The sequence below is a fragment of the Mustelus asterias genome, chromosome 12 (genome assembly GCF_964213995.1).
Source record: "Mustelus asterias chromosome 12, sMusAst1.hap1.1, whole genome shotgun sequence".
Classification (NCBI taxonomy): domain Eukaryota; kingdom Metazoa; phylum Chordata; class Chondrichthyes; order Carcharhiniformes; family Triakidae; genus Mustelus; species Mustelus asterias.
This window is the reverse complement of record NC_135812.1, coordinates 36,218,368-36,290,456: the sequence shown is the minus strand read 5'-3', so window position 1 is coordinate 36,290,456 and position 72,089 is coordinate 36,218,368. Positions and strand designations below refer to the sequence as shown.

At 44.6% G+C, this 72,089-nt stretch overlaps 1 protein-coding gene across 8 annotated transcripts; it reads left to right on the top strand.

The window, feature by feature from the left end:
- The first annotated feature begins 14,554 nt into the window (after positions 1-14,554).
- Positions 14,555-45,287, top strand: mettl27 (methyltransferase like 27). 8 transcript variants are annotated; one of them, XM_078225040.1, is made up of 8 exons: positions 14,573-14,637; positions 22,144-22,352; positions 25,534-25,606; positions 29,620-29,740; positions 31,224-31,352; positions 34,163-34,298; positions 41,406-41,498; positions 42,883-45,287. In XM_078225040.1, the coding sequence occupies exons 4-8, from the start codon at positions 29,621-29,623 to the stop codon at positions 43,095-43,097; spliced, it is 693 nt and encodes a 230-aa protein (XP_078081166.1). In that variant the 5' UTR covers positions 14,573-14,637; positions 22,144-22,352; positions 25,534-25,606; position 29,620; the 3' UTR covers positions 43,098-45,287. The 8 variants fall into 8 exon arrangements, with proteins under 8 accessions (XP_078081165.1, XP_078081166.1, XP_078081164.1 ...); XM_078225041.1 differs by lacking the exons at positions 14,573-14,637; positions 22,144-22,352 and adding an exon at positions 14,850-14,864; XM_078225044.1 differs by lacking the exons at positions 14,573-14,637; positions 22,144-22,352; positions 25,534-25,606 and adding exons at positions 15,016-15,339; positions 17,071-17,399.
- Positions 45,288-72,089: the final 26,802 nt, after the last annotated feature.

Below are 72,089 nucleotides of genomic sequence, written 5' to 3'. Positions count from 1 at the left end.
CAACAGCAAAAAAGTGACGCCCCTTCCCTATGTCACTCCCAACCTTCCCCCTCCCCCCATTGCTCCAATAGCTGTTGACCTTCGGGCAGCTTTGTGGTTTTCTGGTGGGCTTTTCAAAAACAAAAATCAGAATCATGAAACTGCCCAAAGGTCAGAAGCAGTAGTGCAGCAACTAATGAAACTGACCTAACATACTGGTTTAATAAAAAAGTGGAACTCTCAGCCTGAAGGTTCCAATTTTTAAAAAAGTAATTCTTCCAAGTCTGCAGCCCTGCCTCAGGCTGCTCAGGTTAGGGAAAACAAGAAACAAGCTCAGGCCCAGTGTTTGGCACAGTCTGCACCTGCCACTCCCGGAACCTGGTTCAGGCCAGTTACAATGCAACCTCCAGATTGTGCGGCTTAATGCTACATCAGAATAGGAGGTCTCTACTGTAAGACTGAGGGGAGGAGAACTTTTTCACTCAGAGGGTCGTTAGTGTGTGGAATTCTCTTTCCCAGAGCAACAGAGTCTGGGTCATTGAATTTATCCAAGGCTGATTAGACCACTGTTTGTTAGACAAGGCAGAATATGGCAATCAGGGACAGACAGGAATGTGGAGTTTGACCACAACCATAAGACATGGGAGCAGAAGTGGCCCATTTGACTCATTAAGTCTGCTCCACCTCTCGATTATATCATGACTGATCTGATACGATAATCCTCAACTCCACTTTCCTGCCTTATCCCCATAATCCTTGATTCCCTTGCTAATTAAAAATCCGTCTATCTCAGCGTTTAACATAATTAACGACCCAACCTCTACAGTCCTCTGCAGAAAGAATTCTACAAATTCACGACCTTCTGAGAAGATATAGCTCCTCATCTCTGTCTTAAATGAGCAACCCATTACTCTGAGGTTATGATGATTTTATTGTTATGATCTTATTGAATGATGGAGTAGGCTTAAAGGGACGAATGGCTTACTCCTGCCATTAAGTCACATGTTCCCATGGGCGTAATTTTCTGCACACCCCATGGTGTGATTTGCGGTGGCAGAGGCAACCCACCATTGACCAACAGAATCTTCTAGTCCCACCATTATCAATGGAGATTCCCATTCTATGCACCCACCGCCCTCCTCCCCGCCCCCCCCCCCCCCAGCGCCACCAGGAAACCTGCAGCACGTCATCTGTAGGACCATAAAATTCCACTGGAAAGAAAAGCCGTACAATTCCTGCCTATGTTCCAGACAGAGCATACACCACTGGGTAATTCATTTTAAAATATTTTTTAAGAGGATGTGGCATAAGTGGCTAGGCCACCATTTATTGTCCATCTCTAATTGCTCTTGAGACGGTCTTGATGAGCTGCCTTCTAGAACCGCTGCATTCCATGTAATGTAGGTACCCCCCTGTTAGGAAGGCAGTTCCAGGATATTGATCCAATGATAGTAAAGAAATGACGTTATAGTTCCAAGTCATGATGGTGTGTGACTTGAAGGCGAAATTGCAGGTGGTGCTACTACGCATGTCCTCCTAGGTGATAAAGGTCACCGGCTTGGAAGGTGCTGTTGAAGGAGCCTTGATGGAGTGCTGCAGTGCATCTTGCAGATGGTACACATAGCTTTCACTGTGCTTCGGTGGTGGAGGGATTGAATGTTGAAAGTGATGGATGGGGTACCAATCAAATGGGCTGCTTTACCCTGGATGATATCAAGCTTTTTATCAATGATATCAAGCTGTAACTCAGAGGGCTAAGGAAAAGAGGAGGAAGGCAGTGTTAATCAGGGACTCGACAGTAAGGGGGTTGGACAGGCGTTTTTGCGGATGCAGGCGGGAGTCTCGGATGGTGGTCTGCCTCCCTGGGGCCAGGATCCAGGATGTCGCTGGTCGACTCCCAGAAATCCTGAGGGGGGAGGGAGAGGAGCCAGAGGTAGCGGTACATATTGGTACCGCTGATATGGGAAGGAAGGGGGAAGGGGTCATGAAAAGAGAGTATAAGGAATTAGGGAGACAGCTGAGACGGAGGAAAGCAAAGGTAGTAATCTCAGGATTGCTGCCTGTGCCACGGGAGGGTGAGGGCAGGAATGGAGTGAGGTGGAGGATGAATGTGTGGCTGAGGGACTGGTGCAGGGGGCAGGGATTCAGGTTCCTGGACCATTGGGACCTCTTTAGGGGCAGGTGTGACCTGTAACAAAAAACAGGGTGGCACTTGAATTCCAGGGGGAACCAATATCCTGGTGGGAAAGTTGGCTAAGGCTACTGGGGAGAGTTTAAACTAGATAGGTTGGGGGGAGGGGATCGAGACGAGGTGACTAGGAGCGAGGAAGTTAGCTTGCAAACCGAGAAGGGTTATAGACAGTGCAAGAGGGAGGATGGACGGGGGATAGAGAAGGGGAGAGCTCAGACCGAAGGATTGAGATGTGTTTACTTTAATGCCAGGAGTATAGTGAATAAAGGGGATGAGCTCCGAGCGTGGATCGATGCCTGGAAGTGTGATGTGGTGGCCATTACGGAGTCTTGGATGTCTCAGGGACAGGACTGGATACTCCAGGTGCCAGGATTCAGATGTTTCAGGAAGGACAGGGAGGGAGGCAAGAGAGGGGGTGGAGTGGCACTGCTGATCAGGGATAGTGTCACAGCTGTAGAGAAGGTGTATGCTGTGGAGGGATTGTCTACAGAGTCTCTGTGGGTGGAAGTTCGGAGTGGGAAGGGGTCGATCACTTTGCTGGGAGTTTTCAATAGGCCGCCCAATAGTAACAGGGAGGTGGAGGAGCAGATAGGGAAACAGATCCTGGAGAGTTCCAATAATAGCAGAGTTGTTGTGATGGGAGACTTTAATTTCCCAAACATAGATTGGAATATCCCTAGGGTACGGGGATTGGATGGGGAGGAGTTCGTTAGGTATGTTCAGGAGGGTTTCCTGACACAGCATGTGGACAAGCCTACAAGAGGAGAGCCTGTACTTGATCTGATACTGACCAATGAACCTGGACAGGTGTCAGATCTCTCGGTGGGAGAGCATCTTGGGGATAGCGATCATAACTCTATCTCCTTTATGCTTGCATTGGAAAAAGGGGATCAGGCAAGCTAGGAAAGCGTTTATATGGAGTAAGGGGAAATATGAAGACATAAGGCAGCAAATTAGAGGAGTAAATTGGAAGGAGGTATTCTCGGGCAAATGTACTGAAGAGAGGTGGTAGTTTTTCAAGGAATGTCTGTCTAGAGTTCTACAGGACAATGTTCCGAGCAGTCAGGGAGGAGTTGGTAGGTTAAAGGAACCGTGGTGCACGAAAGCTGTGCGGGACCTAGTCGAGAAGAAAAGGAAAGCGTACAAAAGGTTCAGAGAGCTTGGCGAAGATAGGGATCTAGATGAGTATACGGCTTGTAGGAAGGGACTAAAGAAGGAAATTAGGAGAGCCAGAAGGGGTCACGAGAAGGCCTTGGCAAGTAGAATTAAGGAAAACCCTAAGGTGTTCTTTAAATATGTGAAGAGTAAAAGGATGAGACGTGAAGGAATAGGGCCTATAAAAGGTGAAGGCGGGAACATCTGTACAGAACCAGTAGAAATGGCAGAGGTGCTTAATGAGTATTTTGCCTCGGTTTTCACAGAGGAGAAGGACCTGGGTGGATGTACTGCGGGCTTGCGGTGGACTGAAAAGATTGAGTATGTGGACTTTAACAAAGAGGTTGTGCTAGAATCTTTGAATGACATCAAGATAGATAAGTTGCCGGGTCCGGATGGGATGTACCCCAGGTTACTGTGGGAGGCGAGGGAAGAGATTGCAGAGCCTCTGGCGATGATCTTTGCGTCATCGATGGAGACGGGAGAGGTGCCGGAGGATTGGAGGATTGCGGATGTGGTTCCTATTTTCAAGAAGGGGAATAGGGATAGCCCAGGAAATTACCGACCGGTGAGTCTAACCTCAGTGGTTGGTAAGCTGATGGAGAAGATCCTGAGGGACAAGATTTATGAGCATTTAGAGAGGTTTAGTATGCTCAAGAATACTCAGATCGTGCCTTACCAGCCTGGTGGAGTTCTTCGAAAATGTGACTAAACACATTGACGAAGGGAAAGTGGTAGATGTGGTTTATATGGATTTTAGCAAGGCGTTCAATAAGGTCCCCCATGCAAGGCTTCTAGAAAAAGTGAGAGGGCATGGGATCCAAGGTGCTGCTGCCCTGTGGATCCAGAACTGGCTTGCCCAAAGGAGGCAGAGAGTGTGTATAGATGGGTCTTTTTCTAAATGGAGGTCGGTCACCAGTGGCGTACCCCAGGGATCTGTTCTGGGACCCTTGCTGTTTGTCATTTTCATAAATGACCTGGATGAGGAAGTGGAGGGATGGGTTGGTAAGTTTGCCGACGACACGAAGGTTGGTGGGGTTGTGGATAGTCTGGAGGGATGTCAGAAGTTACAGAGGGACATAGATAGGAGAAGTGGCAGATGGACTTCAACCCAGATAAATGCGTAGTGGTCCATTTTGGCAGGTCAAATGGGATGATGGAGTACAATATAACGGGAAAGACTCTTAGTACTGTGGAGGATCAGAAGGACCTTGGGGTCCAGGTCCATAGGACTCTAAAATCGGCCCCGCAGGTGGAGGAGGTGGTTAAGAAGGCGTATGGTGTGCTGGCCTTTATCAATCGAGGGATTGAGTTTAGGAGTTCGGGGATAATGATGCAGCTATATAAGACCCTCGTCAGACCCCACTTGGAGTACTGTGCTCAGTTCTGGTCGCCTCATTACAGGAAGGATGTGGAAAAGATTGAAAGGGTGCAGAGGCGATTTACAAGGATGTTGCCTGGATTGAGTCATGAATGGTGCTGAACATTACGCAATCATCACTTCTGACCTTATGATGGAGGGAAGATAATTGATGAAACAGTAGAAGATGATTGGGCAAAGGGCACTATCTTGTGGATCTCCTCAGTGATGTCCTGGGACTGAGATAATTGACATCCAACGACCACAACCATCTTGGTGCTAGGTGTGCGTCCAGCAATGGAGAGCTTTCCTCCGATTCCCATCACCTCCCATTTTACTGGAGCTCCATGATGCCATACTCGGTCAAATGTTGCCTTCGTGCCAAGGATAATCACTCTCACCCTCACCTCTTGAGTTCAGCTCTTTTGTCCATGTTTGGATCAAGATTGTAATCAGATCTGCAGCTGAGTGGCCCTGGCCACTCTAAATTCGAATAGTTAGTACTTTAATAGATTCTAGTAATAGTAATAGATTCTAAATACTAATAGCTACAGCAGAACTTTGGGGAAATTTTATTCCCTTTTCGATACTTAAATTTATTACATTGAATATGGAAAGGTGAATACTATAAACAGAGATAAAGAGACATTGCATCAGTGTATCTTCTTTTCAGCAAAGCTTGGGAGAAAGGGGTGCACACAGTGCAAAAACCAGGGTCTAGGGCCCCAGGTTAAACTCACAGCTTTTGCATTACCAGCAGCATAGCCCCTCTCCACATGCAGCAGACAGTCATATCCACAGGCTGTAATGAACGCATGTCCCAGACTGTGAAACTGAGCCACTGTTCCTAATTCAACAGCATTCCTGCATAGCTTCCTAATCAGCCGCCTCCAGGGAGAGCTACTCGATAGGCAGAGCAGTGCCAGTGCACTCCCCCCCACCACGCCCCCTCCCCCCCCCCCCCCCCAACCACCACACAGCCCCCTCCTAGGCCTTGTCCAGCCTCCCTGCTGTGTGCAGAGCCCACAAACAACTCAGCTGAAGAGAATGCAACACTGCAACTGCCTTGGCCCAGTGAAACAATGAAGTGAGCAAATGATAATTGTGTGGCCGGCACCTCAATCTGCATAAGTGCAGGTAGGTCTCAAATAGCAACCCTCCCCCCCCCATCCCTTACCCAAGGAAACCAAAAAAAAATTAGCCCCATTTGTTGGAGGAACAAAATTGAAAATAATTGATCAGTTTGAAACTGCTGAAAGAAACAAATAAGCTTGAAATTCCATCAGATGTCTATAACAGATCAATTTAAAATCTTTCAACATTGCTGGGCGAAGACAGATGGGTTCCATGTAGATTAGAGATAGAATACAAAGCACCACTGTGTAAAATATGTTCCAATAGAAACAGGAAGTGTTGGAAATGCTTAGTATGTTTGATGGCAGCAAAGAGATCAGTGACCCTTCTTCAGAATTAGTGCAGATTGTGGAGTTTCTCTCCTCCATGCTGCCTGACCTGCTGAGTATTTTCAGCATTTTCTATTTATGTTTCCAATTTCCAGCATCTGCTGTACTTTGCTGTCTTATTATATGCTCCATTGTTTTTATTCATTCGTAGGACATGGGCATCACTGACTGGCCAGCATTTATTGCCCATCCCTAGTTGCCCTTGAGAAGATGGTAGTGAGCTGCCTTCTTGAATCACTGCAGTCCACGTGCTGTTAGGGAGGGATCCACAATGCTGTTAGGGAGAGAATTCCAGGATTTTGACCCAGCAATTGCGAAGGAACAGCAATATATTTCCAAGATAGGATGGTGAGTGGCTTGGAGGGGCACATGCAGGTGGTGGTGTTCCCATGTATCTGCTGCCCTTTCCTTCGAGATGGAAATGGTCATGGGTTTGGAAGGTGCTGTCTAAGGATCTTTGGTGAATTGCTGCAGTGCATCTTGTAGATAGTACACACTGCTGCTACTGAGAGTTGGTGGTGGAGGGAATGGATATTTGTGGATATGGTGCCAATCAAGTGGGCTGCTTTGTCCAAGGTTCTTGAGTGTTGTTGGAGCTGTACCCATTCAGGCAAGTTCACAAGATATAGGAGCAGTATTAGGCCATTCGGCCCATCACGTCCACTCTGCCATTTGATCATGGCTGATATGCTCCTCATCCCCATTTTCCTGCCGTCGCCCCATAACCTTTCAACCAATTACCATTAAAAATCTGTCTAACTCCTCCTTAAATTTACTCACTGTCCCAGCATCCACCGCACTTTGGGGTGGCGAATTCCACAGATTCACAACCCTTTGGGAGAAGTAGTTTCTCCTCAACTCTGTTTTAAATTTGCTATCCAATATTCTAAGACTATGACCTCTCGTCCCAGAATGCCCCACCAGCGGAAGCATCCGCTTCACGTCTACTTTATCCATATCCTTTATCACCTTGAATACCTTAATTTGATCTCCGCTCATTCTTCTAAATTCCAGAGAGTATAGGCCTAAACTGTTCAATCTCTCTTCATACGAGAAACCCCTCAACTCTGGAATCAATCTAGTGAACCTCCTCGGAATTGCCCCCAATGCCACTACATCTTTCCACAAATACGGGGACCAAAACTTGGTTGCAATATGGGCGGCACAGTAGCACAGTGGTTAGCACTGCTGCTTCACAGCTCCAGGGACCTGGTTCAATTCCCGGCTTGGGTCACTATCTGTGTGGAGTTTGCACATTCTCCTCGTGTCTGCGTGGATTTCCTCTGGGTGCTCCGGTTTCCTTCCAAAGATGTGCAGGTTAGGTTGATTGTCCATGCCAAATTGCCCCTTAATGTCCTGAGATGCATAGATTAGAGGGATTAGCAGGTAAAATATGTAGGGATATGGGGATAGGGTCTGGGTGGGATTGTGGTTGGTGCAGACTCGATGGGCCAAATGGCTTCTTTCTGCACTGTAGGGTTTCTATGATTCTATGAACTGTGCATAATACTCCAGGTGTAGCCTCACCAATGCCTTGTATAGTTGCAACAATACTTCCTTACCTTTATATTCTATTCCTTTAACTATAAATGCCAACATTCCATTTGCTTTATTATCTGTACCTGCATGCTAGTTTTCTGTGACTCATGAACGAGGACACCCAGATCCCTCTGCATCGGAGCACCCCGAAGTCTCTCCCCATTTAGATAATAAGTCACCTTCCCAGTTTTGCGAGTAAAATGCATAGCTTACACCTCTCCACGTTAAACTCCATCTACCACATTTTGGCCCACTCGCCTAACCTATCTATATCTATTTGTAAGGTTTTATTTCCTCATTGTAGCTTACTGTCCTGCCTATTTTTGTGTCATCTGCAAATTTGGCTATAGAGCCTTCTATCCCTGTATCCAAGTCATTAATATAGATTGTACATAGTTGGGGCCCAAGGACCGAACCCTGTGGTACCCCACTAGTTATTTCTTGCCATTCAGAAAAAAAAACATTTATCCTGACTCTCTGTCTTCTGTCCATCAGCCAGTCATCTATCCAAGCTAATAAATTACCCTTAATCCCATGTGATCTAACTTTGTGAATTAACCTTTTGTGTGGCACCTTATCAAATGCCTTCCAAAAATCCAGATATACTACATCTACAGGATCCCCATTATCCACTTTGCTTGTTACATCCTCAAAGAACTCTAGAAAATTAGTCAAACATGATTTGCCTTTCATAAAACCATGCTGACTGTGGTGGATAGTGTTTTGACTTTCCAAATGTCCTGATATTTCTTCCTTGATAACTGACTTTCCCGACAACAGATGTTAAACTAACTGGTCTGTAATTTCCCACATTTTGCCTCCCTCCCTTTTTGAATAAGGGCATTACATTAGCATTTTTCCAATCCATTGGAACCTTTTCTGTGTCCAGGAAATTTTGGAATATTATAACCAATGGATCCACTATCTCCGCCACCAGTTCTTTTAATACCCTAGGATGTAGGTCATTAAGTCCGGGAGACTTATCTGCCCTCAATCCCAATACTTTGCTGAGTATCTTTTCCCTATCGATGTTGATTGTTCTAAGTTCTACCCTTTTTGTTACCTCTGACTTGCCCGTTCCATTAGGAATGGTACTAGTGTCCTCCACCGTGAAAACTGAGGCAAAGTATTGATTTAGCATCTCTGCCATTTTAGTTTCTCCCACTATTAACTCTCCGGTTTCATCTTCCAAGGAACCAACATTCACCTCTTCCTTTTTATATACCTATTGTAGCTTTTGCTATCCTTCTTGATGTTTTGCGCTAGTTTTCTTTCCTAATTTACTTTAGCTCTTTTATTACTTTTTTAGTATCCCTTTATGTTTGAAAGTTTCCAATCTTCCAGCCTGTCACTGGCCTTTGCAATATGGTATACCTTAGTTTTTGTCTTTATATTGTCCTTTACCTCCTTGTTTAACCATGGTTTTTTAACCCCTTACCATCTTTCTTCCTCACTGGGATATATTTTAGTTGTGAGGACTTGACTATTTCCTTAAACAACTGCCAGTGCTCATCCGCTACCCTACATTTTAGCCTTCCTGCCCACTCTACTCGGGCCAAATCTGTCCTCATGCTTATGTAATTTCCTTTGTTTAATTCCAGAATGCTAGTGTGGGATTCCACTTTCTCACCCCCAAACTAAATTTTGAATTCTATCATACTATGGTCACTACTCCCTAGAGGATCCTTAGCTATGAGGTCATCAATTAATCCCTCCTCATTACACAATACCAAATCCAGAGTAGCCTGCTCCCTGGTTGGTTCCACGACATACTATTCCAAGAAACAGTCTCTAATACATTCAATGAACTCTGCATCCAGGCTACCCTTGCCAATTTGATTCTTCCAATCTATGTGCACATTAAAATCACCCATGATTATTGCCGTGCCTTTCTTGCAAGACCCCAGTATTTCCTGGTTTATACTGTGCCCCACTGTGGAATTACTGTTTGGGGATCTATAGACTACACCTACTTCTTTCCTTTGCTATTTCTTATTTCTACCCAGACTGATTCCACATCTTGATCTCCTGTGGTTATGTCATTTCTCATTACAGCACTCATCCCTTCCTTCATTAGCAAAGCTACACCACCTCCTTTTCCTTTCAGTCTATTTTTCCCAAATGCTGAGTTCGCTTGGATATTCAATTCCCAGACCTGGTCTCCTTGTAACCATGTCTCAGTAATTGCCACCAAATCATACCCTCTGTTTCTATTTGCACATTAACTCACTAATTTTGTTCCTAATGCTTCGTGCATTTAGATACAAAGCTTTTAAATTTGTCCTACGGGTAAGTTTCTCTACTCTTTTATAATTCCTTGGTGCATAAAGACATTCACCCGTTCTGTCCTCTCTTTTGGTGTCTGGTAACCCTCCGCCACTTCGCTAACCTGCACTTTTATCTCCTCCTTCAATTTGGGTTTTCTGATTTCTCCTACAACTGAACCCTCCCCTATTCAGTTTAAAGCCCTATCTACAGCCCTAATTATGTGATTCGCTAGGACTCTGGTCCCAGCATGATTCAGATGAAGACCGTCCCTTCTTCTCCAGTACTGGTGCCAATGTCCCATGAATTCAAGCCCATTTCTCCCACACCAATCTTTAAGCCACGCATTTACCTGCTTAATCTTATTGACCTTGTGCCAATTAGCTTGTGGCTCAGGTAGTGATTCAGAGATTATTACCTTTTTGGTTCTGCTTTTTAATTTAGCTCCTAGCTGTTCATACTCCCTTAGCAAAACCTCTGTCCTTGTTTTATCTATGTCGTTGGTACCTACGTGGACCATGACAACTGGATCTTTACCCTCCCATTCTAAGTTCCTCTGCAGCCCAGATGAGATATCCCGAACCCGAGCGCCAGGCAGACAACACAACCTTCAGGAATCTTGATCCTGGTCACAGAGAATAGTGTCTATGCTCTTAACTATACCAACCCCAATTAGAACTACATTTCTTTTCACTCCCCCCAGTTGAATGGCTCCCTGCACCACGGTGCTGTGGTCTGTTGGCTCATTCTCCCTGCAGTGGGGAGTATTCCATCACTTTCCTGACTTGTGCCTTGTAGATGGTGGACAGGCTTTGGGGATTTGTCCTCCTTTTTGTGTATAGGGACATACCTGAGCAATTTTCCACATTGTCGGGTAGATGCCAGTGTTGTGACTGTACTGGAAGAGTTTGGCTAGAAGAGCGGCAAGTTCTGGAGCACAAATCTTCAGAACAATTGCCAGAATGTTATCAGGGCCCATTGCTTTTTCAGTATCCAGTGTCTCCAACCGTTTCTTGATATCATGTGGAGTCAATAGAATTGGCTGATAACTGGCATCTGAGCTCTGGGGACCACTGGAGGCCGAGATGGATCATCTACTCAGCACTTCTGGCTGAAGATTGCTGCGAATGCTTCAGATTTATCTTTTGCACTGATGTGCTGGGCTGCTCCATCGTGGAGGATGGGCATGTTTGTGGAGCCTCCACCTCCAGTGAGTTGTTTAATTGTCCACCACCATTCACAACTGGATGTGGCAAGACTGCAGAGCTTAGATCTGATCCGTTGGTTGTGGGATCGCATATCTCTGTCTATCACTTGCTGTTTATGCTGTTTGGCATGCAAGTAGTCCTGTTTGGTAGCTTCACCATGTTGACACCTCATTTTTAGGTATACCTGGTGCTGCTCCTCCTGCACTCTCCATTAAACCAGTGTTGATCCCCTGGCTTTATGGTAATGGTTGAGTGGGGGATATACTGGGCCATGAGATCGCAGATTGTGCTGGAGTACATTCCACTGCTGTTGATGGCCCATAATGCCTCATGGATGCCCAGACTTGAGTTGCTAGATCTGTTCGAAGTATGTCCCATTTAGCACGGTGATAGTGCCACGCAACACAATGGAGGTTAGTCTCAATGTGAAGGCGGGACTTGGTCTCCACATGGACTGGGCGGTGGTCACACATACTGATATTGTCATGAACAGATGCATCCGCAGCCGTCAGATTGGTAAGAATTGGTCCATTATATTTTTGCCTCCTATTGGTTCTTTCACCGCCTTCTGCAGACCCAGTCTAACAGTTATATCCTTTAGGACCTGACCAGCTCGATTGGTAATGCTACTGTCAAGCCACTCTTGGTGGTGGACATTGAAATCACCACCCAGAGTATGTTTTGCGCCCTTTCCACTCTCAGTGCTTCCTCCAAGTGTTGTTCAACATGGAGGTGTACTGATTCATCAGTCGAAGGAGGATGCTACGTGGTAAGGTTTCTTTGCCCATGTTTAACCTGAAGCCATGAGACTTCATGCTGTCCAGAGTCGATGTTGAGGACTCCCAGGGCAACTCCCTCCCGCCCCCATCTCTACTAGGTCTGTTCTGCCGATGAGACAGGGATGGTAATAATGGTAACCAGGGTGTTATCTGCAAGGTATGATTCTGTGAGAATGACTATGCCATGGCTTGACTAATCTGTGAGACAGCTCTCCCAATTTTGGCACTAGCCCCCAGATGTTAGTAAGGCGAACTTTGCAGGGTCGACAGAGCTGTTTGTTTTGCCGTTGTCTTTTCCAGTGCCTAGGGTGATACCAGGTGATCCGTCCAGTTTCATTTATTTGTTGAGACTTTGTAGCAATTGATACAACTGAGTGGCTTGCTAGGCCATTTCAAAGGGAAGTTGAGAGGCAACCACATTGCTGTGGGTCTGGAGTCACATGTAGGCCAGACCAGGTAAGGACGGCAGATTTCCTCTCCTAAAGGACATTAGTGAACTAGTTGGGTTTTCCAATAATCAACAATGGTTTCATGGTCATTAGTAGATTTAGAATTAATTCAGATTTTTTTATTGAATTCAAATTCCACAGCTACCATGGCAGGATTCGAACCCGGGTCCCCAGAACATTAGCTGAGTTTCTGGATTAATAATCTAGCGATAATATCACTAGGCCATCGTCTCCCCATGCTGGGCATTTGTAAGTACGGTTAGTTTCAGTTTAAAGTGAAAAAATATTTATTACTCAATACAAAGTGTAATTTTGAATGTTAACAAAGTGTGATAGAAATAGCAGGTGAATTGGTTGGTGCTAACTTCCTGGAAAGTTTTGGCATTTTTAAAATTGGAAGTAAAGCCAGTAGTCATGTGTGAATGTAATATGCCACTACTAAGTTAAAGTTTATTTATTAGTCACAAGTAAGGCTTACATTAACACTGCAATGAAGTTGCTGTGAAATTCCCCTAGTCACCACAGTCCGGCGCCTGTTCGGGTCAATGCACCTGACCAGCACATCTTTCAGAATGTGGGAGAAAACCGGAACACCCAGAGGAAGCCCACACAGACACAGGGAGAACATGCAAACTCCACACAGACAGTGACCCAAACTGGGAATCAAACCCAGGTCCCTGGCGCTGTGAAGCAGCAGTGCTAACCACTTTGCTACTGTGCTGTCCTAGTTCAGCTAGTTCAAGATATTCTCATTTGTACATGGGATTGATGTTTGCAATGCTTGCGAGGATCAAGTCTTTTGAATGTTGCTATCTGGATATTGCATAGGGCCAGATTCAAAGAAGCAGAGCTGGTTGCATAATATGAATGACCAGTTGTGTATAATTGTCTAACAAAGTTGTGGCTGTAAAGTGAAACCTGCTGAATCCTGCGCTTTCAATGGACTTTATAAATGGAGGCATAGAGTACAAAATCTAAGATGTTTTGCTGAATCTATATAAGACAGTTTGACCCCAGTGTGACTGATTCCCAATTATGGGCACCCAAAAGATGTAAGGGCTTTGTAGAGGGTTTAGAAGAAATTTATTTAAATGGCTCCAAGAATGAGGATTATAGAGAAGCTGGAGTTGGTCTCCACACTGCCAAGAAGCCTGAGGGAATTTGATGGAGGTATGTAAAATATTGAAGGGTTTAGATAGAATAAATAGAAACTGTTTTCAAAAGTTGAATGATCGATAATCAAATGGCCCAGATATAACTTAATTTGAATGGCAAAAGAACCAGGGGCAACACAAGGAAAAACCCTTACACAAAGAGTGATTAGGATTTGGAATGCATTCCGTCCCTGATATTGTGGTGGATAAATACGAAATATGGTAAATACTTGGAAAAAAAAGTTCAAGAGAAGAGTGGTGGTGGGGAGGGAGCAAACGTGTGGCAGGACTGATTGGCATTCTCTTCAAAAGAACTGGGGAAGACTTGATGGGCTGAATTACATCTTATTTGCTGCACTATTCTATACTACAGGACCCAAAGCGCATCACAAAGATGCTCAACTGAAGCTGTGGAGGAGGGGCGGGGTAATGAGCCTGGAAACAGAAGTACAAGGACCCATGATTTCCTATCCCCTGATCCCCCCCCCCCCCCCAGCAAAATACAGAATCAAATGAGCTGACTACCTTTTACCCAGTAACTAATTAATTAATATCTCAGAGATAATAGGATTACACAAAAGTTTTATGTTATAATCTCAAGATCATGCTGTTGTTTAACTAAATACTGGGTAAGAAAGATGTATTGTTGATCATTGAGAATTCAGTGTCCATTTATAGGAGCAACAAATGATGTTGAGCCAAAGAGAATATATATTTACACCCTTGAATGTCATAACACCTAATCAAGTCATAACTAAGTTAAATATTTCAGATAAAATGTACACTGTGGAATGCATGGCCATGTTTATATATGGGCCTTTTCCTGACCATGCAAACATATAATTATCAGGCTCCTGGGTGGAGCAAACATTTTGTGTGAATTGGGATTGAAAGCTACTTGGTACTTCCCCAAATTTTGTCCATTCCAAGGTGGCATTTGAATCCACACCACTTGATTTTATGGGGGGATTCAAGCCAAGTCACATGGCTTTCCTAAATACACTCACCATGTCACTTCCTACAATAAAGTTGGGCTGACAACCCCTTATGAATCCATGGTGACTAGCTGTTATCCACTTGATCATCATTAAACAGGTAAAAGCAAAATACTGCGGATGCTGGAATCTGAAACAAAAACAGAAAATGCTGTAAAATTTCAGCATGTCTGAGAACGAATAAAGCCAACGTTTCTCCACAGATGCTGTCGGACGTGCTGAGATTTTCCAGCTTTTTTGGTGTATTGTTAAACAGGTAAGCCTCAAGATCATAGAATCCCTACAGTGCAGGAGGCCGTGACTCCAAAGGATCTGTTGCAACCCAGGGTTTGGATTCCAGCACTGGCTCTAATTCTCCGGATTTTTCCTTTAAAATATCTTTCACTCTGAATCAAGAGCCTTTCTCTCCTTGGTCTGTGTATACTGGCACATTTTTCAGGAAAAGATCGCGGTTTTTCTAACAGAAGGGCTGCTGGGAGACAAAGATAATGGAACAGCCCCATTTTGGAGTTTCGGTTCTCGGTATATCACTGCATTGAGGGCGATTTCGTGAAAAGTTTTACCATCGGGCGCAGTTAAAAAAGATCCTAGAATTGACAGCGGCGGAGAGCGCAGGCTCTACCCTGCACACATTACTTTGAGGCTAAGGTTGCATTAAATTACAATTTGTTTCTGAAGCAGATCCGCACTCACTTTGTGTAGTGGTTATTAGCCATTTATGAGGTGTCGGTGTTTCTCCTCCAGCGATAGAATGCGGAAGTACATGGAATGCTCGCGAAGAACTTTGATGCACTCAAAATTGGTAATGGCGACCTGGGGCAAAGGGTAGCTCGCGAACGGCGGCGGTTAGAGCCGCGCGCCTGATCCCGGCATTTGAAAGGCAGCGCGAGCGGCGGTTAGAGCCGCGCGCCTGATCCCGGCATTTGAAAGGCAGAGCGAGCGGCGGCGGTTAGAGCCGCGCGCCTGATCCCGGCATTTGAAAAGCAGCGCGAGCGGCGGTTAGGGCCGCGCGCCTGATCCCGGCATTTGAAAGGCAGCGCGAGCGGCGGCGGTTAGAGCCGCGCGCCTGATCCCGGCATTTGAAAGGCGGTTCGAGCCGCGCGCCTGATCCCAGCATTTGAAAGGCAGCGCGAGCGGCGGTTAGAGCCGCGCGCCTGACCTCGGCATTTGAAAGGCAGCGCGAGCGGCGGTTAGAGCCGCGCGCCTGATCCCGCCATTTGAAAGGCAGCGCGAGCGACAGAGGCTTTTGCAGGAAAATCAGGCCCTTCATTGAGCTGGGGAAAGGGTGGGAGCAGTCCACTAAGCGGGAGAATGGGACGGATGGGAAAGAAACCCCTTTTGGGATTGTGGGGGTCGTAAAGAGAAGAGGCCCTTACTGAATGGGACTGGTGGGACAGGAGTCCCTTGTATGGAAAGAGAGGGGTGCGTGCTAGAGAGAAAAGCCCCTGACTGAGCAAGAGAGAGAAGAGGCCCTTACTAAGCGGCTGAATGGGGTGGAAGAGAGGAGAGGCCCTTACTGAGCAAATGAATGAAGAAAGCGAGATGGGGGCCCTGCTAAGCAGTAGAATGTAGGGCAAAAACAGAAAGTGCTGGAGAAACTCAGCAGATCTGAGCATCTGTGGAGAGAGAATAGAGCTGACATTTGAAGTCAGGATGATCCTTAGAACTGAGAAGCAAGAGTAAGCCATTTGGCCCCTCGAGGCTGGTCTGATATTCAACTACATAATGGCTGATCTACCTCAATGCCATTTTCCTGCACTATCCCCATAATCCTTGATATCAGTTAATGGTAGGGCGTTGGGGAGAGTTACAGAACAAAGAGATCTAGAGGTACATTTTCATAGCTCCTTGAAAGGAGTCACAGGTGGACAGAGTGGTGAAGAAGGCATTCGGCATGCTTGGTTTCATTGGTCAGAACATTGAATACAGGAGTTGGAATGTCTTGTTGAAGTTGTACAAGACATTGGTAAGGCCACACTTGGAATACTGTGTGCAATTCTGGTCACCCTATTATAGAAAGGATATTAAACTAGAAAGAGTGCAGAAAAGATTTATTAGGATGCTATCGGGACTTGATGGATTGAGTTATAAGGAAAGGCTGGATAGACTGGGACTTTTTTCTCTGGAGCCTAGGAGGCTGAGGGGTGATCTTATAGAGGTCTATAAAATAATGAGGGGCACAGATCAGCTAGATAGTCAATATCTTTTCCCAAAGTTAGGGGAGTCTAAAACTAGAGGGCATAGGTTTAAGATGAGAGGGTAAGAGATACAAAAGTGTCCAGAGCGGCAATTTTTTCACACAAAGGGTGGTGAGTGTCAGGAACAAGCTGCCAGAGGTAGTAGCAGAGGTGGGTACAATTTTGTCTTTTAAAAAGCATTTAGATAGTTGCATGGGTATAGAGGGATATGGGCCAAATGCGGGCAATTGGGATTAGCTTACAGGTTTTTTTTAAAAAAGGGCAGCATGGACAAGTTGGGCTAAAGGGCCTGTTTCCATGCTGTAAACCTCTATGACTCTATCTTTATTTTCTAGAAATCTGCCCATCTATGTTTGGAGCAGGCTCAATGACAGAGTGCCCATAACCATCTGGGGTAAAGAATTCCAAAGACATACCATCCTCTGAGTAAACTGATTCCTCATTTCACTCATAAATGGTCTACCTTATTCTAAGACTATATCCCCTGGTTCTAGACCATCCTCTCAGCCAGGGGAATCATCCTGTATCTACCTTGTCGAGTCCTGTAAGGATTTTATATTTTTGAATGATATTGCCTCTTATTCATCAAAACTGGCTCAGTGTCCTCGATCTCATCTCAAAGGATAATCCCAGGAATCAGAACCTTTGTTGCACTCCATCTATGGCAAGTATATCCTTCCTTGAATAAGGAACTAAAACTGTTTGTGATACTCTGGGTACAGTCTCACCAAGGCTCTATACAATTGCAGAAAGATGTCTTTATTCTGTACTCAAATTCCCTTGCGCTGAAAGCCAACATACCATTTGCCTTTCTAATTGCTACTGCAGCTGCATGTTGGCTTTCAGTGACTCATGATTAGGGACACCCTTTGACCATTAACTCTTTCCAATCTCTCACCATTTTAAAAAATTATCTGTATTTCTACTTTACCCAGCAAAGTGGACAACTTCATCTCCCCCGCCCTGCCAAGAGTGGTTCACTCCAGCAGGGTTTACAACTGCTTGACCCCGCTGGAGGGAAAAGAGGCCATGGAGGTCCCCCCAGGAGGTCGGGCGTAAGGGGGGTGCCCCCTGGGCAGTGTCAATCTGGCCCCCTGGCACTGCTCAAGGGCCAAACTGGCAATGCCCAAGGGGCAGCTTGGCAGTGGGCAGTGCCAAGGGGGTGGGGGCAGGGCCTATTGGGGAAGGTGATTGGTGGGTGCGGGTTGTCACTCTGCAAAAGGATGGCAGGCAGAGTGAGGGTGGACAGTGATCGGGGCTGGCTATCTGGGGAGGGAGATTGGCACATGTGCAGTGGCCCGCTCAGCACTATGCTGCTGGTCTCTTGGGCGGGAATCCCACTAAGGCACTCTGCAGTGCTCAGAGTGTGGGAGATTAAATCTGAAAATCCCGCTTAAAAAATCCAACGAGGGTTATTCCCATTTTCACACAAATTGGGGACTTAGAATCTTTTTGGGAGAATCCCTGCCCATATTTTTTCACATACTGCACCTGCCATGTTCTTGCCCACTAAGTTAGCCTGTCTAAATCCCTTTGGAGCCCCTGCAACCTCCTTAAAACTCACATTTCTATCTAGTTTTATGTCATGAGGAAATTTGGAAATATTACCTTTAGTCCCCACGTCCAAATCATTGATATAGATCAGTGGTCTCCAGACCTTTTAAGCATAACATCACTTTTAGAAACTAAATGCAGCACAAGATCTACTCTTAAAAATTCAACTTTACTAAACCTCTCCCCAAAAAAATTATGCTATGCACTACAGTCACCTATTCTTAGTGTGACACCTGTACTTGCACACTACCTGTGAGTGCTGTGAAGTCTAGGTCATAGTTTGAGATAGGTCATAGTTTGAGATGGCCAATCTCTCTCAGTCCATCTGATGGACATCTGTGAGACGAGTGCAATACTTGGACTTAATGATTTTCATCTGGGAAAAAGCCATCTCACAGATCTGGAACCAAAGGAGGTCTTCTTGAGTACACAGGATGTCAGAAGAGGGTACTTCTCTCTGTTTACATGTCCCCAAAGTCTTTGTCCCTTGACCTAGCTTTCAGCTCTGTCATTTTGTGTGATGAGTGTTTCCATGTGAAGTCCACTGCTTTATACAAACATCTGATGAAATTTTGCCGTCAGTTTTTCAATGTCCATTTGGAGAAAAGAATTTGAGACAAACATAATTATTTGTTCCAACTGTTTACTTCCTAAAACCATCCCTTAATTCCTTTTCCAATTTGTTCAGGTGTTCACAGAATTTGTTTGAATAGAATCTTTCTGTTTGACTTGTTAGATTTTCTCCAGATTTGGGAAGTGCTCAGTAATTTTGTTCTTTAACTGAGAGAACCACAGGCCAATTTCAACTAGAACACATTCACTGCACTGATCATGTAGCTCCTGATCTACGGACACCCGGTGCGGAGAGGGGAGGGTCGGGATGGCGACCTCCTCGTGAACCTGGGCCTGGCGAAACGCGCCATTTACCGGTCCAGGCTGCGGGCGATCGAGGGGGCCGTCCATCCTGACTGTCTGCCCCTCTACCGCAGCTACGTTCGCGGCCAGGTGTCCCTGGAGAGGGAGCATGCGGTGTCCACGGGCGAGGTTGACGCTTTCCGCGCCCGCTGGGCACCGCAGGGGTTGGGGTGCATTATTGACCCTAATAATCACATTTTAATTTGATGTTTTTAAGTTTCCTTTGTACTTTGATTTCTGTTCGGGCTGTTCCCCCTCCTTTTTGGGGAGCTGCCCCTTTTACTTTGTCCTGATTTAATCTGAGTTTGTTTACTTGGTTTGGTTTGACCTGAAAAGAGGACAAGTCTCTGTTCCTCCCCTGCAGTTCACAATTCAGTTTGTTCAATTTTACATTTATGTCTGTAAGAAATGCCAAGTCTAGCAACCACACAAGACAGCTCACTGTACACCTCGTTTTTTTTTGTTCTAAGGAAGGTGACAATTTCAGGGAGCAAATCTAAAAATCTCTGGAGGACTTTTCCTCAGCTTAACCACCTTACGTCTGCATGAAGTATTAGTTCGCCATAGGTGGCATCAAGCTCATTGAGTAATGATTCGAAGAAGAGATGTTGCAGAGCTCTGGTACAAATTGAGTTGACAATCTAGACAACTGTCACTATATAAGAAAGTCAATAACCTTGCTCGCTGGCACTTGGTGGATAACAGTGGCAATTGACAAAGGAGGGGAATTCAGGATCACTTCTACAAAGTGCAACAAAGCCTGATTGATACCCAGCATTGTTGGTGCACCATTAGTTGCGATTGAAACCTGTTTCTTGATCAGAATGCTTTTTTTAGTCACATCTCTTTTGAATTTATTATAGACATCTTTGCCTCTTGTCCTCTCTTTGAGTAGCAAACGAGTGAGAAAGTCCTCCTTTGTTGTTGAGTATTTGAATGCCATAAAGTCCTCCTTTGTTGTTGGGTTATTGAATGCCATGCGACTGAAAACAATCAGCTGGGCCACTGATTCATTCTGATTCTACTGATTCATCAAAGTGCAGTGAGAAACATCCACAGCCTGATAAGCCTTGGTGTATTTGCTGAGACAAGCCTTCGGACAACAACTCCACCCCTCTGGCTGCTGTTAAGGCGCCAAGTAGCATGCTCTTGATGGCTGTTATGATTTCATCTTTATTTTTGAAGTTTTTCAACAAGGTGTTGGCAACAATTGTCATCGCCTCCATGATAACTTTGTCATTGGTGAATGGTTCATGTTTCACTAGCAGATGGCTAATGTGAAAGGATGCCTCACCTAGCCTTGGCTTTAGCCACAGGTTTTGAAAGAGTGACTGTTGAGCTTTCAAAATTACTCCCCAAAGCACCAGGGACCTGTGTTTGATTCTCGGCTTGGGTCACTGTCTGTGTGGAGTTTGCACATTCTCCCCGTGTCTGCATGGGTTTCCTCCGGGTGCTCCGGTTTCCTCCCACAGTTGAAAGACGTGCTGTTTAGGTGCATTTGCCATGCTAAATTCTCCCTCAGTGTACCCGAACAGGCGCCAGAGTGTGGCGACTAGGGGATTTTCACAGTAACTTCATTGCACTGTTAATATAAGCCTACCTGCGACTAATAAATAAATTTTAACTTTCATCATCCGAATCATGCTGTTTAAAGAGAAATTTTCTTCAAACTTTGCATGCAATGTCTTGTGATGCCGTTCCAAATTACCTCTTTTACTCAAGGCTACATTCTGTTGACAAATGGTCTTGTCTTTGGAGAATTCTTGTTCTCCTTTTTAAAATACTTGGGATGTTACTGAATTTAGTCACAGCAGAAGCACAATACTGGATGTCAAATAAATAATATCTGAAAAGTACTCTTGCATCAAAAATACCAGCAAACGTTTCAGATCCAGACTCCCATGTTCAGAGTTCACATTTTTCCCTTTTCAGTTGCATCACAAGCTTCACAAAAAAAATCACTTTCCCATTCAAAGAATCATAGAATCTGTACAGTGCAGAACGAGGCCATTCAGCCCAGCACCGACTCTCCGAAAGAGCATTCCACTCAGGACCCCTGATCCCCATATCCCCACGCATTTACCATAGCTAATTCACCTAACCGACACATCTTTGGACACTAAGGGTCAATTAGATTGGCCAATCCATCTAACCTGCACATCTTTGGACTGTGGGAGGCAACCCACCAAGATACACGCAGAACATGTGAACGCCACACAGAGTGTCACCCAAGGTTGGAATCGAACCCAGGTCCCTGGTACTGTGAGGCAGCAGTGCTAACCACCATGCCACCTGGTGGAAATGGTAGGTTTTTACCCTCTTGGAGGTCCCTGGCTCCTTGCTCGTCATTTTGTCTTTACCCAGCTTATTCTAAGTTTTGGCGCCTGCACGAATCTCGTCCGAGTCTTGTGGATTTCTGGCGCGGTTCAGCAGGCAATGAGCTGATTCACTCGTCATTACAAAAGTCGCAAGTCTTGCGCAGTTTGGCAGGCAATGACAATCAACCTTTTGAAACTCTGGAATGGAGGGCTGTGACTAGCGGCGTTCCTCAGGGATCAGTGCTGGGACCTTTGCTGTTTGTAATATATATAAATGATTTAGAGGAAAATGTAACTGGTTTGATTGGTAAGTTTGCGGACGACACAAAGGTTGGTGGATTTGCGGATAGTGATGAGGCCTGTCAGAGGATACAGCAGGAAACAGATCGGTTGGAGACTTGGGCGGAGAGATAGCAGATGGAGTTTAATCCGGACAAATCCATGTTGACTGCCCAATCTTACCATTATTTTCTCAGTGTTTAGCTATAACATCCTGTATAATAGATTCTAGCATTTTCCGTGCTATTGATGTCAATAGCATCAATGGGTCCGTAGTTCCATATTTTCTCTCCCTCCTTTCTTAAATATTGGGGTTTATATTTGCTACCTTCCAATCTGTAGGATCCAATCCAGAATCTAGAATTTTAGAAGATGACCATCATCTGCTATCTCGATAGCCACCTCAATCAACACTCTCCGGTCCAGGGGATTTATCATCTTTCAGTACCTTCAATTTCTCTTTTACTGTAGAGTGAAACAGTACTTTTACTAATACTAAAAGTATTAGTATTTTTCCTAATACTAAAAGTGAAGTAGTAAGTTATAAGGAGGTAAGTAGTCATTAAACTTGCTTTCAAGGTGAGCTAAATTAGTTCTTATTTGGGAAGTTAAAAGCTGCATTTAGTGCATTCCTGCAACAGGAATCAGCTGAGTCAGCTCTCAACTGAACTTGGCTGGTTGTTTGTACAACTAGTTAAAACCAGTTCCAGGGCTTTGTAAGTTGTGCCTATAAAAACAAAGGCTTCACAGTGCTGCCCAGCTGTGAGGAGTGCTTTGGAATTGGGTGAAAACAGGGAGTTAGGTGAAACAGGCAGCAGAGGCTACAAGGAAGAGTGCTGATTGGTCAGTAAGTGTTACTCTTGATTGTCTGAAACTGATGGTGAGTTTGGACTGAAAAAACTTGTGACATCACAGGAGGGCTGTGATTTGATTGGCTAACAAAAAGTTGCACTAAATTTGAAAACTCATTTAAATTACTGGTTAGACATTGCGTTGAGACTGAGGTAATGAGATATATATTTTTTAAACAAACCCAAATTAAAAACTAATTAAATAAAATAGAGATGGAGGGTCAGGTGATGCGTTAGTCATGCATGTTGTGGGACCTGGTGGACCCCATTATGGTTCCCAGTGAGCACATCTGTAGTAAGTGTTAGTTGCTTGAGGAACTCCGGCTCAGAGTGAATGAGCTGGATTCTGAGCTTCGGGTGCTGCGACACATCAGGGAGGGGGAGAGATACCTGGACACTGTGTTCCAGGAGACAGTCACACCTCTTAGATTAAATACCTTGAATTCGGCCAGTGGACAGGGACAGGAAGGTGTGGCTGCGAGTGAGGCAGGTAGAGGGATCCAGGAGGTAGGATTGCAGGAGCCTCAGTCCCTGAACTTGTCCAACAGGTTTGAGATTCTTTCTCCCTGTGTGGACAGGAACGGGTACTGCAGGGGGGATGAGCAAACTGACCATGGCACCGTGGTACAGGGAGCTGTTCAAGTGAGGGGAGAAAAAAGAAATGTAGTCGTAATTGGGGATAGTATAGTTAGGGGCATTGACACTGTGCTCTGTGACCAGGATCGAGAATCCCGAAGGTTGTGTTGCCTGCCTGGTGCTCAGGTCCGGGATATCTCATCTGGACTGCAGAGGAACTTGAAGTGGGAGGGTAAAGACCCAGTTGTTGTGATCCACATAGGTATCAATGACATAGATAGAACAGGAACAAAGGTTCTGCTAAGGGAGTATGAACAGCTAGGAGCTAAATTAAAAAGCAGAACCAAAAATGTAATAATCTCTGCATTACTACCTGAGCCACAAACTAATTGGCGCAGGGTCAATAAGATTAAGGAGGTAAATGCGTGGCTTAAAGATTGGTGTGGGAGGAATGGGTTTGAATTCATGGGACACTGGGAAAGAGGGGACCTGTTCCGATGGGATGGTCTTCATCTGAATTGTGCTAGGACCAGAGTCCTGGCGAATCGTATAACTAAATAGTGGGGGGGGGGGGTTCAGTTGTATGGAGAATTAGAAAATCAAAGTTAAGGAGAGGGTAGAAGTGCAGGTTTATGGAGCTGAGGACTCAGGAGAGGTTAGTAAAGTTTTCAGATCACGTGATAGAATAGAGAGTATAGAAGGTGGCAGGAATCTAACCTCACGCAGAGCAAAAAAGGTGACAAATATAAGAAGGGAGGTGGTCAATGCAGGACTGAGGGTGTTGTACCTAAATGCGCGCAGTATATGGAACAAAGTAAATGAGCTTGTTGCGCACATTGAAATTGGCCGGTACGATGTTGTGGGCATCACTGTTAGAATTCTTTGAGGAGGTAATAAAGAAGTTAGATAAAGAGAGCCAGTGGACGTGATTTATTTAGATTTCCAGAAGGGCTTTGACAAGGTGCCGCATAGGAGACTGTTAAATAAGTTAAGTGCCCATGGTGTTACGGGTAAGATCCTGGCATGGATAGAGGATTGGTTGACTGGCAGAAGGCAGAGGGTGGGGATAAAGGGTTCTTTCTCAGGATGGCAGCCAGTGACTAGTGGTGTGCCTCAGGGGTCAGTGCTGGGACCACAACTTTTCATAATATACATTAACGATTTGGAGGAAGGGACTGAAGGCACTGTTGCTAAGTTTGCAGATGATACAAAGATACGTAGAGGGACAGGTAGTATTAAGGAAGCAGGGGGGTTGCCGAAGGACTTGGACAGGTTAGGAGAGTGGGCAAAGAAGTGGCAGATGGAATACAATGTGGAAAAGTGTGAGCTTATGCACTTTGGAAGGAGAAATGGAGGCATAGACTATTTTCTAAATGGGAAAATGCTTAGAAAATCAGAAACACAAAGAGACTTGGGAGTCATTGTTCAAGCTTCTCTTAAGGTTAACCTGCAGGTTCAGTCAGCAGTTAGGAAGGCAAATACAATGTTAGCATTCATGTCGAGAAGGCTAGAATACAAGAGCAGGCATGTACTTCTGAGGCTGTATAAGGTTCTGGTCAGACCTCATTTGGAGTATTGTGAGCAGTTTTAGGCCCCATATCTAAGGAAGGATGTGCTGGCCTTGGAAAGGGTTCAGAGGAGGTTCACAAGAATGATCCCTGGAATGAAGAGCTTGTTGTATGAGGAACGGTTGAGGACCCTGGGTCTGTACTCGTTGGAGTTTAGAAAGATGAGGGGGATCTTATTGAGACCTACAAGATACTGCGAGGCCTGAATAGAGTGGACTTGGAGAGGATGCTTCCACTAGCAGGAAAAACTAGAACCAAAGGGCACAACCTCAGGCTAAAGGGGCGATCCTTTAAAACAGAGACAAGGAGAAATTTCTTCAGCCAGAGAGTTGTCAATCTGTGGAACTCTGCCACAGAAGGCTGTGGGGGCCAGGTGATTGAGTGTCTTTAAGACAAAGATAGATAGGTTCTTGATTAGTAAGGGGATCAGGGGTTATGGGGAAAAGGCAGGAGAATGGGGATGAGAAAAAATTAGCCATGATTGAATGGCGGAACAGACTCGATGGGCCAAGTGGCTTAATTCTGCAGATATGTCTTATGTCTTGATACTAATTTCTTTGAATTCCTCATTGAAGTATTTCTGGGAGATTTTTGTATTGTCCTCTGTGAAGACAAACACAAAGTATTTGTTTAGTTTCTCTGCCATTTCCTTATTCCACATTATAAATTCTGTTGTCTCTGTCTGTAATGGACCCACATTTGCCATTGTAAATTGTTTCTCTTTTACATTTCCGTAGAAGCATTTGTATTCCATTCGTATGTTTCTTGAAAGCATGTGGTGTCAGGAGAGAGAGAGATAAAAGACCCTTGGTGAGTGGGGAAATGGTGGGGTGGGTAGAGGAGCCCTTCTGAGCAGGAAAATGGAGAAGAGCAGGATTGGAGGGAAAGGATCATTCCTGAACAGGAGATGGGGAAGAGAAAGGAGGTCCTTACTGCGCAGGAGAATGGGGTTGAGGAGGAGAGGCCCTTATTAAGCAGGGGAATGTGGGGGTGGGGGAGAAGAGGCCCAGACTGACCGATATGCAGCAATACCCAGACAATATTTAGACTTGTGCTGATATTTTGGCTACAGTATGTGTTAGAGACTGGAAATTTTGCAGTGATTAACTCATCCCCTGAGTCCCTTAAGCCTGTCCACCTCCCAGAAGGCAGAAATCGGGATTGTGGTGGAATACTCTAGATGAGTGTAGCTCCAACAATACTCAGGATAAAGCAGCCTATTTGATGAACACCCTATGCACCACATTAGAAATTCATCCTCCACCTCTGGTTCACAGTGGCAGCAGTATATACCATCTGAGATGCACTGCAGAAATTCACCAGGGCTCCTTCAACAGCATCTTTCAAACTTGTGATCACTACCACCGAGAATAAAAGCAGCAAATGCAAGGGAATTCCGCCACCTAAGATGCACCCCAGGCCAACTATTTCATTTTTCTACTGTTGACATTGAGTCAAAATCGTGGAATTCCCTCCCCTAACAACACTATGGGTGTACTTACACTACATGGACTGCAGCAGTTCAAGGAAATAGCTCATCCCACTTGTCAAGGACAGTTGAGCATAAACAATAAATTCTGCCTTTGCCAATGACACTTGCATTCCAAGAATAAATAAAATAACAAATCCCCAGACTTAAAGAATAAGGGAATATTGGGACTTTCACTCAAAATGTAATGGAGTAAACTGCAGGCTGGGGAGTTGGTTTAGCTAAGTTGGCTGGACAGCTAGTTCATGAAGGATGTCCTCGCTATAGAGGGAGTGCAGCAAAGGTTTACCAGGCTGATTCCTGGGATGGCAGGTCTGTCATATGAGAAGAGACTGAGTCAGTTAGGATTATATTCACTGGAGTTTAGAAGAGTGAAAGGGGATCTCATAGAAACTTATAAAATTCTAACAGGGTTAGACAGGGTAGATTCAGAAAGAATGTTCCCAATGGTGGGGGTGTCCGGAACCTTGCCTTCGCCTGAGATATGGTGCTCTTCAGGTTAAAATCATCGCCAGTCAGTTTCCCCCCTCAAAGGGACAGCAGCCTATGGTCATCTGGGACTATGGTGACTTTACCTTTACTTGTATAGGCTGACTGGCTTTTTTTCATTTCATATTAATCTGATTTTTGGGAGAACTTGACTAGATAAGAGAGCTCTGAACGAGACCCATTTGAAAGAATTGTAAAAAAAATAAACAAATTTGGTATCATTTTAAATTTCTTAAAGAAAATTAATGGGTAGGCTGTGAGATTTTCACTAAAAAAAAGTTGAGTGCAAATAAAGTTTTGCAATTGGAGATAATTAACTGCCTCCACCAAACTGAACATCTTGCCTCTAATATAGCCACGATGCTGTCCAAACAATTTGCTCGTGCTGTTCCTTTTAGTTTTATTCGTTCTGCTTTGCAGTCTTTGTCATTATGTTGTTAATCATTCTATTTGCTCATCCAAGCTACCTTAAGTTGCATTTTTGTGATTTTATCCAGTATTACTTTGTTCAGTTCAGTTCCAATTTCTTCTGTATTGCATCATTTCTTAGAATCTGCTATTTTGAATTTTTTTGTTTATTCATTTATGTGGGTGTCACTGGCTAGACCAGCATTTCTTGCCCATCCCGAATTACCCTTGAGAAGGTAGTGGTGAGCTGCCTTCTTGAACCATTGCAGTTCATATGGTGTAGGTACACTCAATGTGCTGTTAGAGAGTTCGAGGATTTTGACAGCAACAGTGAAGTAACGACGATATAGCTCCAAGTCAGGATGGTGAGTGGTTTGGAGGGGAACTTCCAGGTGGTAGTATTCTGATGTGTCTGCTGCCTTGGGCCTTTTAGATGGTAGTGGTTTATTTATTTATTAGTCACAAGTAAGGCTTACGTTAACACTGCAATAAAGTTACTGTGAAATTCCCCTAGTCGCCACAGTCCGGCGCCTGTTTGGGTCAATGCAACTAACCAGCACATCTTTCAGAATGTGAGAGGAAACTGGAGCACCCGAGAGAAACCCACACAGACACGGGGAGAACGTGCAAACTCCACACAGACAGTGACCCAAGCCAGGAATCGAATCCGGGTCCCTGGCATTGTGAAGCAGCAGTGCTAAATGGTAAAAAATTACAGTATGCTGCTGTGCAGAGGGACCTGTGCATGAATCACAAAAAGTTGGTTTGCAGGTGCAGCAGCTAATTAAGAAGGCAAATGGAATTTTGTCCTTCATTGCTAGAGGGATGGAGTTTAAAAACAGCGAGGTTATGTTGCAGCTGTATAAGGTGCTGGTGAGACCACACTAGAGTACTGTGCACAGTACTGTGGTCTCCCTACGTGAGAAAGGATATACTGGCACTGGAGAGGGTGCAGAGGAGATTCACTAGGTTGATTCCATAGTTGAGATGGTTGGCTTATGAGGAGAGACTAAGTAGACTGGGGCTATACTCATTGGAGTTCAGAAGAATGAGGGGAGATTTTATAGAGACATATAAGATTATGAAGGGAATAGGTAAGATAGAAGCAGGGAAGTTCTTTCCACTGGCAGGTGAAACGAACTAGGGGGCATGACTTCAAAATAAGGGGAAGCAGATTTAGGACTGAGTTGAGGAGGAACTCCTTCACACACAGGGTTATGAATCTGTGGAATTCCCTGCCCAGTGAAGCAGTTGAGGCTAAATCATTGAATGTTTTTAAGGCAAGGATAGATAAAGTTTTGAACAGTAAAGGAATTAAGGGCTATGGTGAGCAGGCGGGTAAGTGGAGCTGAGTCCACAAAAAGATCAGCCATGATCTTATTGAATGGCGGAGCAGGCCCAAGAGTCCAGATGTCCTGCTCCAAGGTTTTACGTTCTTATGTTCTAACCACTGTGCTACCATAGCACCACACTGTGCTACCATGCCGCCCACTGGTCACACTGTGTTACTGTACCTCTCACAGTGCTACTATGCCCAATGGTCATGCATTTGGAAGTTGCTGCCCAAGTAGCCTTGGTGAATTCCTGTAGTGCATCTTGTAGATGGTACACACTGTTGCCATTATTCATCAATGGTGGAGGGAATGAATATTTGTGGAAGGGGTGCCAATCAAGTGGGTTACTTTGTCTTGGATCATGTCATGCTTCTCGAAATGCTTAGGTTATGTCTAAAGTAGCATGGTAGCGCAGTGGTTAGCACTGCTGCCTCACGAGGCGCCAGAGACCCAGGTTCAGTTCCCAGCTTGGGTCATTGAATGGAGTTTGCACATTCTTCCTGTGTCTGCATGGGTTTCTTTCGGGTGCTCCAATTTCCTACCACAGTCTGAAAGACGTGTTGGTTAGGTGCATTGGCCATACTAAAATTCTCCCTCTGTGTTCCCGAACAGGCGCCGGAGTGTGGCGACTAGGGGATTTTCACATTAACCCCATTGTGGTGTGCATGTAAGCCTACTTGCGACACAAAGAAATAAATTTTTAAAATACTTTAAAAGTAGTCAATTTGCTGTTAGCAATCGTTGATTTGCCACAGTATGTTGAAATGCATAATATTTGCTTATATTTAGTTTGCACTACAAAATTACTTGTGTTCCATATCATATATACACATTTTTTTCTGTTTGTTTATTTTTCATTTTATATAAATCCAAACTATTATGGAGACAATTGTGGATTTGAGCCTTATTGTTTGCTTTCGATTTTTATTAGTTTTTCTGTGGAGCATAAATGAAATTAAATTGCTGCTCAGTTCTGTACAGCGCTCAAGAAATACTACTTTTCACTGTATACTAATATAGGTGACAATAAATCAAATCAAAAAGGATTTGTGAGAAGTGAAATGAAGGAATAGTTTCTGAGCAGCTCTCTGTTTTTTCTCCAGAATGGCAGCCAATCCAAGAACATTTGCAGATACTCGGAGAACTGTTCTCGCCGCTCATAAAGCATCCACAACTGAAAACAAAATGTCCTTTTACGATAGTTGGTCTGAACTCTATGAACAGGTAATGTAACAAGGGAATTATGTGGCTTTTCAAGAAAGGGAATCATAAAAATGGGCAGGATTTGGCCATTCAGTCCCTTGAGCCTGCTTCACCATACTATAAGATCATGGGTAATCTTTTAGCTTCAACATCCCATACTTTCCATTTGTCTTTGATTCCTTTATACTCAATGACTGGGTATCCAACGCTCCCAGTGATAGAGAATTCTAACGATTCACAACATTTTCAGTGATATATTTGTTCCTCATCTCAGTCCTATGCCGACACTATAATTAAGAAAGCCCGCCAACGCGTCTACTTTCTCAGAAGACTAAGGAAATTTGGCAGGTCCGCTACGACTCTCTCCAACTTTTACAGATACATCATAGAAAGCATTCTTTCTGGATGCATCACAGCTTGGTATGGCTCCTGCTCTGTCTAAGACCTCAAAAACACTACAAAGGGTCGTGAACAAAGCCCAGTCCATCATGCAAACTAGCCTCCCACCCAATGACACTGTCTACAGTTCCTGCTGCCTTGGAAAAGCAACCAGCATAATAAAGGACCCCATGCACCCCAGACATACTCTCTTCCACCTTCTTCCGTTGGAAGAAAAATGCAAAAGTCTGAGGTCACATACCAGCTGACTCAAGAACAGCTTCTTCTCTGCTGCCATCAGACTTTTGAAAAGTCCTACCTCATATTAAGTTGATCTTTCTTTACACCCTAGCTATGAATGTAACAATACATTCTGCACCCTCTCCTTTCCTTCTCTACGTTATACTTTGTCTGTATAGTGTGCAAGAAACAATACTTTTCACTGATTACTAATACATGTGACAATAATAAATCAAACCAAAATCTAATCTAATCTAATCCTAAATGGCCAACCCCTTATTTTGAGACTTTGACCTCTACTGCCAAATTCTCCAGTTAGGGGAAGCATCCTTCCATTATCTACCCTTTTCAAGGCCCTTAAGAATTTCATATGTTTCAAAGAGATCACCTCTTGCTTTTCTAAACTCTGTAACATATAGACACAGTTCACTCAGTCTCTCATAGGACAATCCATTCATCCCAGGAATTAATCTAGTGAACCTTTGCTCCCCCTAAGGCAAGTATATCCTTACTTAGTAAGGGGACCAAAACTGTATATGGCATTCCATGTGATCTCATCCTGTGTCAAGAAGGATAGTTACAGGAACCTTTTAGTTTTATAAGATGAGTAGCAGGATAGAGAAAGTAAACCTGAAAAATTGAAAATCCCAATTTTTGTTGTATGAAGGACACATTTTGAGCACATTAACAACGTATTCATAGAATGGAATCAACAGAAATCATTTACTCGAACAAATGGTTATGAACAGGACTCAAATTATTTAAGGAATAGGTAGCTGCCATAATGGACAAATGGGAAAGTTTATATTCTGAAAGGCTGAGAATATATAAACTGAATTACTACCTTCATCTGAACTGGCTGTTTTTTCAATTGTTTCTGCTGCAGGATGTGATGCTTCTGGATTATCGTGCTCCTCTCTTGGTTGCAGAAACTCTAGCAGCAGTAATGCAAGAAGACCGTGACCAAGTTCTGGTCCTGGATGTAGCCTGTGGAACAGGATTAGTTGCTATACAGGTTGCTATATTATTAGGGAGCAGTTCTTTAATTCTTACCACATTTCGGTGGTTTTTAATCTTCCTTTATAATATCACCCGGTTGCTTCTGATTTTCAATATGTTCAACCTGTAATATAGATCACAAGTTTTCAAATTGAGGCACTCAGATGACAGGAAAAGTCCCTGAGGCATCAATTTTCTGACTTTGTATTTGTTGACTTATTAGAATATTGGCAGAGACCAATAAATAGCATTAAAATTAGTATACTTAACCAATTACATCATTGCATCCACCCCTCCCAAACAATCCCCATGCCATTCCATCCTTCCTCTGCTACCCTTCTGATGACAACCCCATCCATGCCTTTTCACAAAATAATTGCAGTCAAATTAGTATTCTTGGCCAATTGTTATCCATTCCTCCCATCAACCATTTTATCCTTCACATGCCTGTCATTTCATATATATGTATAACATGCCCTTTTAATCTGCATACAATGGCCCAGTCCCATCATCCCTGTACTCATGCATATTATGTGGAGATGCTGGCGTTGGACTGGGGTAAATACAGTAAGTTGGCATAACGTACATCAAATCATTGATTTCAGAATTCTTGAATCCTTCAATCACTTCTAGCTTCCCTATTTCCATAACCACCTCCTGTCCTACAAGAACTCTGAATTCTTTCAACTCTTCCCCATTCCCTTTAGTCCCATGTTAGTGGCATTGCCTTGAACGTTATAGCCCCTATATTCTGCAATTCCATCCCTGAACCTGTCCATCTTATTCTCTTCATTTAAAACTCTTTTAGTCAATAATCTTAAGATCCTTTAATTTTTCATATTGCACTCTTTTGAAGTAGATGGGGTTTTTTTCTATGATAAAGGCACGATGTAAATGTAATTCTTCAATGAAAGCACAACTTTGAGTGGTGCACTTTTTTGGACAGGAGTGCATTATTATTTCCAGAAAGATTCCCACACAAAAGGTTGAAAATCACTTGTGTGAGTTGCCTAGCATTTAGGGCATCAGTGAAACATATAAGTTTTTGGGAGAAATCCCCCTGATATGGTGAATGGTCTCTTCTGTGCTATACATTTTTCACTGATTCTAAGTGTCGAATTTGCGGGAAAATAAGTAGATGACGCTTTTTTTTTTCAGTGGGAGTTCACACTGGAATCACCCACACTCTGTGCAACAATGCAGAGGTCACCAGCGTGATTATCATGAAATTTCAGGGGGCAGGACCTATTTACACTGGGCAGGGCCTATTCACACAACCAGCAGGTCTCTGCACATGCACAGTGGCCCTGACTGTCAGCCTCTGGTTTGCTGGTCAGCTCAATCGCTGGCCAGTCCAAGACACCCGCAGTGCAGCTGCCACCCCCCCCCCACCCCCACCCCCAACAGCCCAATCGCGCCCCTCCCCCCCCCCCATTCCCAGGCTAGCCTCGGATGGCCCCGATCTCCAGTAACCCCCCTTCCCCCAGTAGGCAACACCCAGCCTGCCCAAATCTCCAGCCCCCACCCCCATAAAAATCAGATTCAACCGCTCCCCCACTCAGCAGTCCTGCCCCCCGCCAGCCCGCCACGATCATTGGCCTCCTTCATGCCGTCTTTGATCCCCATGCAGAGTGGCAGCAGGTCTCCCCACCTCCACTGATTGCCCTACCCCCTTGGCGCTGCCTGATGCCTAGTGGGCAGTGCCAAGGTGCCCCTTGGATATGGGCACTTAGCCCCTTTGGAGTGCTGGGGGCACAGGCTGGCACTACCAGGGTGCCAATGCCCAGGGGGCACCACCATCCCCTGCCATCCAACCCCTGGGGGACCCCAATAGCCCCCCGCCTTCACTCTAGTGGAGTCAGACCACTAGTTCCCCGAAAGTGGGGGTGTGAGAGATGCTAACCATTTCCGGTGATAGACTGACAACCAATATTAATTATAAACGCATCGATTCCCACTGCTACCTCAACTACAGCTCCTAACACCCTACTCCTTGTAAGGACTCCATCTCATTCTCTCAGTTTCTGCACCCCCATCGCATCTATTTCTGCCAGCTCCAGAACAATGCTACCACAAAATGTATCGATCCCCGTCAGCATTCTGCAGGGATCACGCCCTCAGTGACACCCTGGTTCACTCCTCCATTTTGTTTAACTACTTAATGTTATTCAACTCAATTAGTAGTTCAGAACATACTTCATTCAGTGGAGCACAGTTTACACCTTATAACGTAAATATGAAAGCCAAGTTCTTTTATACAAAATTCAGGCATTTTACTTCAGTGTTTCATGTCACTTAAGCCCTTCCATTTTTAACTGAATTGTGAGATTTTTACGCTTCCTCCATTAGAAACCACACATGAAGCAACTTACTTAGTTATTTGCAGTTCTGACCTGCGATATTAGCTATTTCTTAACTGGCAGCTGCATTCTTCAACCATGTGTAAAATCTTGTGTACTAGACGGAATAGAACTAATTATGAATTTTCTGATGTGATGCAGCACACACTACACATTACCACTGAATAAAAAAGACATTTAACTTTCTCTGTTTTGGCAAATACCACTTTTGACTTTGCTGTGTGAAAACAAGTTACTGCATTTCCTGCATTATAGCAGTGACTACTCTCCAAAAGTACTTAATTGGATGTGAAAAACTGGGGCGTGAAGTCATGGAAGGTGCTATATATAAATGCACCTTTTTTATCCATCAGGTAGCAGGATGTCAAATGTCTGCTCTAATATATTAATTCATCATGCGTAAATTAAAGAACTGCAGTTTCATACAGGTCATTTGTGTCACAAAAACTTATTTATTTTTGTCTAGCTGCAGAGACTTGGATTTTGTAACTTCCATGGAGTGGATGGCAGTGAAGGAATGTTGGAATTAGCACGGTCTAAATCGGTGTACCAAACCCTCCAGAAATGTATTTTGGATACAGAGTCACTTCCAGCATCTTCAGGTAACTGAACAACGAAAGTCACATATTCCTGTCTGAGACTTCCAGTTATTTTGATCTTTGTTTTTCTAAGAAGTATGATTTATTCTTTTCTAATTGTTGCCCAAGTTAAATACATTGCCATTTTGCAGTGTTCTAGGGGCATAATAGAAGCATAGAAACGTAGAAAATAGATTAAGGAGTAGGCCATTCGGCCCTTTGAGCCAGCACCACCATTAAATATGATCGTGGCTGGTCATGCACTTTCAGTATCCCATTCCTGCTTTCTCTCCATACCCCTTGATCCCTTTAGCCACAAGGGCCGTGTCCAGCTCCCGCTTGAACATATCTAACAAACTGGCCCCAACAGCTTTCTGTGGTAGAGAATTCCACATGTTCACAACTCTGAGTGAAGAAGTTCTTCCTCATCTCAGTCCTGAATGACTTGCCCCTTATTTTTAGACTGTGACCCCTGGCTGTGGACTTCCTCAACATCGGGAACATTCTTCCCGCAACTAGCCTATCCAGTCCCATCAGGATTTTATATGTTTCTATGAGAGCTTCAAGTTTTTAGGTGTCCAGATCACCAACCTATCCTGGTCCCTCCATGTGGACGCTATGATTAAGAAAGCCTACTAAAACATCTACTTCCTCAGGAGAGTAAGGAAATTTGGCATGTCCGATACAACTCTCACCAACTTCTACAGATGCACCATAGAAAGCATTCTTCCTGATTGTATCACAGCTTGATATGGCTCCTGCTCTGTCCAAGACTGCAAGAAATTACAAAAGGGTAGTGAATGAAGCCCAGTCCTTCATGCAAACCAGCCTTCCATCCATTGACACTGTCTACACTTCCCACTGCCTCGGAAAAGCAGCCAGCATAATCAAGGACCCCACACACCTTGGACATACTCTCTTACACCTTATTCCGTTGGGAAAAAGATACAAAAGTCTGAGATCACCTACCAACCGACTCAAAAACAGTTTCTTCCCTGCTGCCATCAGACTTCTGAATGGACCTACCTCACATTAAGTTGATGTTTCTTTACACCCGAGCTATGACTGTAACACTACATTCTGCATTTGCTCCTTTCCTTCCCTATGTAGGATATGCTTTGTTTGTATAGCGTGCAAGAAACAATGCTTTTCACTGTATACGAATAAATGTGACAATAATAAATCAAATCAGATGAGATCCCCCCTCATTCTTCTAAATTCCAGTGAGTACAAGCCCAGTCGATCCAGTCTATCTTCTTATGTCAGTCCTGCCATTTCGGAATCGGTCTGGTGAACCTTCGCTGGATTCCCTCAATAGCAAGAATGTCCTTCCTCAGACTAGGAGACCAAAACTGCACACAATGTTCAATGTGTGGCCTCACCAAGGTCCTGTATAACTGCAGCAAGACATCCTTACTCCTATATTCAAATCCTCTTGCTATGAAGGCTAGCTTGCCATTAGCTTTCTTCACTGCCTGCTGTACCTGCATGCCAACCTTCAGCGACTATTCCATCATTCTACAGGAATGGTGCAGGAGGGAGGGTTTCAGATACCTGGACAGTTGGGGCTCATTCTGGGGTAGGTGGGACCTCTAACAGGATGGTCTACACCTGAACCAGAGGGGTACCAATATCTTGGGGGGGAAATTTGCTAATGCTCTTCGGGAGGGTTTAAACTAATTCAGCAGGGGGATGGGAACCTGAATTGTAGCTCCAGTGTACAGGAGGTTGAGAGTAGTGAGGTCATGGATAAGGTTTCATGATCGCAGGAGTGTACTGACAGGCAGGAAGGTGGTTTGAAGTGTGTATACTTTAACGCCAGGAGCATCCGGAATAAGGTGGGTGAACTTGCAGCATGGGTTGGCACCTGGGACTTCGATGTTGTGGCCATCTCGGAGACATAGAGCAGGGACAGGAATGGTTGTTGCAGGTTCCGGGGTTTAGATGTTTCAGTAAGAGCAGGGAAGGTGGTAAAAGAAGGGGAGGTGTGGCATTGTTAGTCAAAGACAGTATTACGGTGGCAGAAAGGACGTTTGATGAGGACTTGTCTACTGAGGTAGTTTGGGCTGAGGTTAGAAACAGGAAAGGAGAGGTCACCCTGTTGGGAGTTTTTTATAGGCCTCCGAAAAGTTCCAGAGATGTAGAAGGAAGGATTGCAAAGATGATTCTGGATAGGAGCGAAAGTAACAGGGTAGTTGTTATGGGGGACTTTAACTTTACAAATATTGACTGGAAAAGCTATAGTTCGAGTACTTTAGAGGGGTCAGTTTTTGTCCAATGTGTGCAGGAGGGTTTCCTGACACAGTATGTAGATAAGCCAACAAGAGGCGAGGCTACATTGGATTTGGTACTGGGTAATGAACCAGACCAGGTGTTAGATTTGGAGGTAGGTGAGCACTTTGGTGATAGTGATCACAATTTGGTTACGTTTACTTTAGCGATGGAAAGGGATAGGTATATACCGAAGGGCAAGAGTTATAGTTGGGGGAAAGGAAATTATGATGCGATTAGGTGAGATTTAGGATGCATAGGTTGGGGAAGGAAACTGCAGGGGATGGGCACAATTGAAATGTGGAGCTTGTTCAGTGAACAGCTACAATGTGTCCTTGATAAATATGTACCTGTCAGGCAGGGAGGAAGTGGTCGAGCGAGGGAACCGTGGTTTATTAAAGAGGTTAAATCTCTTGTGAAGAGGAAGAAGGAGACTTATGTAAAGATGAGACGTGAAGGCTCAGTTAGGGCGCTTGAGAGTTACAAGTTAGCCAGGAAGGACCTAAAGAGAGAGTTAAAGAGAGCCAGGAGGGGACATGAGAAGTCTTCAGCAAGTAGGATCAAGGAAAACCTGAAAGCTTTCTATAGGTATGTCAGGAATAAAAGAATGACTAGGGTAAGATTAGGACCAGTCAAGGACAGTAGTGGGAAGTTGTGCATGGAGTCTGAAGAGATAGGAGAGGCACTAAATGAATATTTTTCATCAGTATTCACACAGGAAAAAGACAATGTTGTCGAGGAGAATACTGAGATACAGGCTATTGGACTAGATGGGATTGAGGTTCATAGGGAGGAGGTGTTAGCAATTCTGGAAAGTGTAAAAATAGATAAATCCCCTGGGCCGGATGGGATTTATCCTAGGATTCTTTGGGAGGCTAGGGAGGAGATTGCAGAGCCTTTGGCTTTGATCTTTATGTCGTCATTGTCTGCAGGAATAGTCCCAGAAGACTGGAGGATAGCAAATGTTGTCCCCTTGTTCAAGAAGGGGAGTAGAGACAACCCTGGTAATTATAGACCAGTGAGCCTTACTTCTGTTGTGGGCAAAGTTTTGGAAAGGATTATAAGAGATAGGATTTATAATAATCTAGAAAGGAATAATTTGATTAGGGATAGTCAACACGGTTTTGTGAAGGGTAGGTCGTGCCTCACAAACCTTATTGAGTTCTTTGAGAAGGTGACCAAAGAGGTGGAAGAGGGTAAAGCAGTTGTTGTGGTGTATATGGATTTCAGTAAAGCGTTTGATAAGGTTCCCCATGGTAAGCTATTGCAGAAAATACAGATGCATGGAATTGAGGGTGATTTAGCGGTTTGGATCAGGAATTGGCGAGCTGTAAGAAGACAGAGGGTGGTGCTTGATGGGAAATGTTCATCCTGGAGTTCAGTTACTAGTGGTGTACCGCAAGGATCTGTTTTGGGGCCACTACTGTTTGTCATTCTTATAAATGACTTGGATGAGGGTGTAGAAGGATGGGTTAGTAAATTTGCGGATGACACTAAAGTCGGTGGAGTTGTGGACAGTGCGGAAGGATGTTGCAGGTTACAGAGGGACATAGATAAGCTGCAGAGCTGGGCTGAGAGGTGGCAAATGGAGTTTAATGCGGAAAAGTGTGAGGTGATTCACTTTGGAAGGAGTAACAGGATTACAGAGTACTGGGCTAATGGTAAGATACTTGGTAGTGTGGATGAGCAGAGAGATCCCGGTGTCCATGTGCATAGATCCCTGAAAGTTGGCACCCAGGTTGATAGGGTTGTTAAGAAGGCGTACGGTGTGTTGGCTTTTATTGGTAGAGGGATTGAGTTTTGGAGGCATGAGGTCATGTTGCAGCTGTACAAAACTCAGGTGCGGCCGCACTTGGAGTATTGCGTTCAGTTCTGGTCGCCGCATTATAGGAAGGATGTGGAAGCATTGGAAAGGGTGCAGAGGAGATTTACTAGGATGTTGCCTGGTATGGTGGGAAGGTCTTATGAGGAAAGGCTGAGTGACTTGAGGTTGTTTTCGTTAGAGAGAAGAAGGTTAAGAGGTGACTTAATAGAGGCATACAAGATGATCAGAGGATTAGATAGGGTGGATCGTGAGAGCCTTTTTCCTCGGATGGTGATGGCTAACACGAGGGGACATAGCTTTAAATTGAAGGGTGATAGATATAGGACAGATGTCAGAGGTAGGTTCTTTACTCAGAGAGTAGTAAGGGCGTGGAATGCCCTGCCTGCAGCAGTAGTGGACTCATCAACATTAAGGGCATTTAAATGGTCATTGAACATAGAACAGTACAGCACAGGACAGGCCCTTCGGCCCACGATGTTGTGCCGAGCTTTATCTGAAACCAAGATCAAGCTATCCCACTCCCTATCATCCTGGTGTGCTCCATGTGCCTATCCAATAACCGCTTAAATGTTTCTAAAGTGTCTGACTCCACTATCACTGCAGGCAGTCCATTCCACACCCCAACCACTCTCTGCGTAAAGAACCTACCTCTGATATCCGTCCTGTATCTCCCACCACGAACCCTATAGTTATGCCCCCTTGTAATAGCTCCATCCACCCGAGGAAATAGTCTTTGAACGTTCACTCGATCTATCCCCTTTATCATTTTATACACCTCTATTAAGTCTCCCCTCAGCCTCCTCCGCTCCAGAGAGAACAGCCCTAGCTCCCTCAACCTTTCCTCATATGACCTACCCTCCAAACCAGGCAGCATCCTGGTAAATCTCCTCTGCACTCTTTCCAGCGCTTCCACATCCTTCTTACAGTGAGGTGACCAGAACTGCACACAATATTCCAAATGTGGTCTCACCAAGGTCCTGTACAGTTGCAGCATAACCCCACGGCTCTTAAACTCCAACCCCCTGTTAATAAAAGCTAACACAGTATAGGCCTTCTTCACAGCTCTATCCACTTGACTGGCAACCTTTAGAGATCTGTGGATATGGACCCCAAGATCTCTCTGTTCCTCCACAGTCTTCAGAACCCTACCTTTGACCCTGTAATCCACATTTAAATTTGTCCTACCAAAATGAATCACCTCACATTTATCAGGGTTAAACTCCATTTGCCATTTTTCAGCCCAGCTTTGCATCCTATCTGTCTCTTTGCAGCCTACAACAGCCCTCCACCTCATCCACTACTCCACCAATCTTGGTGTCATCAGCAAATTTACTGATCCACCCTTCAGCCCCCTCCTCTAAGTCATTAATAAAAATCACAAAGAGCAGAGGACCAAGCACTGATCCCTGCGGCACACCGCTAGCAACCTGCCTCCAATCCGAAAATTTTCCATCGACCACCACCCTCTGTCTTCGGTCAGACAGCCAGTTACCTATCCAATCGGCCAACTTTCCCTCTATCCCACACCTCCTCACTTTCATCATAAGCCGACCATGGGGGACCTTATCAAACGCCTTACTAAAATCCATGTATATGACATCAACTGCCCTACCTTCATCAACACACTTAGTTACCTCCTCAAAAAATTCAATCAAATTTGTGAGGCACGACTTGCCCTTCACGAATCCGTGCTGACTATCTCGGATTAATCCGCATCTTTCTAAATGGTCGTAAATCCCATCCCTAAGGACCCTTTCCATCAATTTACCAACCACCGAAGTAAGACTAACCGGTCTATAATTACCAGGGTCATTTCTATTCCCTTTCTTAAACAGAGGAACAACATTCGCCATTCTCCAGTCCTCTGGCACCATCCCCGTGGACAGCGAGGACCCAAAGATCAAAGCCAAAGGCTCTGCAATCTCATCCCATTGGATAAACATATGGATGATATTGGAATAGTGTAGGTTAGAGGGGCTTTAGATTGGTTCCACTGGTCGGCGCAACATCGAGCGCCGAAGGGCCTGTACTGCGCTGTAATGTTCTATGTTCTATCATGACACCCAGGTTATGTTGCACTCCCCCTTTTCCTAAACTGCCACCATTCAGATAATCTCCCTTCCTGTTTTTGGCACCAAAGTGGATAACTTCACATTTATCCACATTATATTGCATTTGATCTTATTGAATTGAGGAGAAGGTTTGAAGGGCCAAATGGCCTAATCCTATTTTTTATGTTCTTTGTAGAAGGCATGAAATAAAGTAGAATGATCACTATCAACACTCTGATTCGATTCCCAGTCTGTCCAGGGCAGCAGTTGGAGTGCTCCCTCGGTAATAAACTGTGGAATGGAAAGATTAATTAGTGGCATTGTGCCAATGTAATTGTCAAGTGGCATTAGATTTGACTCCCTGTGTTGCCTTTTGTGATCAAGTAGCCTACTGAAACTTGCAGTCTAAGGTTACACATGAAGATTAGCCACTTGATTGAGGTACAAGTCAAGCCTAAGTCCAGACCCCTTATAACAGATGCATTTGGTGGCTGGTATAACAGTACCATTTAAATTTTTTTCTATTACACTTGCCAATCATAAGACATTAGACTAGTGATTCTGGTGAGAGCAATTCAGTTAGGATGACAATCTCACTTAATATTAAGAAGCATTGACTGTGAAGAAGATAAGAAAATTAAAAATGAGTTGGGTTTATGATATCACTCAATAGTTCAGTCAAACAGAAATCGCAATGAAATAATGGACTTAAAGCATGGCTTACTTTAATAATCCATTCACAAGGGAGTGAAAAACTGACATACAATATGAAGCACTTCCTACACCACATAGTCCCACAATGTGCTACCCTCTAATTTCTAATGCAAAACTAGTCTTCTCACACAAGGATGGACAATAAATGCTGGCCTCGCCAGTGACACCCACATCCATAAAATAATTTAAAATAATTTTTTTAAAAATTTGCTCACTAGTGTAAAGCCAAATTTTACAGATCTGAATTTATCTTTTTAAATTCTGTTTCAGGTATTTATGATGTTGTTGTGATTGTTGGGGCATTAAGCGAAGGGCAGGTTCCACATACCATTCTTCCTGAACTCCATCGAGTTACCAAGCCAGGTAAGAAAATTTCAGGTCTTTTCCTAAAACCAAATAGTCCAATACAAGATGAATGTAAACTGAGTTGGTATTGGCCAAGTAAAGAGGAGGGGCATATTAATGTTCAACATCCAGCAGATATTTGACTTCGCTTAAACTAAATTTCCATATTGTGAACAGGCCATTGAACAGACAGTAGGTATTGTTAAATTGGTCATTAACTACAATCCCAAATAATGCATCAATGTGAGCAAGGTTACTAGGCATAGTGGTGAGCTGACATCAGCCCTCTTTTCACTGTGTTCAAAATTATAACATTTATATATTAGTCTCAAAATACCATACACATTGGAAGAGAAATGGATATGGTGTCTGGTGACTTAGAATGCAGAGCTAATTGAGGGGACTTGCTAATGGTGGCTAGCCATTGGACACAATGCTGAGGTATCATGCTGATGAGAGTGAATCAGTTTGATTCAGTTTCTGGTAAAGTATCAATCTAAAGACACAAACTGGCAGACATTTGGAATGACATCAGCTTTGATAAAGGGTCATCTGGACTCGAAACGTCAGCTCTTTTCTCTCCTTACAGATGCTGCCAGACCTGCTAAGACTTTCCAGCATTTTCTCTTTTGGTTTCAAATTCCAGCAACTGCAGTAATTTGCTTTTATTTGGGATAAGGTGTTTATCTTTTTCGTCCAGAAGCCCACTTTCTGCCTCATTATTCTTCTGCCTTTCCGCTCTGCTGTCCCAAATTTGAATCCCCTTTGAATAACGTTACCCATGTGTCTCTTGCAGTTCCCTGAAGGATCCATAGAGGAACCCATTGCACCTCCTTACAAGTAGTATGCCCAACTGCCTTAATTTCCTATAAAACAAACCTTCCTACGCTTCATTACTACTGGGAGCTAACCTCATCAACTTCATTTCCATCTCACTCACGTTAGCAACTGTAACACATTTTGAAGTCTCCCAGATGATCAACCATCACTGTGCCATCCTTCTTCATTCTTCTTCCAGAATATGGGTTAATTCGTGAATAAGACCATTATCTTTCAGCATGCCATCATAGTGGACTGGATTGCCATCCAGACTTTGAACGACATTTGAACTTGTGACATCTCCCATCTTATTGTAGCCTTCCCATATAGGCATTTTTTTCCATCAGAATAACTAATTCATCAGGAAATCTATTGTTTAAAAAAAATTCCAATCTGTACTTTCAATCTTAGAAGTTTGTTTCTGTTTTCATATTTGTGTATGTTTTAATGCCAATTAATGAATGCTTTGGGGAAAATCAAGAAAATTTTTTCAGGACAGCTTGAAATTTGTAAATTACTTGAACATAAATTTTACATAACATTATGACAATTTAAGAGTATAACTTTGTTCTCTGTTCTTCAGGGGGCTTTATATGCATGACCACCCGAACCAACTCCTCAAATCAACTCTACAAGAAACAGTTACAGGTTGTAATAGAGGAAATGGAGCAGCAAAAGTTATGGGAAAGAGTAAGAGTGCAAGAAATAAAACATTGGGAAAAAGCAACATCTGAACAAGAATCTAAGTACATCTCTGGGATAATCTATACGTACCGAAAATCAAGGAGTCAGGATTAAAATGACTGAGAATTATGAAGACAATTCTTCATCAAGGTTCTGTTGCTTCACCCACAGTACTGGCACATCACAGATGAGTATCTGATTCATAGGGAGTTTGATTCTGACTGACCACTTGGATTTCTGTATAAAATATAGGATTGTTGGCAGCAAAATTAGTCGCTAATAAAAATTTAAATTTCATAGCATTAGTGGGCTGATTGCTTACATCAGAATAGTAGTCATTAATGTTTTTGAATTGGAATGGAAAGTTAAAGTGCAAATGAAAAAGTAATAAATGTACTCATTAAGTACTGATGACCCCATAGTCGGAATAGTATTCATAAAAACAGAAAATACTCTGGATATTTAGTAGGTAAGGCAGCAACTGTGAAGAGAAATTGAATTAATATTGCAAAAAGTGTTCTGATAAAGGGTCATCAACCTGAAAGGTGGTATAGTGTTAAGTTAGTTATTGCAAATTCAAAGACAGAAGCAGTAGAACAGAGCAAGAAAAGCATTTTGACCCTATCTTAATTTGCCCATCCAATTAAAATAGGAGAATTCCAGATAGTCCCAAATATTTAATAATTATGAAATTTGACACTGCCAATACATAAAATATTTCCACTGTCCTGACACTGGTGCTTTTAGTAAACTCTGCGATTCCTTAGGAGCCTAGACATTGACTTTCACAGGTGCTTGGGGTTCTGCTGTTGGCATCATCCTACATCCTGTGTTAGCTAGGATTAGAGACCTGTTATTAGTTATAAACCAGGAAAGCAGCACTTGCAGGTTTCAAGTTCCTATTTGAGCATTTAGTTCCTAATACTCTAATGGCAACTGTTAAACACCAATCTGGGATTTTTGATTATCATTAGGCATTATATTAAAGGAAGGGATTTTTTTTTTGCATCATCCAACTGATCAAAATCAACTGAATCAGCCATTACTGCTTAAAATAATAGAAGATCATTACCATACTGTGTCCCAAATCTGGTCATCCAAAAGTCAGAGTTGGCCGAAAACCCGACATTTTTAGAATGTGCCATGTATCAACTTTAATTAAGTAAACTTTAAACCTACCTGGACAATTCAGCTAAGTGGTGCATTGAGCAACAAGTGTGGTAATTGAATAGTTATCCCCTTGGTTGGCTGCCTGTCTATTTCAGCACTCCAAGTGACTCTTGATCCTACATGACCTGAATTTGGCCCAAACCGTCTGACCTGAAATTCGGCAAGATCTGAAATCTGGCATGGCTTCAGTCCTGAGGTTGCCAATTTTGAAACATTGTACCTCTGGTAATATGAACTCTTTGTAAACTGGATTTAAATCCAGGACCTCAATACCACCCAACAATTACACTAAGTAAAATCAGGGACAGATAAGTATCAGATATCTATAAAGGAAAGTAACACACATTTCAAAATTGTTACGGTTCAGGTAGCAGTGAATTGGCACTAGGCAAGTTTAACACTGCAGTCATTACTATTGTTTTGATCTACTTCCACAAGCAGTTATAGCCACAATTCAAGCGATGCTCTGAAAATCATTTAAAATTAATTACCTTGCGCTCAGTTGGGATGTACAGATTTCCGGCTGTGTCTCCAAGGCTTGGAAAAATTGGAGGGTGACTTTGCTTCAATTTTGTAGGGCCTCCAACTGCTGTTACCACTGACACACTGGCTTCCATGATTAAAAATCATTAATGCCATTCTGGGAGGCCATTGGGCCAAAGCAAATTTACACATCTGTTTCCCATTTAATGGCTCTTTAATCACAGAAGAAGATGCAAGTAATATAGAGATAAAGTTATTTGATTCTGAGATTACTGTAATTTTATTTTATAGCTTTGTATTCTGAGCCTCCAGCAGCTCTTTCCTATGGCACAGGGCTGCCTGCCCTCTCTTCCTCCAAAATCTCTTCACTCAATGGTTGTAATTTTGGGGCGGGGATTTCTGAAAGCTGTGAATGTTCAAGCACTAAGTATATTCAAGGCAGAGATTGACAGATCTTTGGACACAAAGGAAAATAAGGGATATTTGAATAGTGAAGGAAGGTAAGTTGAGGTAAAAGATCAGCCATGATCTTATTAAATGGCAGAGTAAAGTTGAAGGGTTGTCTGGGCATTGTATGCTGCAATTTCCTAGGTCTTTAATTTCATTTCACATCGAACATGCACAATCAAAAATAAAATATAAATCAATCAATTGAATGAATGAAGTTTTTAAAAATCAGTTTGCACAGTGTGGTGATCGAAAATACTCATTTCCTCTTTTGCATGATTCAAATTAAAATCAATCAGATGTGTAATTCCATAAAATATTTTGCACAATATTCAATTTGAAATCACTCACTACTGCAATGTATTTACTCAAACAGATAAGTCAGACTATTTGACAATTTTTCCAGAAGGAGTGTCCTCACTTTTTCTCTTCAGCCTCACATTTTTACCTTAACTTTTTATATGAGTCTTCCCCAGATAATTGAAAACGAATTGGCTCTGTTCCCACTGACTTGTTGATCATTGTTCATACTACTTCATTCTCTGATTTCATGGACATCTTACATTTAGCGAAGTGCAAATTAGTTTGACCCATAATTTCACTTAAGAAAAGTAGTTAAGTACCAAGCACAAGTTTGCACCTAGTAACTGATTATGTCCAAAGCAGTCCTGTACATACCCCATTTTTCTGGATTCGTGCAAAACTGGCAACAGTTTCTGCTTGTCCACCTATTCGGCTCCATTAGGGCTGTTCATAGTCTTCTCCTTTCTAGAGTATAGAGCTTTCTCAGTATATCCAGATGGTGACAGTGGAGAAGATAACAAAAAAGGACAAAGTAAAGAGACTAGTGACTGAAAAAAGCAGCAAGAGAAACAACTGCGAGCAAAGGACATCATGCAAAAAGCATTGACAGAACCTGAAGATAGGCTAGACTAAAGAAAAGCCATAGAGCAAATCTTCACATGGAAAGCCCGATCAAACCAAGAAGTGGCGTCACAGGACTATCAGGTACAGAAAGCTTTGGGATTAGCAGAGAAGGCGAGCAAGGAGCAGGTGAGGACCCTTCTCTATGCCATAGGCAATGGTGCAGTCAATGTAACAGCCAGACAAAGGATAAATGATAAGATAGAAAAATGCAAAAGTTCCAAAAGCATTTGATATACATTTCAGCCTTAGGAGGAATAATATCATCAAAAAGCTGAAGTTAAATTGGGCATGGGCACCCTATCAGTGCCAGCTTGTGCCCCCTGGCACTGCCCAAGGGGCAAAGTGCCCATGCCCAGGGGGCACCTTGGCACTGCTCATCAAGCATGGAGCAGTGCCAAAGGGGTGGAGCCTATTGCAGTGGGGTGAGGCCTATTGCAGCGGGGCCTAGAGGGTGATCGGTGGGGGGGTCATTCTGCATTGCGATCGATGGGGGCTCGAGGGAGGCCGCGATTGGGGCAGGGTGGAGGGGTCATCACTACAGTGGGGGGGGGCTGGAGATCGGGCAGGCCGGGACAATTGGGGGTGGGGGGGGGGGGCGTGGGGGGAGAGTTCGGGGCTGGCTCGCGAATGGGTGGGGGGCCTCAATCAGGCCGTGGAGGGTTTGGGGGGTGCAGCACTGGGGGTCCTGAGCTGGCCAGCAAACCAGAGGATAACATTTTGGGGCCACTACGCAAGCACAGAGGCCTGCTTATTTCAGCCACTCCAGTGTGAATAGGCCCCGCCCCTGAAATCTAATGCTATTCACACTGGTGGCCTTCGCAGTGCACAGACTGTGGGAGATTCTTCTCTGAACTCCCACTGAAAACACCAGCGTGAATTACTCCAGTTTTCCCGTGAATTCGACACGTAGGATTTTTTTGGGAGAATCACCCCCTACGGGTGGGATTCTCCAGCTGTGCTCGCCCCAAAACCGGAGACTCCCGCCTGAGGTCAACAGAGCTTTGCATGGTCCGCCCCTCACTCGCTACGATTTCTGTGATGGGTGGGACAGGAGAATTCCCCCCTACATCAGGCATTGCAATGTTTTATGCTCAGTGCAAAATTCTGTTTGGTGACCATGGATCACACAATCATTAGAGGAAATTATTTTGAGCTGTGCAATCCATTGCCAGGATCAAAGAGAACCACTGATGGTATCCTCATTTCCATCCAGACCATGGGAATATCTCGGAATGAATATTTTCAAACTCAAAGAGAAAACATTCCTCATAGTTGTTGACTCCAGAAGGATTAAGATTAAACATCTTCACTGTCTCCCTTCGGAAGAATTCATAAATTACTAAATGAAACTTTTGCCACAAATGGCATTCCAGTCTAGTCATTTCAGAGAATGGTCCACAGTTTGCAAATGCATGTTTTAAACAGTTCATAAAAGACTATATATTTGTCCACATGGCTAGTTCACCCACATACTCACAAGCAAATGGTGAGGCTGAAAGAAGAGTAAGGATGGTAAAGGCTTTATTGAAGAAAAGATTTGACATTAACTTGGCACTTTTGAGCTACCTTTGTGCACTACCTCAGAATGGTTTGACTCCATCAGAACTTCTAATGGGAAGACAATTATGGACTCAACTTTCTGTTCTTCCATACACACTTATGCCATATTTCAAAGCAGCAGTTAGAGAGAGAATAAGAGAGCACGAGGATGAGTATCGTGCAAACCACAATATTTATTCATCCTACGAGGGGATATAGGATAATGTATTTAATAGAGCCTGAAACTTGGGAGAGGTGTAGTATAAAGGGTTAATGTTAAATATGTAAATAGAACAGTCTACATCAGAGATGATATGAAAAAGTATGCTGAGATAGTTCTGTGTGAAGCCTCATGCTAAACCTATACAGTACATAGTAGAATGTTCATTCTTATACTAGTGTAATCCCCACTGGAGTGAAACACTCTGGCGGGGTGGGAGATGCTCGCAGGCCTGGAAAATTCAGTCCTGGCCCCGCTAATAGCATTTAAATAGTATGCTAAATACTGTTTAAATGCTGACCCCGCCTCCCAGCCGATTTCCAGCACGGAGCAGACCGTGCCGAAAAGCCAGTGCTGGGAGACGCAGGCGTGGTGCGAAAGCTTGCGATTCTCCTGGCCCATTGCAGTAATTTTTTGGGAGAATCGTGGCCAATGGGTGTAAAAGTGCTGCATTTGAACATGGACTGCTTCAATATCTGAGGAGTGACGAATGGTGCTGAATAATGTGCAATCATCAACGAACATCCCCACTTCTAACCTTATGATGGAAGGTCATTGATTCAGCAGCTGAATATGGTTGGGCTTAGGACACTACCCTGAAGGATTCCTGCTGTGATGTCCTGGAAATTAGGTAATTGGCCTCCAACAACCATAATCCTTTATCCATTTTTCTTGTGTAACACTGAGGGTTAGCAGCTTTTCAACTAAGTATAGTAACAAGCACACGCCCAAAAGAAGCACACTTTCCAGTTGGGTTTACTGACAGCAATTACGTATAGAAGTCAGCCTCTTCAATCTTTTCCTCTTCTTGGTTGAGGAACTCTAAAGGAATTTGTAATATCTCAAATGCTGCCCTGGCTTAAAAAACATTTTGGCCGTGATTTTCCCAGTCCGCTGTGCTGCTTAAAGTAGTGTAACGGGCCGGGAAATATAAGCGTGAGGCCAAAAATGGGAATTGCGCCGGGCTTCTGGGACTCCGCGAGTTTCCCAGGCCATTTTATTCAGTGAGATCAGGTTTTTTGCCAGAAATGGGCACAACGGGAATTTAAATGTGTTTATGTACCTTTACATCTCATTAGCGAGTTTGGGATGGCACTTTTCCCCCTCTCTTATGTTTCCCCCCTCTCCGGCATGATGTCGAACCAGCGTCATTTACAACTGCTCCATAAACATCAGGGCCTGGCAGGGCAACAGTGAAGAGGAGTGAGGAGGGGGACTGACATGGGTACTCGGATTTTGAGGGAGTGGGGGGGGATCGACGTGCTGCACGATGGCTTCACAAGTCAAGGGGCTGCTGTACTCAGGCCCAGGGATGTTCTATTGACCTGGCTGTGCAATGAGGTGGGGAATCGAATGTGTGGTCGTTTTTTTAAGGGGCAGGGTTTGATGTTCCCCTCCAGGGCTCTGCTGGTCAGGGTTGGGCGGGGGGGGTGGCTGTCCCCAGACCCAGGGATGTTGCATAGGCCTGGCTGCACAGAGGCCCTCGAGGGGTGCCATATGAGTTCCACCACCAACCCCACGATTACTGACCTGCTTCCTGCTATTCGTCTGCTGCACATGCACTGTGGCTGACTGCAGACCTTACATCCCAGGGCCGACTAACAGCAACAGGCATCAGGTCTGGCAGCTGCAGTCCCAAGCAAGGGAGCACACCAGGTATTAACACAGCCCATCATACTGCATGGACTCAGCAGTGCTGCTTTGAATGGGAACCCATCTCGTGATAGTCAGGAGGCTACCCCAGTCCCAAGTGGCTGAATTGAAACACATACCTGGAAGGCAAATGCAGTGATAGCACCCATGACAATAGCACAAGGGTCTGCAATAGCCACCCCCGCACACCCACCCATATGCTCTCTCTGTCTGCTGTTGCCAGGATGTCTACGGTAGGCAACCCATTCGGATGATGCATGGAACCCCAGATGATGTCAGTTTGCCAGCATCCACATGTGCGGACACTGGGAGGGACTGGGGGGTCCAGGATGGACAAACAAAAGAAATGTGTCTGTGTGTGTGTGTCTCTCTCTCTCTGTAACCCCACCATGTAGATGGATTTCGGATTGTTAGCCATGGAGGTGGCCATCACTGTAGCGGTTGCTGAGGAGGAGGAGGGAGTCATCCGGCTACTGGAAGGCAAGCGAGGGCCAGAAGCTGCAGAAGGAAGGCAGCAGCTGCCAGTCAGGCCCAGGATGTGGCAGCGCGTCCTCCTGCGGTGGGGGAGGTTGGGGTGGGGCCAGGGGAAGGAGGAGGCAGAGACCCAGGGTCTACAGGATGCGCAGATCATTGGAAGCCCTCATGTTGGGCATGCGGCGTAGGCTGTGGCTAAGCAAGAACAAGGTGTGGCACCTGTGCCTGGTCCTCGCAGACCTGGCATCTCAGAGTACAGGAGGACACCTGCTCCCAGTGGAAGTTAAGGTCAAGGCGGCCTTCAACTTCTATGCCGCAAGCTGCTTCCAGGCATCCAGTGGGGATATATGTGGCATTTCGCAGGTATCCATGCACAAGTGCGTTCACCAGATCACGGATGCCCTGTACAGCAGGGCGGGCCAGTACATACACTTTGACGTTGCGCAGGCCCAACACGAAGCCCAGCCTGCAGGCTTCGCCGCATGCCCCATGTGCATGGCACGCACATCACCCTGCTGTCCCCGTAAAGTAAGGGACAGTGCTTTATTAATAGGAAGGGAATAGAAACTCCCTCAATGTTCAGATAGTCTGCCCCCACAGGCTTATTATGCAAATGTCTGCATTGCATCCAGGAAGCGTGCATGACAATTACGTCCTACGGAGTTCGGACTACCCCAGGCTCTTCGAGGACCAGCCCAGGCTGCCAGGATGACTCATGGGGGACAAGGAATACCCACTAAGATCATTGCTGATGATGCCAGTGAGAAGGACCAAGGCAGAGACCTGATATAATGAGGCCCACACTGCCATCCGGTCCATGCATCAGTCTCCAAAACATGCGGTTCCGGTGTCTGGACCACTCGGGGTTGCCCTCCAATATAGCCCGTATCAGCCTCTCGCATCATCGTTGTATGCTGTGTGCTCCACAACCTGGTGCAGCAGCAGGGAAACCTCCTGTGGAGGAGAAGCACTGCACGCACGGTGTGGAGGAGGAAGCCAATGAGGAGCCAGAAGATGAAGGACAGGCAGTGATGGCGAGTGTCTGGCAGGGCAGATCAGCAAGGGAGGCCTCATCACCGCCAGGTTTACTTACCATCTGTCATGCAGTCCAGCAGCTGCAACCACCACCTGCCTGCCACACCCCAGGAGATGTTGCAGCTCCACCCCACCCCAACCAGCCCCCTCAACACTGCCCCCATTACCTATCCCCCCTCCCCTGCCTTTTTGCACTCCACCCACCCCCCCATGGGTCTGAGTGGCATCACAAAAGGGTGAGGGGCGTGGGCTGGCCATGCTATTGCGTCTTTGGTCAAGGCTGGAGGCTGATGACGACTTGCTATTAAGGCACACTGGGATGCTGCCACACAAGTCTGACTCCTACCTGTTCTCCAACTACCCACTGGCGCCTGGACCCACTTATGAGTAGGGATTGTGGGCACAAGAGTGTGGCCAATGGGCCGGGGGAATTGGGGGAGGGTTGTGGGGGGGGGGGGGGGGGGTTGTTTAACACAGGGTCCGGTGGATGCTGGGGAAACCAGGGCAGGCAGTCGGTCACTTTTGGCTGAGGGGCCCATATTGCGCATCACAACACCCTGCATCTCAATGCATCAGCCCTGTGGGGGGAAAAAATCAGAGACAGATTAGTCACAGCTGTTGGGTGCAATAAACATTTAATCGTGATTTTAACGTGTACAAATAAATTAACCCTAACTAGTACTGATCTTCACCCGTGCCCTCTTAGTGACTCTATAACTTCCATATCTTGCGTGGCCTCTTGCTACATCTAGGTGATCCCCCAGGGTGCACATCGGAGGTGGAAGCACCCAGCTGATGACCTTGGTGGGCGTCCCCTGGGAGGCCGAGATCTGGAGGGCCCTGGCCGACTTGCAGATGACGCTGAAGTAGCAATGCCACGCTGTTCATCCCACTGTCTGTGAGATGCCCTGGTGTGAGGAAGGGGGGATTCGGAAGGTCTGGTGACGTCCGGGGCCTCCCAGATTTAAGGTCCTAGCATGGGCTCCAGCACTTGCTCCTCTCTCGGGGTGCCCGTAGGCCCCGGGTACACTCCATGAGATGGCAGGGCAGCTGGACTGAGCTCCAGAAGCCTCAGTGTCGCCCAGCTCTGCCTGTCCTGGAGGCCCACATGCATCTGCCCCATGGTGTTCAATCCTTCAGCACTGGCCCTCTGAGACTAGGTCAAGCTCTGGGGCCCCTCCATCACAGTGTTCTGCGACCGGTCCAGCTCTGGAGCCCCTCAGCCTTAGCCCCATGAGGCCCACAGCCAAGGCTTGTTGTGTCTCCAGAATGCCTGCGAGAGCCGCAGCCATGGCCAGCTGTGTCTCCAAAATGCCTCTGAAACCCATGGCCATGGACTGATGTGCCTCCAGAATGCCAGCGACACCCTTGGCCATGGCCTGCTGTGTCTCCACCATGGCCTGCTGCATCTCCAGGATAGCCTGTACCCTGTCACCCATGGGGACAAATTCCTGACCCTGAGAGAACAAAACTCTGTCTATCCCAGCCTTAAATTCCAGACTTTGCACTGCGAACGCCACCCTTGCAGCATGGGCCTGGGTACCACGCTGTTCCGGCGCCACCTTCTGCGACAGCACTCTGATGGACTCCTCAAAACAGCCTTGCAGTCGCTGTATGGTCGCTGACAGTCCTCCACCATTACCCGGGTTTGCTGATGCATCTCCAGCAGCTTCGGGATGACTGATCCCAGAGGCCTGACACCTGGCTCGGGGCCAGCTGAATCCTTGCCGCCAGCAGACGTCCGCATGTTCGGATGTTCCTGCCTCCACCCGATGTACATCAATGGCTGTGAAGTGCACCCCAGTAAGTGACTAGAAGCCTCACCACTAACATGCCCCACTGTGGTGATAGTATCTATGTTGGTGGATTGTGTGGTGGATACCTGTGCCGAATCACTGGTGCTATCCTCGGCGGATTCCTACGGGCCTCTCTCCGTGGTGTCATCTGAACTGTCCTGGGGCATATCAGCAGGAGGAACATGGGGGCGCGGTGACCCTGGAAGGGCCTGGTGCATTTGGGTCATCTGTAAGACAGAACGCACGTTAATGGAAGGGAGGGACAAGTGTCTGGGCAGCATGCCACTTCTAATAAGTCCTTGGGACTAGGGTTCAGCGGATGCTCCCTTGCATGCCAACCTGACTATCCATCACCATTCTCTCCTCTGCCTTGTCCACCAGTTCTATGGCACGTTGCTCAAAATCAGTGAGCAAGTAAAGCTTGGGGACACTAATGCCAGTCTTCTCTTGACCTCACCTATTATGTGCAGCCTTCTCCTGTGGGGACATAAGAGGGGATTGAAAGCATGATGTATGGAAGGGCACAGGATGTAGGGTGTGCCAGGGTGGGGGCCCTTGGGCTGTATGGGGGCAGTGCCTCGCCACTCTGGGGTTATGATTGGGGATGCCACGGAGGTTGGAGGCATCTGCTGGGGTGTCAGTTGGTGGAAGGCCACAGGATGTCTGATGGTGGTTTCACATTGCAGGCACAACACATGGGACTGCTTTCAGAATGGGATGGACACTCATGCTTCCTGCCTGAAGGAGGTCATTCTATTTCTTCCGGCACTGATTGCGGCCCTACATGCTAGTCCATGGGCACTTACAGCTGCAGGCACAGCCTCCCAGGCTGCATTGACTGTCCAACCCCTGGGCCGATGGCCTTCGGTGGGGTACAGCAACTTGTGCCTCTCCTCGAAGGCATCCAGTAGCCAGACCTGCTCTGCATCCAAGAACCTTGGGGCACTCCTTCTCTGAGCCATCTTTTGATTTGATTTGATTTGCCTTGATTTATTATTGCCACATGTATTAGCATACAGTGAAAAGTATTGTTTCTTGCACGCTATACAGACAAAGCGTGCTGATCATAGAGAAGGAAACGAGAGAGTGCAGAATATAGTGTTACAGTTATAGCTAGGGTGTAGAGAAAGATCAACTTAATGCAACGTAGGTCCATTCAAAAGTCTGACAGCAGCAGGGAAGAAGCTGTTCTTGTGTCGGTTGGTACATGACCTCAGACTTTTGTATTTTTTTCCCGATGGTAGAAGGTGGAAGAGAGAATGCCCGGGGTGTGTGGGGTCCTTAATTATGCTGGCTGCTTTGCCATGGCAGCGGGAAGTGTAGACAGAATCAATGGATGTGAGGCTGGTTTGTGTGATGGATTGGACTACATTCATGACCTTTTGTAATTTCTTGCGGTCTTGGGCAGAGCAGGAGCCATTCCAAGCTGTGATACAACCAGAAAGAATGCTTTCTATGGTGCATCTGTATAAGTTGATGAGAGTCATAACTGACATGCCAAATTTCCTTAGTCTTAGATACATTGGTGGGCTTTCTTAACTATAGTGTCAGCATGGGGGGGACCAGGACAGGTTGTTGGTGATCTGGACACCTAAAAACTTGAAGCTCTCGACCCTTTCTACTCCATGCCTTTTGATGTAGACAGGGACATGTTCTCCTCTACGCTTCCTGAAGTCGATGACAAGCTCCTTCATTTTGTTGACATTGAGGGAGAGATTATTGTCGCCGCACCAGTTCGCCAGATTCTCTATCTCATTCCTGTACTCCGTCTCATCATGGTTTGAGATCTGACCCACTACAGTGGTGTCATCAGTAAACTTGAAAATTGAGTTGGAGGGCAATTTGGCCACACAGTCATAGGTGTATAAGGAGCATAGTAGGAGGTTGAGAACACAGCCTTGTGGGGCACAGGTGTTGGATGATTGTGGAAGAGGTGTTGTTGCCTATCCTTACTGATTCTGGCCTGTGAGGGGTTAGGAATCTTCCTGGTGTGACTGCTTGTGTTTTCATACTTATAGCTTCCATTGACCTCTGCCTTGTTAAGGGAGTCCAACTGAAGTCAGTTTGGACCACTCATGTGCCCAGTAAGTCAAATTCAGGGAGAATAATGTAGAGTGTGTCTGGTTTCAATAGAGTGGGAGCCAAGATGTACTCTACAAGGGATTTGTATGGGTTAACTCAGCAAAGGACTATGTCCGGGAGGGGATGGGGGGGTGCAATGCTATGGACTTCACTCTGCAAGGGGACTCGAGGGGATGGGGTGGACGGCGACATAGTACTGTATGAGGAGGATGGGGGCCTTTAGCCCAGTGCTGTATGGGGAAAAGGGGCCTGGCAGCCCAGTGCTGTATGGGGAGAACGGGCCTGGCAGTCTAGTGCTGTATGGGAGAAGGGGAATTTTAAGCCAGTGCTGTATGACGGCACAGTGGCACGGTGGTTAGCACTGCTGCCTCACAGTGCCTAGCACTGCTGCCTCACAGCACCATGGATCCGGGTTCGATTCCCGGCTTGGGTCACTGTCTGTGTGGAGTTTGCACATTCTCCCCGTGTCTGCATGGGTTTTCTCCGGGTGCTCCAGTTTCCTCCCAGTCTGAAAGATGTGCTGGTTAGATGCATTGACCCAAACAGGCGCCGGAGTGTGGCGACTAGGGGAATTTCACGGTAACTTCATTGTGGTGTTAATGTAAGCCTTATTTGTGACTAATAAATAAACTTATACTTAAGTATGGGGAGAACTCCCCCACCGGCATAAATCCCCTGACGGATTCTGTATTGCGCTGAGTGCTGTAAATTCATTTCATTTCACTCAGTTCACCAAAAAAATGGGTGGGCAAATCATGCCCTATATATACATTCGCGCAATGGATATTCAAGTTTGCTCCACAGCCAGTCAACCAAAATTTATCCAGTACTGTAGCATAAAAATTTATGGCTGATGCAAAACACTCCTACATTAATATGTAATTTGACACAGTGCATTTGTTCACACAGTTAAACATAATTTAAATGTAGTTTCCTTATTTCTAATTTTTAAGAAGGTCTAATAAGGTATTCATTTGATCTTTTAAGCTTCATGAAAGTGCCAGAATCAGCACTGTGTACCAAATAAATACCCTGGAAATTCAAAAAATCATTAGCCTTGTCATACATAAACATAACCATAGTGTCATTTTTAGTTTTGAATCCCCACTAACTTGTGCATGTAAATGAGCCCAAAACAGAGCAAACTTTCAGCATCTGTTGCATTTTTACTTTTGTTCACAAGATGTCAGTGTTGCATTGTACCAGGAGGTAGGCATATTGAAACAAAAAATAGAAAATGCTACAAATGCAAAGCAGGCCTGTTGCCTTTTTATGAACCCACAGCTTAACATTTCAGACTAGCTCCTCCTTAAGAACTCAGTTTCTTGCAGTCTACAAAGTTGAAGGGAATTCAGCTTTTTTCCAAGATGGTGCCAGAGCAAGGCGACTTCTTGCGAGCTGTCTCCAGCAGAACCTCTATTCTATCTTTTAGTCTCATTTTATGCTTTTAGAATTTGACTCTAACATTATATTCTGCACCCTATCCTTGCCTTCTGCCCTATGTACTTTATGAACGGTATGCTTTGGCTGTATAGCATGTTGTGCCTGCCGCACAGTCTGTTTTAACCCTTATACGGTGGACAAATAACTGCGAGTAGACGTCTGGTTAGTTCAATCAATATTTATTTAAGACACACAATCAATAATCACCCACCCAACCAACAATAAGTTATCTTTACAGAAAATACGAGAGTTCAAGTCCAATACAAGACCTTGACTTAACTTTGCGTGACTGGCAAGTACCCAAGCAAATATTGGCCTTTATCTGTGCGCTGGTCTCGGTCGTCCTCTGCGTAGTCTGGTCCTTTGGTCTGGTCTGGCACTCTGGCTCTGGTCTTCCTTCCTTCTTGGGTGTGGTGGCTCTCCTCGTGCTGGTCGTCGCTGGCGATGATCACCAGTGTTGTAGCTCATTCGTGGGGTCAGAGAGAGAGAGAAAGAGCTTCTTCTGTTGTGCAGCAGCTTTTATCCCTCCCTGGTTTCATGTCCTTTTGGGCGGTCTCCTGATTCTTGTCACTCAATCGATCAGGGCTTGATCAGCCTGATCGATAAGAATCCAATCAGGTGCTGCCACACCGATCTCTGGGTGTATACCCAACGGTAGTCATGATGTGGAGATGCCGGTGTTGGACTGGGGTAAACACAGTAAGAGTTTTAACAAGACCAGGTTAAAGTCCAACATGTTTATTTGGTAGCAAATGCCATTAGTTTTCGGAGCGCTGCTCCTTCGTCAGATGGAGTGGATATCTGCTCTCAAACAGATCGCGCATATCGACACAGACATCAAGTTTCTACAAAGATGCAAGAAAGCAGACAAGCTGTAACTTGATTTTGTATCTCTGTATGCCCTGTTTGAGAGCAGATATCCACTCCATCTGACGAAGGAGCAGCGCTCCGAAAGCTAATGGCATTTGCTACCAAATAAACCTGTTGGACTTTAACCTGGTGTTGTTAAAACTCTTACTGTGTATACCCAATGGCCATGCCTGTAGGTGCTGGAGGCATGTAGGTCACATATATTCCTCCCAAATAAGGGGTTAAGGTAAACAAGTCTGTTTGACCAGAGAGTGTCCATTGTCTTTGGGATGGCCTATTTCCTGTTTATTCAGTCATCTGAGTTGCAGCCTGTTTATCGCTGTCTTTTAGGCTGCAGCCTGTCGTTTTAGTTCTTGCCCAATTGTCCCAGAGTGCTTTACAAATCGCCATTTTAGGTGGCCCGTTTGGTCACAAGCACAAGAAACAATATTTTTCACTGCATACCAGTACATGTGACAATAATAAATCAAATCAAATCAAATCAAAAAAGACTCCAAATTCCTGCAGCTAAATATTGTAAGGCATAAGTCATTGCCTTTGGTCCCCTTCACAAACTTTGTTCCCTTGCTATTGATTCCTTCCCACTTGCAGGCTTGAGGTTGGATGAGACTGTCCACAATCTTGGTGTTATACTTGGTCCAGTGAAGAGTTTCCTAATACACATCCATACTATCATTAAGACCTCCCTAACAAAACATAACTCCACCCTTGCTTCAGCATATCTGCTGCTGAAACTGAACCATAAATTTGTGACAAGGATTGTTAGTACCCAATCAGTTGCTTCTACTCCTATCTTCCACCCCCCACCGCCGCCGCCCCAGCCCAGCAGGCCATACTATCACTCAGGCTATGCCTGCCTTAGCTCTAAATTGTATCTTTCTCTAGTTTTCTTGCCTGTATCCCCTCATACATCATCTGAGTTCATTTTGTCTATGAAACCCACCTGTTCGAACCTATTCTCTCCCAACCTTATTCCCACTCAACTGCTGACCAACCAATTTCCCTTCCTTGCTCATGTTAATTGACATTATTAACAGTTCTCAGATACTGACCCCCCCCCTTCAAATCTGCTGTCATCACCCTGCTTCCAGCAAGACCAAACCTTCACCACTCTGACCTTACAAACTATTGCCCCATCTCCAACCTCCCGTTCCTCAACATAGTCCTTGAATGTGTTGTCATCTTACAAATCCATTCCCATTTCCCCAACTCACAAATCAAAACTCAAAAATCGACATCCTATGTAACTGTGACAAAGATAAACTATTCACATTCATCTCTCTTGACCAGTCTGCAGCCTTTAACATTGTTAACCACACCACCTTCCTGTTCCAAAGCTTCATCAAAACTCTGCTGCACGTATCCCTAATACTCACCATGTTCCATTCACTCATCTGCTCATTGATCCACACTGACCCCCATTTAAGCAAAGCCACAATTCTAAAATTCTCACCCTTGATTTCAAATCTCTCCATGGCCTCACCATGGCATCATCCCTCACCTTCCTATCATTGTAAACTCGACCAGCCCTGCAGCACTCCGAGATATCTGCACTCCTCTCATTCTGGCCACTTGAGCATCCCAGATTTTAATCACTTCCTCACAGGTGACCATGCCTTCAGTCGCCTGGGCCTTAAGTTCTGGAATTCCCTCCCTACACTTCTCTGCTTCAATATGTCATTTTCCTCCTTTAAGATGCTGCCTCTTTTTCCAAGTGTTTAGTCATCAGGCCTAACATTTCCTTTATGCACAGTGTCATATTTTGTTTTATATTGTTTCTGTGAAACACCATGGGAACCGTGCCTTTATTTCTTAAAGGCACTAGATAAATATAAGTTGTTGTTTGTGAGATGCTCATTGTTCCACTGGAGCAAGCTGAGAGGGAGTGATTGGAGGCAGCAGTGCTGGTGAGAGATTAATTGAATTGTTTATTTATTTAATTAGTCAGCTAGTGTGTGTTTTTTTTTGGCCTTTACTTTTGCAGTAGAATTTTAAGTTTAAAGTGAAAACTGGAAGTGGGCTGCTAAGGAGTCTGGGAAGGGTTTTTTAAGCGCGTGAAGTATAAAAGGTAGGCTGCAGTATACAGCGGGCAGCGTCGGGAGCGGGCAGTGTAGTGAGTGGGAAGCAGAGTGTGAGCTATAAGGCTTTGACTCACAGGGCTTAGGCAGAAAGGGCAAGCAGAGGTGAGTTTAAATTCATTTCTGCACTGTCTACCTGGTACTGGCAAGGTATCTAGAGGGGATGGGTGTGCAGGCAGTGCTATGTTCCTCTTGCACTATGTTTGAGGTGAGGGACGACGACAGTGTCCCTGCTGATTACATCTGTGGGAAGTGCACCCATCTGCAGCTCCTCCAAAACCATGTTAGGGAACTGGAGCTGGAGTTGGATGAACTTAGGATCATTAGGGACGCAGAGGTGGCCATAGACAGAAGCTTTAGGAATACAGTTACTCCGAGGAATGAAAACAGATGGGTGACGGTGAGAGGGGCTGGGAAGGCAATGACATAGGTAAGCGAAGGAAGCAGTCCGTGCAGGGATCCCCGGTGGTCGTTCCCCTTAACAACAAGTATTCCGCTTTGGATACGGTTGAGGGGGATGACATACCAGTGGTGAGCCGCAGGGAGAGGATCTCCAGCACTGTGTCCGTCTCTGTAGCTCGGAAGGGTAAGGGGCAGAGCGGGAGGGCAATAGTTATTGGGGACTCGTTAGTTAGAGGGATAGATAGGAGGTTCTGTGGCAGCAAAAGAGACTCACGGATGGTATGTTGCCTACCGGATGCCAAGGTCCGTGACGTCTCAGAAAGTGTTTTCCGGATTCTGAAGAGGGAGGGGAAACAGTCACAAGTCGTGGTACACATTGGTACCAATGACATAGGTAAGCAAAGGGACGGGGATTTAAAGCAGGAATTTCTGGAGCTGGGCTGGAAGCTGAGAGCCAAGACAAAACATGTGGTCATCTCTGGTATGTTGCCGGTGCCACGTGATAGCGAGTTGAGGAACAGGGAGAGAGTGCAGTTAAACATGTGGTTGCAGGGATGGTGTAGGAGGGAGGGTTTCAGATACGTGGATAATTGGAACACATTCTGGGGAAGGTGGGACCTGTACAAACAGGATGGGGTGCACCTGAACCAGAGGGGCACCAGTATCCTGGGAGGGAAATTTGTTACGGCTCTTCAGGGGGGTTTAAACTAATTTGTCAGGGGAGTGGGAAAAGGAGTTGTAGTCCAGAAGTCAGTGAGTGTGGTGAGGTATTGGGGAAGGTATCAGGGTCAAGGGTGGGTACCGGTAGACAGGAAGGTGGGTTGAAGTGTGTCTACTTCAATGCAAGGAGCATCCGGAACAAAGTAGATGAACTTGGGGCGTGGATTGGTACTTGGGACTACGATGTTGTGGCCATTACGGAGACGTGGGTAGAACAAGGACAGGAATGGTTGTTGGACGTTCCGGGGTATAGATGTTTCACTAAGTGTAGGGAAGCTGGTAAAAGAGGTGGAGGAGTGGCATTGTTAATCAAGGATAGTTTAATGGCTGCGGAAAGGCACTTCGAGGGGGATCTGCACACTGAGGTAATATGGGCTGAGGTTAGAAATAGGAAAGGAGCGGTCACGTTGTTAGGAGTTTACTATAGGCCCCCAAATAGTAATAGAGATGTGGAGGAAGAAATTGCTAAGCAGATTATGGATATGTGTGGGGGTCACAGGGTAGTTGTCATGGGGGACTTTAACTTTCCAAATATTGATTGGAGCCTTTATAGGTCAAATAGTTCGGATGGGGCAGTTTTTGTGCAGTGTGTGCAGGAGGGTTTCCTGACACAATATGTGGATAGGCCGACAAGAGGTGAGGCCACATTGGATTTGGTACTGGGAAATGAACCGGGCCAAGTGTTAGATTTGGTTGTGGGAGAGCACTTTGGAGATAGTGACCACAATTCGGTGTCTTTTGTTATTGCAATGGAGAGGGATAGGGCCGTACGGCAGGGCAAGGTTTACAATTGAGGGAGAGGTAATTATGATGCGATTCGGCAAGAATTAGGGGGCATAAGTTGGGAACAGAAACTGTCAGGGAAAGGAACTAATGAAAAGTGGAACTTTTTCAAGGAACAAATACTGGGTGTCCTTGATAGGTATGTCCCTGTCAGGCAGGGAGGAAATGGCCGAGTGAGGGAACCATGGTTCACGAAAGAGGTGGAATGTCTTGTGAAAAGGAAGAGGGAAGCTTATGTAGGGATGAGGAAACAAGGTTCAGATGGCTCGATTGAGGGTTACAAGTTAGCAAGGAATGAGCTGAAAAAGGGGCTTAGGAGAGCTAGGAGGGGACACGAGAAGTCCTTGGCGGGTCGGATCAAGGAAAACCCCAAGGCTTTTTACTCTTATGTGAGGAATAAAAGAATGACCAGGGTGAGGTTAGGGCCGGTCAAGGACAGTAGTGGGAACTTGTGTATGGAGTCAGTAGAGATAGGCGAGGTGATGAATGAATACTTTTCTTCAGTGTTCACCAAGGAGAGGGGCCATGTTTTTGAAGAAGAGAAGGTGTTACAGGCTAATAGGCTGGAGGAAATAGATGTTCGGAGGAAGGATGTCCTGGCAGTTTTGAATAAACTGAAGGTCGATAAGTCCTCTGGGCCTGATGAAATGTATCCTAGGATTCTTTGGGAGGCAAGAGATGAGATTGCAGAGCCTTTGGCTTTGATCTTTGGGTCCTCGCTGTCCACGGGGATGGTGCCAGAAGACTGGAGAATGGCGAATGTTGTTCCTCTGTTTAAGAAAGGGAATAGAAATGACCCTGGTAATTATAGACCGGTTAGTCTTACTTCGGTGGTTGGTAAATTGATGGAAAAGGTCCTTAGAGATGGGATTTACAACCATTTAGAAAGATGCGGATTAATCCGGGATAGTCAGCACGGATTCGTGAAGGGCAAGTCGTGCCTCACAAATTTGATAGAATTTTTTGAGTAGGTAACTAAGTGTGTTGATGAAGGTAGGGCAGTTGATGTCATATACATGGATTTTAGTAAGGCGTTTGATAAGGTCCCCCATGGTCGGCTTATGATGAAAGTGAGGAGGTGTGGGATAGAGGGAAAGTTGGCCGATTGGATAGGTAACTGGCTGTCTGATCGAAGACAGAGGGTGGTGGTGGATGGAAAATTTTCGGAGTGGAGGCAGGTTGCTAGCGGAGTGCCGCAGGGATCAGTGCTTGGTCCTCTGCTCTTTGTGATTTTTATTAATGACTTAGAGGAGGGGGCTGAAGGGTGGATCAGTACATTTGCTGATGACACCAAGATTGGTGGAGTAGTGGATGAGGTGGAGGGCTGTTGTAGGCTGCAAAGAGACATAGATAGGATGCAAAGCTGGGCTGAAAAATGGCAAATGGAGTTTAACCCTGATAAATGTGAGGTAATTCATTTTGGTAGGACTAATTTAAATGTGGATTACAGGGTCAAAGGTAGGGTTCTGAAGACTGTGGAGGAACAGAGAGATCTTGGGGTTCATATCCACAGATCTCTAAAGGTTGCCACTCAAGTGGATAGAGCTGTGAAGAAGGCCTATAGTGTGTTAGCTTTTATTAACAGGGGGTTGGAGTTTAAGAGCCGTGGGGTTATGCTGCAACTGTACAGGACCTTGGTGAGACCACATTTGGAATATTGTGTGCAGTCTGGTCACCTCACTATAAGAAGGATGTGGAAGCGCTGGAAAGAGTGCAGAGGAGATTTACCAGGATGCTGCCTGGTTTGGAGGGTAGGTCTTATGAGGAAAGGTTGAGGGAGCTAGGACTGTTCTCTCTGGAGCAGAGGAGGCTGAGGGGAGACTTAATAGAGGTTTATAAAATGATGAAGGGGATAGACAGAGTGAACATTCAAAGACTATTTCCTCGGGTGGATGGAGCTATTACAAGGGGGCATAACTATAGGGTTCGTGATGGGAGATACAGGAAGGATATCAGAGGTAGGTTCTTTACACAGAGAGTGGTTGGGGTGTGGAATGGACTGCCTGCAGTGATAGTGGAGTCAGACACTTTAGGAACATTTAAGCGGTTATTGGATAGGCACATGGAGCACACCAGGATTATAGGGAGTGGGATAGCTGGATCTTGGTTTCAGATAAAGCTCGGCATAACATCGTGGGCCGAAGGGCCTGTTCTGTGCTGTACTGTTCTATGTTCTATGTTCTATGTTCTAGATGTGTGTGTACAAATTGACCTGTGTGTTTCCTACATTACAACAGTGACTGCACTTAAAAGTACTTAATTAACTGTAAAGCACTTTGGGACATCCTGTTCAGTAAAAATAATTCCATTTCTACAAAGTCTCATCAAAAATGAAATCCATACATTTGGGTCCACGATGAATGCAGTTTTTATATGCTCTGCTCAGCATGATGTTGCTGTATACATTTCCGTGCTCTATAAAGCCAAGTCTTTCTAGACTTTTTGAATATTCTAATACACCCCTGGTCAGCCTCCCTATTTCTACCCTCTGCAAAGTTTTGGTCTTTCAAAAGTCTTTTTGCCTAAGTCCTTCTTGCTGACATACTTTGGCTCTTGATTAAGCTACTTCTTGATTTTGAAATTCTCATCATTATTTTCAAATCCCTTTATGGTTTCGCTCTCCCACATCTTTATAATGTGTAACAGCCCCAAGATGTTTGCATTCCACCAGTTCTGGCCTCTTTAGCATTCCACATTTTAATTACTCCATTACTGATAGCTGTGCTTTCAGCTGTCCAGGCTCTAAGCTCTGTAGTTCCCCTGCCACTAAATCTCCCTGCCTTTTACCTCTTTTCGTTGTTAGGATGTTCCTTAAACCTATCTTTTTGACCTGGCTTTTGGTCACCTGCCCTAATATCTCTTTCTCTGGTTAAGTATCAATTTTCTGTTCAGTAACATTTGAAAGGCATCTTGGGATATTTTGTTATGTCAAAGGTGCTATATGAATGCAAGTTGTTGTTGAGCTGTCATTAATTGAAGGTATCGCCACCAATTTGGAATGATCTCTAGAAACAGAGATAAGGTCATTATGGATGCCTCCCCTGTGTTGTCAGTTGCTTGCCTCTGAGTCAGAAGGTTGTTGGTTAAAATCCTACTTCAAAAATAGAGAAGCATGAAGCACAAAATCTAGGCTGACACCCCAGTCTGATACTGAAGGACTGCAGCACAAATGGAGGTGCTGTTTTTCAGATGACACTTTAAATTGTCTGCCCTCTCAGATAGATATATGACATCCCACTTGTTATTTATTTAGATGGTTGCATGGGTGCTTTAAGAGCTGATCACATGATTTGATGGTGATATCATTAGGGTGTTTGCAGAGGTTGCTCTTTCACTTTCAGTTTGTACTCTGCAGTACAGAGACATCTCTCAATAAAGCCTGTTGTGTATTAGTTTGAATCTACATGTACAATCTACATCTTTTCTTTTTATGTAAAACCAACAACCCCTAACATAGTTAGGACGTTACAGAAAGAAAATTAGCGACAAGTCGGGATTTTGTTTCATTGAGAACATCAAAATTGTGGGTCCTCACACCTTGAATATTAGAAGGGTGGGGCGAAGCAACAATGGGATTAAAGTTTAAAGTGCCAGTGCCAGGAAAACCAAGTAACTAAAAGTCCTCTGTGTGGTTTTAAATTAGGGTTTTTTTCTAATCAGAGAAAGGTAAGATTCCAGGCAGAATCTGCCATATTTGAAAAGAAGGGATGATTTGCTGTACAGCTGGGGTTGCTTGAAAAAAATACATAAAGTCAACTGTCTCCAGGGTAAAAAGGGAAGCACTGGGAAGACAGTAATAAAAAAATACTGAGCTGTCTCAAGTTACTAGTGCCTACAAGAGAACTGGTGGGTCAATTAGGATCCATGGGGCCTTTCAATGAAGAAAATGAATGGAGTGGAGTTCCAATGCAGAGCGATTTTAGTACTTTATGCAAGTGAAGAAAATTGCAAATGAGTTGCTCCTACCAGCTTTTCTCAGTATGATAGGAAGTGAAACCTTTGATTTGTTCCAGAACTTGGTTCATCCAAAAGAGCTAAGAACCAAAATTTACGATGACTTGACAACGATCCTTGAAGAGTATTACTCTCCAAAACTATTGCTTGTCATGTGGTTCAGTTTCCACTAAAGAAATCAAGTGGAAGGCGAAAGCATTGTTCAGTTTCTGGCAACCTTATAAAGGCTGGCACAACATTGTGAGTTTGGTGAGTCATTAGAAGATACTCTTTGAAATCATCTAATTTGTGGTCTCTAAAATTAGGTTATCCAAAGAAGATTGCTTACTGGACATGCTTTGACTTTAAAGACAACAGTAGAAATCACAGTGTCGATGGAACTGGCTGCTAAAGAGGCCGCACAATTTGGTGTAGGAATGAAGATTCACAAGTTGGGAAATGCCCATAAGTCAAAACAGCTACAAGCATGTCACAGATGTGCCAAAATAAGCCATTCAGCGAATGAATGCTGGAGCAAGGATAATGAGTGCAAAAATTGTGGCAAAATGAATCATATTGCAAAAGGCTGTTGGGCTGGGCTAGCTTCTCCTGAGAAGAATATTCAGAAAAATAATCTGGGTAGTTTCAAGAAGAAGAACAACTTGCATTCTGCAAAATAAATTTACAACATGGAAGAAAAATATTATGACTATGATGAAGAGAAAGTCCAGAGATATGATGAAGAGCACAAAATGAACATCTTAACCCATACAGGATGGATCAGATAGATTCTGGGTGATTCTGAAGTTAAGTGGACTACCTATTAGGATGGAAGTTGATATTGGTGCTGCTGTATCTGTAATTTCTGAGGCTACAAACCAGCAAAAGCTGAAGCATCTTCCTATAAAACTAGCTGATGTGATTTTAAGGACATATATGGAAGAGATTGTGCCATCAAAAGGTTACATCATGGTAAACATGGAGTTGAGTGCACGAACAGTAGAGTTGCCTGTCCATGTTATCTGTGGTATTTTTCCACCTCTATCGGAGATCATGTTTGGAGAAGATAAAGCTTAACTAGAGTGCTGTCGACAGATTGGTCAATGTAAAAACAGACCTACAGTGTCTTCTGGATAAATACAAGAATGAATCCAAAGAGACGGCGGTTCAAGTGAAACTCAAGGTGAAGCCTAATAGTCAACCAAAAAGTCTCAAAGCAAGAGCGGTGCCATATGCAATTCATCCCAGGGTCGAAGAAGAATTAGTACGACTTGTCAATGCTGGTGTGTTAGAGCTGGTTACAATGAGTGACTGGGCTTCCCCCATCATACCAGTCATTAAACCAGATGGTTCAGGTCGTATTTGTGATTACTTTAAAACAACCATAAATCCAACGCTATGTGTTGATCAATATCCACTTCCTTTAATTGAAGATTTTGTGTGTGGCCAGAAATTCAGCAAGATTGATCTTTCACAAGCATATTTACAGATGAATGTAGCCACTGAGTCTCAACCATTATACTATCATTACTCATAAAGGTTTCTTCTGTTATAAAATATCGGATCTTCTTCAAGCACATCGTCTGCGTATCAAGAAAACTAACTGTTTTTTTCCAGGCGTCAGTCCCGTATTTGGGTCTACGTAAAGAGATAGACACTATTTTAAAATCACCGCGTCCAACAAATGTGATGCAATTAAGGCCTTTTCTAGAATTAGTAAATTATTACGGCAAATTTGTTCCTAACTTAGTTATATTATTGAAGCCATTAAATAATTTACTATGTGTGGAACAGTCATGGGACTGGACAACAGTTATGTAAGAAAGCATAAAAGGATTATCAACATGCTTTACAGAAGTCTGAAGTATTGGTTCATTTAAACCAAAGTTACCATTACTGCTTGTGATGCTTCATTTTACGAAGTAGAGGCAGCTGTTTCACAAATTATGGCTTCAGGAGAAGAACGACCAATAGATTTTGCTTTGTATATGCTGAATCTAACTAAAAAAGAAACATTGAGTAAAATGTTTTGGCATGTGAAGATTTCATCATTATTTATATGGTCGTTATTTCACATTATTGACTGATTATAGACCCTTAAATACAATGTTTAGGCCATATAAAGGCATACTACCATTAGCTGCTAGTCAATTGCAAAGATGGTCATTGATCTTGTCTGCACACTCTTATCTAAAGTATCATCAGAGTGCCATGCCAATGCTGATGCATTATTACAGTTTTACCTATTGAGTAGAAGCCACCAACTCTTTATTTTTCGCTAGTAGATCATTTGCCTGTGATAGCTTCTCAAGGTCAGGTACATACCAGAAATGATCCTGTGATGAGGAAGGTGATGGATATAGCATTGAAAGGAACAATTGTTGGAGCGCATCATCCACATCCTGATTTGGAACCATGTGTCAAGAAAGCTTGAGTTGGGTGTCTATTATGGGGAATCAGAGTAATCAAAGAACAAAGAACAGTACAGCACAGGAAACAGGCCCTTTGGCCCTCCAAGCCTGTGCTGCTCATTGGTCCAGCTAGACCATTCGTTTGTATCCCTCCATTCCCAGACTGCTCATGTGACTATCCAGGTAAGTCTTAAGCGATGCCTGCATGTCTGCCTCCACCACCCTACTTGGCAGCGCATTCCAGGCCCCCACCACTCTCTGTGTAAAAAACATCCCTCTGATATCTGAGTTATACCTCGCCCCTCTCACCTTGAGCCCGTGACCCCTCGTGATCGTCACCTCCGACCTGGGAAAAAGCTTCCCACTGTTCACCCTATCTATACCCTTCATAATTTTGTACACCTCTATTAGGTCTCCCCTCATTCTCCGTCTTTCCAGGGAGAACAAGCCCAGTTTACCCAATCTCTCCTCACAGCTAAGACCCTCCATACCAGGCAACATCCTGGTAAACCTTCTCTGCACTCTCTCTAATGCCTCCACGTCCTTCTGGTAGTGCGGCGACCAGAACTGGATGCAGTATTCCAAATGTGGCCTAACCAGCGTTCTACACAGCTGCAACATCAGACTTCAGCTTTTATACTCTATACCCCGTACTATACGGGCAAGCATACCATATGCCTTCTTCACCACCTTCTCCACCTGTGCTGCCACCTTCAAGGATTTGTGGACTTGCACACCTCGGTCCCTCTGTGTTTCTATACTCTTGATGGCTCTGCCATTTATTGTATAACTCCCCCTACATTAGTTCTTCCAAAATGCATCACTTCGCATTTATCTGGATTAAATTCCATCTGCCATTTCTCCGCCCAATTTTCCAGCCTATTTATATCCTGCTGTATTGTCCGACAATGTTCATCACTATCCGCAAGTCCAGCTATCTTCGTGTCATCCGCATACTTGCTGATAATACCAGTTACACCTTCTTCCAAATCATTTATATATATCACAAATAGCAGAGGTTCCAGTACAGAGCCCTGCGGAACACCACTGATCACAGACCTCCAGCCGGAAAAGGACCCTTCAACTGTTACCCTCTATCTCCTGTGGGCAAGCCAGTTTTCTACCCATCTAGCCACCTCTCCTTGTATCCCATGAGCCTTAATCTTCTTAACCAACCTGCCATGAGGGACTTTGTCAAATGCCTTACTGAAATCCATATAGACGACATCCACGGCCCTTCCTTTGTCAACCGTTTTTGTCACTTCCTCAAAAAACTCCACCAAATTTGTAAGGCATGACCTCCCTCTTACAAAACAATGCTGTCTGTCACTAATGAGATTGTTCCATTCTAAATGATTGGGAGAGGCTGTTCGGGGGTAAGTCCACGTCTGGCATGTGGGAGTCTTTTAAGGAACAGTTGATAAGGCTGCAGGACAGGCATGTGCCTGTAAAAAGGAAGGATAGGAAAGGTAGGATTTGAGAGCCATGGATAACCAGGGAAATACATCCTGTCTCTAAGAAACCTCTCTAACAACTTCCGTAGCACGGACGTCAAGCTCACTGGCCTACAATTACCCGGGTTATCCCTGCTACCCTTCTTAAATAACGGTACCACATTCTCTATCCTCCAATCCTCAGGGACCTCACCTGTGTCCAATGAAGAGACAAAGATTTCCGTCAGAGGCCCAGCAATTACATCTCTTGTCTCCCTGAGCAGTCTAGGATAGATGCCATCAGGCCCTGGGGATTTGTCAGTTTTAATGTTACCTAAAAAACCTAACACTTCCTCCCTTGTAATGGAGATTCTCTCTAATGAGTCAACACCTCCCTCTGAGACACTCCCAGTCAACAAGTCCCTCTCCTTTGTGAATACCGATGCAAAGTATTCATTTAGGATCTCCCCTATTCCCTTGGGTTCTAAGCATAATTCCCCTCCTTTGTCCCTGAGAGGTCTGACTTTTTCCCTGACAACTCTTTTGTTCCTAACATATGAATAAAATGCCTTAGGATTCTCCTTAATCCTATCTGCCAAGAACATTTCATGACCTCTTTTTGCCCTTCTAACTCCCCATTTGAGTTCTTTCCTACTCTCTCTGTATTCCTCCAGAGCTCCATCTGTTTTCAGTTGCCTGGACCTAACGTACGCCTCTCTTTTCTTTTTGATCAGATCCTCAATTTCCCTGGTTATCCACGGCTCTCGAATCGTACCTTTCCTATCCTTCCTTTTTACAGGCACATGCCTGTCCTGCAGCCTTATCAACTGTTCCTTAAAAGACTCCCACATGCCAGACGTGGAATTACCCCCGAACAGCCTCTCCCAATCAACGGCCACCAATTCCTGCCTAATCCGGCTATAGTTAGCCTTCCCCCAATTTAGCACCCTACCCTTATTCCTCTTAGTCTCATTAATCATTAATTCCTCTTAATCATTCCTCTTAGTCTCCATGGAAGAGTTCTTGAACAACTACATGAAAGACATCCTCCTGACAAAGGAGTTAGCATGTAGTTATTTTTGATGGCTGGATCTGAATGCTCAGATTGAAGAAAAAGTAGGACAGTGCCAATCTTGCGCACAAATAAGAAATACACCACCAATGTCTCCTTTATACCCTTTGGAGTGGCATAAAACACCATGGCAACAATTGCATGTAGATTTTGCTTGTCTGATTGAGGGTTACATGTTCTTAGTCATAATTCTTACACACCCATTGTGGCCATAGTTTGTTATCATGAGATCTACTACAACTGAACAAACCATTGAAAAACTTGATGAAATTTTTGCAAGGTTTGGTAAACCAGAACAGACTTTGCGAAAATTGTTCATAGTTTACTTGATTTTTGATTTGATTTGATTTGATTTATTATTGTCACATGTATTAGTATACAGTGAAAAGTATTGTTTCATGTGCATTATACAGACAAAGCATACCGTACATAGGGAAGGAAAGAAGAGAGTGCAGAATGTAGTGTTACAGTCAAAGCTAGGGTATAGAGAAAGATCAACTTAATATGAGATAGGTCCATTCAAAAGTCTGATGGCAGCAGGGAAGAAGCTGTTTTTGAGTCAGTTGGTACATGGTCTCAGACTTTTGTATCTTTTTCCCGACAGAAGAAGATGGAAGAGATATATCTGGGGTGCATGGGATCCTTGATTATGCTGGCTGTTTTTCCAAGGTAGCGCAAAGTGTAGACAATGTCAATGGATGGGAGGCTGGTTTGAGTGATGGACTGGCCTTCATTCACGACCATTTGTAGTTACTTGCGGTCTTGGACGGAGCAGGAGCCATACTAAGCTCTGATACAACCAGAAAGAATGCTTTCTATGGTGCATCTATAAAAGTTGGTGAGAGTTGTAGCAGACATGCCAAATTTCCTTAGTCTCCTGAGAAATTAGAGGCATTGGTGGGCTTTCTTAACTATAGTCTTAATTATAACTTAACTTCACAAGAGTTTGAGGATTATCTCAAAATAAATGGTATTCAGTATATGAAATCTGTACCTTATCATCCATCAACCAATGGATTCGCAGAAAGACTTGTACAATCCTTGAAAAATTATTTAAAAGCTTCAAAAGAGCAATGTTCGTTATCATACTGGGTGAATAGCTTTTTGGCATCTTATAGAAACACTACTCATATGACTACCCAAAGTTCACCTGCTCTTAAAGAGAAAGTTGAGAACTTTGTTTCATTTGTTATTACCTCCAGAAACTTCAGAGCATTAATAACAACCTCAAGTTGTTAAATGATAGGTGAGGGCAAAGCAATGCTCATTTCAACAAGGAGATTGATTATTAGCATGTAATTATGCCAGGGGTGGAAAATGGATACCAGCCATAGTTTTAGCAAAACCAGGTCCAAGTTCCCTGATTAAATTTTCCAACTTTGGTCTCCAGCAAAACTGTACCTCTATGACCAGTTTCATTTCTTAATATCTCCTTCTTTGGTACATAAATTTTTTAAATTTGAAAACCCTTCTATGAAGAGCCATGAAACAATTCTTATTCAATAATGACATTACGTATATACAAGTTATTTTCCTTGTTGAAGTCCTGGATAGGATAGTTTTTGAAAGGAATGAAGTATTTTTATGTGCAGTGTGGAAGAGTAGGGTGAGACATATAAGGGCTTCCAGGCAGGGATGGGAGAAAGTTTGGGGAACAACAACTTGATTTTGCGCTGAATTATGCCTTTCACAATGCCTTGAACAGTTCTTTATACGTATTGACTTCCTAGAGAAGGTTCAAATTTAGAGAAGGTTCAAATTTAACTTCCTTAAAGGGGGTCGAGGTGGGGAGAGATGGTGGAAGAGATTAACAGGGTTTTGGTTATAGAGATGTTTCCAAAATGACATTTAACAAAAATCGTAATCTGTACTCCAGGGCTCTTCTGTTTATTGGTCAACCAGTCTAATTCACTAATTCCACATGTATGTCACCAGGATCCTTCCTACCTGACTCCAGCTTGCCATATAAACCCATGCTTTATCAGCCAAAATCAATTGTGAGTCTAGTTAGCTGATCAAGAGTCAGGCTGAACAAGCAGCAGGAAATTGAAGTTTAACTTAGCTGGTGGTTGGTGTAATCTTTTCCTGGCGTGTACTCTTTGTAAAACTGGAGCAAATTACGATGAACAGCTTTG

Coding starts and splice junctions, on each gene's coding strand:
- mettl27 (XM_078225038.1), top strand. CDS start 14,741: ATGCTGTCGGACGTGCTGAGATTTTCCAGCTTTTTTGGTGTATTGTTA. Junction 31,353..34,162: donor CAGGATTAGTTGCTATACAG/GTTGCTATATTA, acceptor ATTTTTGTCTAG/CTGCAGAGACTTGGATTTTG. Junction 34,299..41,405: donor GTCACTTCCAGCATCTTCAG/GTAACTGAACAA, acceptor ATTCTGTTTCAG/GTATTTATGATGTTGTTGTG.